At 35.4% G+C, this 63,386-nt stretch overlaps 3 protein-coding genes and 1 long non-coding RNA gene across 10 annotated transcripts; 1 reads left to right on the forward strand and 3 right to left on the reverse strand.

Annotated features, from left to right (window-relative positions):
* Positions 1–25,353: 25,353 nt before the first annotated feature.
* On the reverse strand, positions 25,354–27,611 carry LOC115996043 (RNA polymerase II-associated protein 3-like). Of its 2 annotated transcripts, none has more exons than XM_031235189.1 (3): positions 27,393–27,611; positions 27,221–27,303; positions 25,354–25,725 (listed from the first exon to the last, which is right to left on the reverse strand). In XM_031235189.1, the coding sequence occupies exons 1-3, from the start codon at positions 27,526–27,528 to the stop codon at positions 25,720–25,722; spliced, it is 225 nt and encodes a 74-aa protein (XP_031091049.1). In that variant the 5' UTR covers positions 27,529–27,611; the 3' UTR covers positions 25,354–25,719. The 2 variants fall into 2 exon arrangements, with proteins under 2 accessions (XP_031091049.1, XP_031091048.1); XM_031235188.1 differs by lacking the exon at positions 25,354–25,725 and adding an exon at positions 26,455–26,590.
* On the reverse strand, positions 27,412–30,347 carry LOC115996042 (nuclear pore complex protein NUP205-like). The gene is made up of 7 exons (XM_031235187.1): positions 30,072–30,347; positions 29,550–29,662; positions 29,389–29,470; positions 29,138–29,224; positions 28,507–28,587; positions 27,889–27,947; positions 27,412–27,514 (listed from the first exon to the last, which is right to left on the reverse strand). Exons 1-5 carry the CDS (start codon positions 30,075–30,077, stop codon positions 28,564–28,566), a joined length of 312 nt encoding a protein of 103 aa, XP_031091047.1. The 5' UTR covers positions 30,078–30,347; the 3' UTR covers positions 27,412–27,514; positions 27,889–27,947; positions 28,507–28,563.
* Positions 30,348–37,736: 7,389 nt separating this feature from the next.
* Positions 37,737–40,056, forward strand: LOC115996272. Of its 2 annotated transcripts, XR_004093585.1 has the most exons (6): positions 37,737–38,286; positions 38,402–38,597; positions 38,973–39,017; positions 39,150–39,296; positions 39,384–39,574; positions 39,658–40,056. It is a non-coding gene; the product is annotated as an uncharacterized LOC115996272 (long non-coding RNA). The 2 variants fall into 2 exon arrangements; XR_004093584.1 differs by lacking the exon at positions 38,973–39,017 and having other exon boundaries at positions 37,738–38,286.
* Positions 40,057–43,985: 3,929 nt separating this feature from the next.
* LOC115996840 (protein CHROMATIN REMODELING 35-like) lies at positions 43,986–48,784 on the reverse strand. 5 transcript variants are annotated; one of them, XM_031236267.1, is made up of 7 exons: positions 48,737–48,784; positions 48,404–48,481; positions 47,330–47,862; positions 46,865–47,056; positions 46,407–46,568; positions 44,376–46,141; positions 43,986–44,299 (listed from the first exon to the last, which is right to left on the reverse strand). In XM_031236267.1, the coding sequence occupies exons 2-7, from the start codon at positions 48,474–48,476 to the stop codon at positions 44,296–44,298; spliced, it is 2,730 nt and encodes a 909-aa protein (XP_031092127.1). In that variant the 5' UTR covers positions 48,477–48,481; positions 48,737–48,784; the 3' UTR covers positions 43,986–44,295. The 5 variants fall into 5 exon arrangements, with proteins under 5 accessions (XP_031092127.1, XP_031092128.1, XP_031092130.1 ...); XM_031236268.1 differs by lacking the exon at positions 48,737–48,784 and adding an exon at positions 48,590–48,725; XM_031236270.1 differs by lacking the exon at positions 48,737–48,784 and adding an exon at positions 48,640–48,713 and having other exon boundaries at positions 46,865–47,050.
* Positions 48,785–63,386: the final 14,602 nt, after the last annotated feature.

Genomic DNA, 63,386 nt, shown 5'->3' on the forward strand with positions numbered 1-63,386 from the left:
ACGGGGCCGGTGAACTCTCCCTAGACCAGGTGCCACTCCCCCTCATACCAGGTAATGTGGTCCAACAACCGAGAAGTGGTTATGACCATCGACCACTCCTCCCAAACATCCCGAGGGCTAGGGTCCCAAGGGTAGGGGTAGTGCACAATGAACTCCAGGGGATCGCTACCATCTAACGGCTCTATGGGGTAAAAGCCGTAAGCAGCCTGGACCTCGTCCATAACCGGGCAAGAGACAAAAGGGGCCGACGGAGCCATAGGAGTATCTGGGTTGGTGGGAGCCTCGGGAGCATAACTAGGTGCGTATGGGTCTTCTCCCTCCATCATCTGTATGTAATCGTCATAATCCATGCCCTGACAAACATACTCCGGTGAACTTTCGGAGTTCACCGGGCTTCAGGAACTGACGCTAGACTGCATCTGATAGGAACACAGTGAAGTGTAGTTAGCACGACGGCTAAGTAAGGATATCCATGGGTTATTCAAAACTAAATAAAGGTTTTTGTAAAAATTGTTACATAGAAACCCTATACCTTACTCATCTGCAAGATTCTACCTGCAACAGTTATAAATAGCAACTTGCATACATTATGAGCACAATTCAATAACGTCTCATAACATTTTCGCTCTTGACAAGGTCATTTGATATTCATTTACATACTCAATAATATATTGTTAAACAATTAAGCATACTCGTAAGTAGTAGAAAACATAAATCACACATCTTGCTTGTAATCACTTTAGTAGAAAACCTTTCCCTTTTCAAAGAGACAGATTACCCACAACCTTTGGGTACTTAAAAACTTGTTACATCTCTCTTTCCCGTAGCTACGGCGTAACTACATTCATATTTCTAAATTCCACTTACTCTTAGATAGAAAGTGTGAGGCCTTTGGAGTTCTTTCTCCACTTTTGACCACTTGGATCGTTGAACTCGGGTTCAGTGGTCATCGCCCGATCTAATACTGATCCCCTAGACTTATAGTAGCGTTGGAATGATTCCTAGCTAACCTCACTAGGTTCATAAGAACGACACCTACCCGAACATAGAGTGACTATACTTAAGTGTGCACACCCCCATAGGAGTACCTTTTCCTTCCGGGTGATATAGTACTCGGCGAATAGACTTCGCCCACAGTATGATTGATCATACAGATAATTACCATGCGGAATAGGCACTTTAAGCTCATCTTTATTCCGTGGTTAACAAGATCCTTGAGTTTTGAAAACTTAATCTACTTTTTGGCACTTGGGAAAAATATTGTTTGAACTTATTAATATTAGGACTTATATGTTTGTGTTATACTAGGACTCTAGTATAGCAGTCTTATGTTATCTTTGTAACTATTCTCTGACCTATTCACGTCAGATTAATCAATCCTCATTTGGTATCAGTTGCTCTTCAGGTTTTGACATGGCAGCTATCGGTTCTGTTGACGGATCTGTTCAGGCTTCCTCCGAACGGACTGTTACCGATGCGACTATGTTCAACCCCCCTCCGGTGCATACCTCTCTCTCGTCTGCCCATCACTTCGTTTCCTTGAAGCTGTCTTCCCGCAACTATCTGTTCTGGAGAACACAGATGGTGCCTTTTTTGCTTGGCCAAGAATTGTTGGGGTATGTTGATGGAACCGTTCCGTGCCCCGTCGTCCCTGCGCCGCCGCTTGTTACTGGTTCGGCTGGTGTCTCGGCGACTGGTCACGCTGCTGCGGCTACGTTGTCCGCTGGCGGTTCTGCTACTGCTGCGATGGAGGCTTCTCAGGCGAGGGCGGCTTGGTTGCGGCAGGATCAAGCAGTCCTCTCCTTGCTGATCTCTTCGCTCTCCGAGGATGTCATGCACCATGCCATTGGGAAGCAGACGTCGCGGCTGCTGTGGACTGCTCTTGAGCAGTCGCTTGGATCATCGACACGCACGCGGGCTCTCAGCTTGCTTACCCAGTTTCAGGCGCTCTGTCAGGGGGATGCCTCAATTACCGACTACCTTGGGCGAGCTCGGATCCTGGTTGAAGACCTTGCCTTGGCCGGTCGGCCGGTTTCGTTAGACGATCAAAACCTTTACGTCTTTCGGGGCCTCCGACCGGAATTCCGGCCTTTTGTTGCTAGCTTGACGCGTGGAGCTCCGGTAACGCTCATTGAGTTGTCGGATTACCTCACTGCGCAGGAGTTTATTTGCGCTGATGAGTATGGAGGTGCGGCAGTTCCAGTAGCCATGGCGGCTCGGCGTGGTGGTTGTGCTGGTGGTCAGCCGCAACAGCAGCAGTTCTCTTATCGCGACGGCAACGGTGGTGGTCGTGGTCGCCAGCGTGGGCGTGGCCGTGGTCGGAGTCGCGGAGCTGTTCGGTGTCAAATCTGCAACGCCGACGGTCACTCTGCCGTGACGTGTTACCGGCGATACACAGCGTCTCCGGCTCCTCAGGCGAATGTGGCCTATTCGGTTGATGGTGATTCGCTGGCTCCGCACCATTGGCTTCCGGATACGGGGGCTTCCGCTCATGCCACTCCGGAGTCTTCTATGATGTCTACTGCTGCGGATTATACTGGCTCGGATTCCTTGCGGGTCGGTGATGGTACAGGTATGGATATTGTTGGTATTGGTTCCGCTTTGGTAGCTACTCCTAGTCGTTTATTTCAATTGTCTGACGTATTACATGTTCCTGGTCTGTCTGCAAATTTACTTTCTGTTCAAAAATTTGCTAAAGACAATAATGTTTTCTTTGAATTTTATTCTGATTATTTTGTTGTGAATGATCGTTCCACTCAAGCGGTTCTATATAAAGGTCGTGCGTCGAGTGGTCTCTACTCCTGGCCTGTTTCCTTGCCTCGTTCGCCTTCTGCTTTGGTTGCTCGGGTTTCGTCCGCTGTCTGGCATAATAGGCTGGGTCATCCGCATGGTCGTGTCTTGCGTCACATTTTGCATTCTAGTTCTCTTAGTTCGAATCCTAATCGTGATTTATTGTTTGTTTGTCCAGCGTGTCAGTTAGGGAAATCTTCTCGATTCCCTCTGTCACGAGTTGAGTCGTCTACTACTCATGTTTTAGAACTCTTGTATACTGATATTTGGGGCCTGGCGCCTATTATTTCTTTTACTGGTAACAAGTATTTTGTTTTATTCGTGGATGACTTTACTCGTTACGTGTGGTTTTTCCCTATGCGTGCCAAAACAGATTTATATGCTATCTTTGAGCATTTTCATAGTCTCGTTGAGCGTACCTTTAATCGCAAAATTATTTCTATACAGTCGGATTTAGGGGGAGAATATAAAAAATTACACAATCGTTTGTCTGCTCTTGGTATTAATCATCGTCAATCGTGTGCCTATACTCACGAGCAAAACGGTAGGGTAGAGCGGCGTCATCGCCATATTGTTGAAACCGGTCTTGCACTCATGGCTCAAGCCTCGGTTCCAACTCGGTATTGGGACTATGCCTTCGAGACTGCGGTTTATCTGATTAACAAAATGCCTACTCGTGTCTTACAGAATGACACTCCGCATTTTCGTGTTCATCGTTCTCCTCCTTCCTATTCGTTCTTGAGGGTCTTTGGTTGTCTTTGCTTTCCGCTGTTGCGTCCTTACAATAAAAATAAGTTACAGTTTCGTTCTGCGTCTTGTGTGTTTCTTGGTTATCCTCCTTCGTTTCGTGGCTATCGCTGTTTGGACTTGAATACTAACAAAGTCTTTATCTGTCGCCATGTGCGATTCGATGAGACTATTTATCCGTTTGCTTCAGCTGTCTCTGTGCAGGGTGTTCCTTCTTCTGTAGGTGAGTCGTGGGGTGTTGGGCGTGTGACTGTGCCCTCTTCGCAGTCCTCGTCTGCTTTACCAGTACCGCGACTGCCTGATTTGGTGCCCTCGCCTACTGTTTCTGCTGAGTCATCCACGTCTCATACTGTGTCTGATCAGGCCCAGCCTGTTGTTCGCCCTGCTCGTGGTCGTCGTGTTAAGCGCCCTTTGATTCGGACTCATGTGATGGCTACACGTAGTCGCTCTCAAGGGTCTAAGATGGTTGCCTTAGTCTCCCAAGCTGCTGTTCCGGAGCCTACATGTTTTTCACAGGCGGTTCAATACCCTGAATGGCGTGAGGCCATGGATCTTGAGTTCAACGCCCTGCTGCAGAATCAGACCTGGGAGTTGGTTCCTTTTGAGCCTGGTATGAATGTTGTCGGTTGCAAGTGGGTCTTCCGTACTAAACGGAAGGCTGATGGATCTGTGGAGCGGCATAAGGCGCGGTTGGTGGCCAAAGGTTTTAATCAGGTGGCTAGACAGGATTTTTTCGAGACTTTCAGTCCGGTGGTCAAACCGACTACTGTGCGTCTCTTACTCTCTTTGGCTGTGTCGCGTGGATGGTCTGTTCGGCAGTTGGATGTCCATAACGCCTTTCTCAATGGTCATTTAGCCGAGACAGTTTTTATGCGGCAGCCTCCTGGTTATGAAGCAAAGGACTCTCCTGATCATGTCTGTCGGTTACAGCGGTCTTTGTATGGCCTCAAGCAAGCTCCTCGAGCCTGGTTTGATCGCCTGCATGCTTTCCTGGTTTCCGTTGGCTTTACTCCATCCAAGACCGATGTCTCGCTGTTTATCTATTCTCGTGGTGTCATTCAGTTGTACCTGCTTGTGTATGTTGATGACATCCTTGTTATGGGGTCTGATCTTGCTTCGGTTTCAAGTTTGGTTGCGNTTGTTTGTCCAGCGTGTCAGTTAGGGAAATCTTCTCGATTCCCTCTGTCACGAGTTGAGTCGTCTACTACTCATGTTTTAGAACTCTTGTATACTGATATTTGGGGCCTGGCGCCTATTATTTCTTTTACTGGTAACAAGTATTTTGTTTTATTCGTGGATGACTTTACTCGTTACGTGTGGTTTTTCCCTATGCGTGCCAAAACAGATTTATATGCTATCTTTGAGCATTTTCATAGTCTCGTTGAGCGTACCTTTAATCGCAAAATTATTTCTATACAGTCGGATTTAGGGGGAGAATATAAAAAATTACACAATCGTTTGTCTGCTCTTGGTATTAATCATCGTCAATCGTGTGCCTATACTCACGAGCAAAACGGTAGGGTAGAGCGGCGTCATCGCCATATTGTTGAAACCGGTCTTGCACTCATGGCTCAAGCCTCGGTTCCAACTCGGTATTGGGACTATGCCTTCGAGACTGCGGTTTATCTGATTAACAAAATGCCTACTCGTGTCTTACAGAATGACACTCCGCATTTTCGTGTTCATCGTTCTCCTCCTTCCTATTCGTTCTTGAGGGTCTTTGGTTGTCTTTGCTTTCCGCTGTTGCGTCCTTACAATAAAAATAAGTTACAGTTTCGTTCTGCGTCTTGTGTGTTTCTTGGTTATCCTCCTTCGTTTCGTGGCTATCGCTGTTTGGACTTGAATACTAACAAAGTCTTTATCTGTCGCCATGTGCGATTCGATGAGACTATTTATCCGTTTGCTTCAGCTGTCTCTGTGCAGGGTGTTCCTTCTTCTGTAGGTGAGTCGTGGGGTGTTGGGCGTGTGACTGTGCCCTCTTCGCAGTCCTCGTCTGCTTTACCAGTACCGCGACTGCCTGATTTGGTGCCCTCGCCTACTGTTTCTGCTGAGTCATCCACGTCTCATACTGTGTCTGATCAGGCCCAGCCTGTTGTTCGCCCTGCTCGTGGTCGTCGTGTTAAGCGCCCTTTGATTCGGACTCATGTGATGGCTACACGTAGTCGCTCTCAAGGGTCTAAGATGGTTGCCTTAGTCTCCCAAGCTGCTGTTCCGGAGCCTACATGTTTTTCACAGGCGGTTCAATACCCTGAATGGCGTGAGGCCATGGATCTTGAGTTCAACGCCCTGCTGCAGAATCAGACCTGGGAGTTGGTTCCTTTTGAGCCTGGTATGAATGTTGTCGGTTGCAAGTGGGTCTTCCGTACTAAACGGAAGGCTGATGGATCTGTGGAGCGGCATAAGGCGCGGTTGGTGGCCAAAGGTTTTAATCAGGTGGCTAGACAGGATTTTTTCGAGACTTTCAGTCCGGTGGTCAAACCGACTACTGTGCGTCTCTTACTCTCTTTGGCTGTGTCGCGTGGATGGTCTGTTCGGCAGTTGGATGTCCATAACGCCTTTCTCAATGGTCATTTAGCCGAGACAGTTTTTATGCGGCAGCCTCCTGGTTATGAAGCAAAGGACTCTCCTGATCATGTCTGTCGGTTACAGCGGTCTTTGTATGGCCTCAAGCAAGCTCCTCGAGCCTGGTTTGATCGCCTGCATGCTTTCCTGGTTTCCGTTGGCTTTACTCCATCCAAGACCGATGTCTCGCTGTTTATCTATTCTCGTGGTGTCATTCAGTTGTACCTGCTTGTGTATGTTGATGACATCCTTGTTATGGGGTCTGATCTTGCTTCGGTTTCAAGTTTGGTTGCGAAGATGGGGTCTGATCTTGCTTCGGTTTCAAGTTTGGTTGCGAAGATGGGGACTGAGTTTAAGATCAGAGACATGGGTTCTCCATCTTTCTTTCTTGGCATTGAGACTATATCGGTTTCGGGTGGTATTCTTTTATCTCAGCAGCGGTATATGACAGACATTCTGAAGCGTGTTGGAATGGTTGACTGTAAGGCGCTTGCGACTCCGGTCTCCTCAGCTCGTGTGATTGACAGAGCTTCTACTCCTTATGCTGATCCCACGCATTATCGAAGTTTGGCTGGCGCGCTGCAGTATTTGACCGTGACTCGTCCGGATTTATCTTTTGCAGTCAACAAGATGTGTCAGCACATGCATGCTCCCACTACTGAGCATTGGGTGATGCTCAAGCGTGTTCTCCGCTATGTTAAAGGTACATTGCAGTTTGGTTTGCAGCTGTCCAAGTCTTCTTCGTCCGATATTCATGCTTTCTCGGACTCTGACTGGGCTGGTGATCCGACTGATCGCAAGTCTACCAGTGGCTTTACAATGTTCTTGGGTCGCAATTTGGTTTCCTGGGTTTGTCGAAAGCAACGCACGGTGGCTCGTTCTTCGACTGAAGCTGAATACAAAGCCTTAGCTGATGTGTCTGCTGAGGTTACGTGGCTAGTTTCTCTTCTGACCGAGCTTGGGCTGCCGCCACCTTCACCACCCCGGCTGTGGTGTGACAATCTTGGTGCGACTTACTTATGTGCAAATCCGGTGTTTCATGCTCGGACGAAAGACGTAGAGATCGATTATCACTTTGTTCGTGATAAAGTCGCGAAGAAGGAGTTGCTGGTTAATTTCATATCAACGAAGGATCAACTGGCTGATATTTTTACTAAACCGTTATCTAGTTTACGTTTTGAGTTTCTTCGTAGCAAGCTCAATGTTACTCCACCTTGTGCTTGAGGGGGAGTATTAGGACTTATATGTTTGTGTTATACTAGGACTCTAGTATAGCAGTCTTATGTTATCTTTGTAACTATTCTCTGACCTATTCACGTCAGATTAATCAATCCTCATTATTAACTCTCGATCTAGTCCAAGGTTTAATATTTTCAAACCAATATGACTCAGTAGGATAAAATCTTCTAACTCCACTGTTTGGAAATTTTCCCATTTTCTAATGTGGTCTTTTTGCACTTAATTCATTGGATTATCTTTTTGAATAATTAAATCCATGTCTTTTAACAAACTGATTTGGCGAAAAATTGTGTCTTTGAGCATTCGGTCGTACAGTGCTATTTTTGGCAGTTGTTTGATACCCAATTCCTTGTCTCATTGTGCTATCTTGACTTTTAACAAATTTTATCACAGGAAATTTATTATTTAAAGTAGTAGTAGAATTGGTCAACTTGATAGAGGCTTGAGAACACGACGGATTATAACCAAGTCCGGTTTTGTCCATTATTTTAGACGAATGAGTAAATGTTGCAATAACATCCCTTAGGTTGTGTTCTCTCACTTCCCTTGATTTACACTCTTCTTGAAGACAAATAATTTTGGCATTCAATTCTTTCACCTCGGATAGAGCATTTTGCAATTTTTCATTTATTTCATCTTTTTTCAAGAATCAAAAATTTATTGCGCTCTTCGAGTTGAGAGTGAGTGTCCATTATGGTTTGACATTCCCTTGTTAAATGAGAGATAGACTCTTTCGAAAAAGTAGAACTCACAGAATTAAAAGATTTAGATGTTACCTCATCTTCTTCCTCCAAATTGTGCGCCATTAAGCATTTGTCCTCACAGGTTGACTCATTTGAGATACTCATGCAAAATAATGCATTGTCATCCTTGGAGTTGTCACTTTCATCATTTGAAGATTCTTCTGACATGCTTGTTTCCAAGGGATCACTAATCAAGGCTTTCCTTTTATCCTTTTTGAATCTTTTGTCCTTTGTCTTAGCCTTTTCCTGCACAATATCATTTTGATTTTTGCTCACCATGGGATAGGGACACTCAGCCATAAAGTGTCCAGGCTTTCTGCAATTGTAGCATAAATTCGAAGCTTCTTCCGGGTTGCTTCGTCTGGGTCTTCTCATTGAGCTTCTATTTTTCTTCCTCATAATTTTTTTTTTAAATTTTCTAACAAACAGAGCAAAATTTTCGTCAGATAATAATTCACTATTTTCAACTGACCTTGACGTGGATGGTTGTTCGACAACGAGTGCGGCATTTTTCTCTTCACGCTCTTCTTCCATCCTTGACTTCATTTCGAATTCGTAGGCCTTCAAGTCACTAAAAAGTTTGTCGGTTGACAACGCTTTTAGATCTCTATGATCTCTCATGGCCGTGACTTTCATATCCCAATTTGATGGTAATCCACGTAGGATTTTGAGTGATATCTCCTTTTGATCAATCTCTTTGCCTAGATCGGTAATTTCTCCCAAGATTTTAATAAGTCTTGCTTCCATGTCGGCAATAGATTCACCACTTAGCATTTTGAAATCCTCAAATTTCTTTAATGCTATGGTAAGCTTATCGTCCTTCTCTTGTTCATCTATTTCGCCGACTTGACAAGAACTTCCCAAACTTCTTTCGCCGTTTTGCATTTTTCGGACCTTCGGGAATGTTGCATCATCAATGGCTTTGAACAAAATATCCTTGGCAATGTTGTCCAAGTTATTTCGTGTACGATCCTCTGGACCCCATTCCTCTTTGGGTTTAGGAATGTACTGTGGTGTTGTACTCGTTTGTGCTACAGCAGTATTGATCTTTAAGATTTTGATCGGTCTGTCGGTAATGACTTCCCACATTTCATCGTGTAGTGCGGACAAATGAATCTGCATACAGATTTTCCAATCATCAAATTTATCTAATGAAAATAATAGGTTAGGAGCCAAGTCTCTCTTCATTTTGAAGGTTTGAGATCTGTCTAGCAGTCAAGATTTGACTCAAATAGACAACTGCTCTGATACCACTTGTTGGTCCCGATAGGGTCGGGAAAAGTCTAGAGGGGGGGTGAATAGACTTGTCTAACTTTCAAAAATATTATAACACTTTAACAAAGGGAATCCAAGTGAATAAATTCAACTTGAATTGCACAGCGGAAATAATAATACGGTAAAGTGCTATAAACAAAGTTACGTAAAAATAAAGAGTTTCACGACATGCAACACGTTAGAAACCTCTGGAATAAGTCAAATAACAAGTATGTAAAGTTTGGCTCGCATGCGGACGTAGGAACTATCAAACCCAGATCAGATAATATAAACAGTGAATAGTTGGGTTCGTAGCATAACAACAAATAAGCTTGGCATGCAGGATGAGGTTGAGTTGAAGATAAGTCTTGCATGCAAATATGATGTCACATGAATCAATGTGCAATAATAATTAATGTGACAAAGTGTGCATGTGATGATCAGAAGATAAATATGCATTCAGATAAGTAAGCATATAAAGTAAATGGACACAGGGATTTATAGTGGTTCGGAGATGATGTAATCCTCCTACTCCACTTTCTCCTTCCTCCAAGGAGAGATTCCACTATCTTCAATCACCCAGATACAATAGTGAATCAGTGCCCTTCTAGCACTCTGCTACTCCGAATGCCCTTTGCACACAGCTACACTCAAACCCGAACGTCTTGCACGTAGCTACGTTCACGAGCGTCTTGCACCCAACTACACTTAGTCTCCACGAGTGTTTTGCACAAAGTTGCACTCCTCCGAGTAATTCTCACAAAGCTATTCAACCAAGTGTTTTGCACAAAGCTATACTCCTACAGTTTCTTTCAAGAAATAAAAGTATTTCTTTTTAAGGCTTGATTTTCTCTCGTGTTTTGCTCAATACTTAGCACTTGCTTAAACTAATATCACTTGTTGTGTATTCAGTGCTAATATTTCCCTTGTAACTCCCCTTCTCAAGCTCTGTACAAGTACCTTCTTATCATCAAGTCTTCTTGGGTTTATATAGCTAAATTAGCTTTTAGCCCGTTATGATTCTTCAGAGCATTAAATGCCTTCAGATGGTCTTTGTCAACTTTGATGGCTCTGTCAGATGAATTTGAATATTTGCTTCTGATAATCCTCCAACGTTCTTCTTCAATCACTGACATAATTTTCCTTGTAACTTGTAGCCATCCATCCTTGACTTTGATAATGTGAACACTTGACTTTGTTCATAATCCATAAGCCAAGTTGCTCTGAGATATATCTGTTTGGTGACTCTTGCTTGAGCATAATTAATGCTTCCGAAAAATACACTTACTTTCTCATAATGATCTTCAGCTCCATGTAGCAAGAACATTTGAAATCACCTTTTGGAGTTATCCTCATGCCATATTTAGGAAAAATAATATTTCTCTTTTTAGAAGTGTTGTGGCAGTGTTGGACTCCTTTTGAAATAAATAGGTCATCCTATTTATTTGATCACGCCACACTTAGCCTCAAAATTAATTTTATTCCTCCCCCCTTGGATGATTCGTAATTCTTCTTCCTTTCATGAAATAATAGGTAGGTCATCCTCATCCCCAACTTTGATATTCCAAAAAGACAAGTCATCCTCTTTGAGCTTTGAAGTCACGGTCATCCTCTCCATCAATTAATGTGGTTGACCTTTTTGCATGGATCTTTATTTAGCTTTGAAACCAAGTCATCCTCATCCTCATATTTAATTTCCAAAGGCTAAGTCATCCTCATCCTCAATTTGACTTCCAAAGGCTAAGTCATCCTCTTCTTTAAATGTTGCTAGGCATCCTCATCACCAAATAAATTAAAGCAAGTCATCCTCCACTTGATTTTTCCACACGGTCAACTTACTCAAAGTTGGTCACACCATTTTGCTCCAAGAGATCATCCTCATCTCCAAAAATAATTCCTTTGCATGAGTTAGCCTCTAAAAATTTGTGAATTCAATTTGACTTTTAATTGCAACATCCTCATCTTGAATTAATTAATTCTTCAAAGAATTAATTCTTGCAATTCGAACCATGTTGTCACGTTCCGGATGTCCATTGGCTTGATCAATCTCCAAAATTCTTCTCAATTGTAAAGTGGAAGAGAACGACTTACAAGTATAAATTTAAAATTTATACTCTAGTAATTTCCACTTAATCGACTAGGCTTGTACTTGACGTAATCCTAAACTAGACTCAAAATAAAATTGGGAGGGGGGGGGTCTAATATTACATTTTTGGTTCATGAAAACAATTACAATATATTCTTAACAGAAACATAATTAATTTGATAAAATAATTCAAATAAAAAATACATTATAAATTACACATCTAATTATTATATACATAAAGGGAATGAAAAAAACTTTGAAGAAATGAATATATACAAAGCTTCATAAGGGGATGGGAAAAGGGTTGATAAAGGTGCAATTATGATCATAACTGTTACTCAACAGAGTCAAACCCTCGCCCTTTCCTTCATAAAGGCAAACACCCATCATCTCAGCCCATTAACCAATTGTTCCCTTATATCTTTTTTCATATACTTATATCTAAAAATGTACTATACATACACATACATATATATATATATATATACAAGGGCTATATAGGGGGTGGGGGTGGGGGTGGGGTGAGTGGGGGTAGTTGCCCTGCTGGATCCGTCTCTGCATACATACATACATACATACATACATTATACATACATACATACATATACACATACACGCAAATACACGTATATACTACCGTATTATATTATATAAAATAGCAAATAGTATATATATGAATAATGTAATTTTATACTACAACAATAATATGTACACATACCAAAATTCATTTATTTAACTACACCAATCAAGTATTCATAGGTACTTAAAACATACACATATAATTTATATAATTTGCAATAGATTATACATTGATTAATGTTTGCGTGGTTCGTTTGTGCAAAGCAATCAAAAGAGTGTGTGTGGTGTTGCTCTTGGGTGTTATCGTCTGTAATACCCCGTATTTTATTAACATTATTATTTTATCCTAAGGTATTGACATACATGAGTTATGATCTCCCGATACTTCAAAATGATTTTTATAGGTGTGAACGTAGCATCGCTATATTTCGCGGTGTACCGAACCTAGCCCAATTTTGAGGTTTAGTCTGGGATAAATTTTTGGTTTCAAAATTCTTCCTATTTAAATTATTTTCCACCGAAACTTTATCTGTTTGGACCACAACTGATAAGTTGGAAGATTTTTATTTTTGGAACCACAAGGTTGTGACAAGTGTCACAAGTTTTACCATGTAATTAAAATATTAATTTTAAGAGATGAGTTTGGATAAGCATCCCATATTTTATTTATTATTATTATTATTATTATTATTATTATTATTATTATTATTATTATTATTATATATATATCATATTACGTATGTATATATATATGGGATAAGATATATGAAGGAAATTTCATTTCTTCATTCCCATTTCAATTTCGTGAGAAAGAGAGAGAGAAAGAGAGAGAGAGAGAGAGGGAGAGAGAGAGAGAGAGAGTGATCTTCACCATTTTTCCTCCATTAAAGCTAGCTTCCATAGCCAAGTCCTTCATAGATCTCTCAAACTATTCGGTAAAACTTCAATTATATTCGGTAAATAGCTTTATTTTTCCTCCTAGAACATGAATCGAAGTTAAGATTTCTTAAATATTGTGTTATGTTGTTGGTGGAATCTTAGGGTTTTAAGGTGAAATTTGGGGAAAAGACTCAAGATTCATCCTACGGTATTAGTACACTCCCGGAAGGTAAGGAATCCCTTAAGTCGGTTTAGTCACTTGAAATTGGATAATTGATTGTTTGGTTGAAATATGATGAGATCTAAGTAAAATTGTTATGTACATGTGGTATGTATAATATATATGTAATTGTATTTTATATAATATATATGTACAAAATGTTGTGTTGGTGAGTTCTCATTAATGGTGTTGTTAAAGTTGTTATGAATATGGATGTTGACAAATAGATTATGAGATGGTGGTTCTTGGATGATTAATAGCTTATGAGTATATTAACGATGGATTTAAGGGGTACTTAAAGTTTAATGGTGATTTATGGGCCATAATGAATTTTGTTAATTAATGATGGTGGATTAAGGTGATGATTAAGAGTACTTAATGATTAATTATGGTGATTTGGTTCACGTTGAAGCCTAGTGATGAGGATAATGTTGGACTAGGACTAAAGATTTATGTTAAGTATAGATGGGTAAGTTGTTGAAGGTGAGAAATTGTGGACTAAATATGAGTTACGGGCATCATAAATAAGTAAGGATTACAATATTGATGGGTTAAGACTAATGAGGGTAATTATGCATATGGGTTATGGTTTATTGATTTAAGGTGGAAATCAATTATGAATTATGGTTAAGGGTGGTGATTAGTGATTAAAATGGTGATTAGGAACTATTATTTTTATTAATAAATAAGGAAAGTTATGAAGATTATGAGCTTATAAGGATTATGATTAAAGATTGGATTAATGATGGAATTAAATGAGGATGATGGAATGATGGATAACGTTATTGATGATGGTGATGTCATTATGTTGTTGAGCTAAGATGTTGAATTATAATTATGGTGGTGATATATAATGCTATAATTATGGTACATGAGTTATGAATTGGTGATTATGAATTAATGGTTTAGATTAATGGATAATTATGGATTATGGTTAATAATGGTGTTAATGCTTTCGATGACTTGATAATGATGTTATAATGTTGTTGACTTGTTGTCGATGATGGATTACAAGGTTAGTAGTTACTAATGACAATAATTAATGCTTAAGAGTGATTAAGGTTAATTGTTGGATTATGGGTGACTAAGTATCGATTATAGATGTGTGATTTCCTTAAGTTATAATGGTGTTGACCATGGTGGAAGTTGTTGATGTCGATAGTGACAAGGATAACTATCTATTATTAGTTAATGGTGGAACCATGATTATGGATTACCGATGATGATTGAATTGTAAGATGGACTGAAGTTCAGGATAAGGAATAAGTATTGGGAATGGATATATGTAGTGTTAGTAGAAAATATATAAGTATCCGATGAGTGACCAGCTTGTGTTCAGTATTTTCTCAACTGTGTTTTCTTCCAAATTTTGCTCGTACTTGAGCTATGCTTGAAAAGCCTTTGGGCTACTAGAAATGTTTATGAAAACTTACGTTGAAAAACATATGATATTTTGGTATGCAGGTTGTCAAAACCTTATTTTAAAAAGGAAAATACCATTTTTAGTGAGCGTGTACCTTACTGGAATGATGAGAAAATGATGTTAAAATGAATAAAACCTTAGTTTCAAGGAGTTACGAGGACCTTGTTGTCTTTTTACCTCGGGCTATAATTACCGAAGGTTGTCATTGAAATATGTACGGTTGTATTCGTACTTAGGCGAAGTCTATTCGCCGAGTCTCTACGTCACTCATGTATGGCTAGACTGTGGGGGTGTGCACACTTAAGCGTATTGACTCCGTCGTCTCCGGGTTGGTGTCATTTTAATGGACCTAGGCGGGGCCACACTAGGGGCCATTCTAATGAACCATCGTCCAAGGGACCGAGAAGAGAACTTGGGTAATGACCGCAAGCCCATGTTCCAGGTTCAATCGGTCAACGACAAGGAATATTCAACATTTCCTATAAGGCCTCATACTTTGAAATGAAACTAAGTCGAGTTTTCACAAGTAATGGTTGAATCAATGACTATGATGAGATATATGATACTAGTTCCAAGAAACTAGTCGAGTGATGTCTGAGAAATGGGATATTGTGAAGATGTCAAGTATGGTTGTGAAAATTCACGCGTGTATCGTGAAAATGATGAAATTCCTGGGAATGAGAAGATTTGCAAATTCGTCTGAAAGACGTGGAAATGATTTTGAGCGGCAGTTTAGCCTGTGCACTTAGAGTGGAGTTTGTCAAGAGGTGATAGAATTCACTCTAGGTGTGGTGGTAGCACCCAGTTTTCTGTTGATAAAATGTAAGCTTCCGCAATGTATTATTATTGATTTGTAATAAATGTAAGAGTTGAAAATTGGGGTGTTACATCGTCTCACAAGGAGGTCAAAGTGGGAGTATTGCTTAGCTCCTAGTTTAGGGAGATCATGGTGTAGAGGCCAAGTGTAATGTCATGAACACACAAAAACATAGTTGTTGTTTAACATTTGCAAATACAATCAAAGCAATTAAATGAATGAAATCAATTAATGAAAACTAGGGAATGAATTGCGTGCAATCATGATGCTTCCTCGTGTAACTAGGGCTTAAGAGAGTTGGCTTGTGTTGTTGGTTATTCTCAGGTGATGCTATTACCTTTCCCCCTTTGGTCTACTAGGAACTCTCTAGCTTAGGAATGCTTTTAGGCAACCTAGAGGCATAGAGACATTTTCACAAACGCATGGCTTAAATCACCTACCTATTTATACTAGATTAGGAAATCATAATTGATTGGAGCTTGCAATAAGGCTAGCAAATATCTTACCTAGCTTATCACCTTAAATAATTCAGGAGTTGCCAATTCTCAACGAATACATACAATTCACCAATTATGAACAAGAACAATCAATCCAATCCACACAATCCAATCTAGGAATTAGAGATCTATACTTAGCATCATGATATTTCACAATTCAATCCCTATTTAAGATCTACCCACTCATCACATCAATTTGAAGAACAAAAACCTAAAATCACAAATTGAAATTGAAATGAAGATCTAAAATTGCTACAATAGTAGAAGTAGAAGTAGTGATTACCTAATCAAGATCAAAGTAGAATTCAAATCAATGCTTGAAAGTATATTGACTTTACAAAGTTTGCAAAAGAATGTCAAGTATTTCTCTACACAAGCTAACTTGAGCTCTACCTTCTCTCTACTATTATAAGTGATAAAAATGTGTAAAAACCAGGAACTCGCTAAAAATTTCCTAACTTAGTCATTAAATAGCTTCCCCAAAATTGCCCTTGATTAATTAGCCTCGAAGTGGGTCGTCCACGCGTGGATCAGTGGCGTGGAACTCTCTGAAGTTTCTCCACGCGGTGTCCACGCGTGGAGCAGACAGATCCCGCCTTTGGTCTCTTCTCCTTCATTTTGCTTTTCTCGCCAAGTTTACATGCTTCTCATTTACGTCTCTAAAACCTACAAAGTCATTCCAATTGTGCCAAGAGTGAAATTTGCAATTGATTGACACATTAGAGTTTAGAAATGCCATAAATAATTCACAAAAGGACACAAATTCATTTCTAATCGATCCCAACTTAGACCCTTAGCCTAGTTATCTTTGGCACTTATCATACATATATACGAAACATATACACATCATTTATATATGTATATACATACGAAAATAAACTTACATAACGAAATTACGTACTCATCAAATATGTATATACATGTTGTACGAAAGAATAAACTATTTATTTATTATTTTTTTTAAATATACAAACCATAGACATCTAGTCATAATTTCATGTATTCACAATTAAAAACAAGAAATAACTATAATTTCATATGCATACAATCTACTAGGTGTAGAAATTCCTATCATGAAAATTCTACACAACTCAAGAACACAAGTTTTAGCCTTACACTAAAACATAAAAATTTAAGGGCAAGGCATAAGGTAACAAATCCATTTACCTGGTATGCTAGGATCCTTTGTTTTTTTCTCTCAAATTCCTTACTCTTGGGTAGTTTGCTCTACCACCTTACCAAGAATTTGCTCCAACACTTGAAGAATCAACAAGAGGAAGACTTTTTTTTTTTTTAATTTGAGAGGGGAATTTTCGGCCAAGCAACAATGGAGGGGGAATGGAGTGATCTCCCACTTAAGGTGATTAAGAAGGGAAATGATGGGGGAGGTTATGTCTTTAAATTTCTATTAGTGGCCTTAATGTTGAGAAATGAAGGAATGGTTTCACATGGTGATATAATGAACTCATAATAACAATAATAATACATATTCATATATTATATTAATAATAGTAATAATATGCTATACAATATATGCAACATCCAACCTATAATTATACACACACACACACACATATATATATGGAGGCATCAGGTGTGGCCTTGCTCTTGTGTGCAGTCGTGTGGCCTGTTCTACACCATTAGATTATTTCATCCAATGCATCACGTTGATCTAAAATAAAAAAGCGCGTTGAACATTATTAACGCGAAGGAGGGGTAGACTTGTCAATTTACTATGATTCAAAACCGCAATCAACTCACCACGACATGTTCGTTCACAATCCCAAGGCGCTCCATTAACCGCGAAGCTCTCCAGGAAAGACATTCCAAGCAACGAAGACGACGAGAGACGACAACGATCGTAGAGCAACTGAAGTCTACACACCAGACAACTCGGTCACTAGCAAGGGATAAAACTCTGTCGCCAAAAAATGAACAACTCGATTACCGGTACAAAAAACAACAGTGGAGAACCAACCTGTTCAACGACCACGCAAAGGTACAGTCTCACACTCTAAACACACCTATTATTTCAAAAATAGGGCAAAAATTAACAAATTATTATTACACTTCAGACTAAGGCACCACGTAATGTGTTGTTTGTGCGTTATCAACATTAATCTATTTCATATTTGAGATAATATTACTGTAATTTGCAATAATATGCGTATTTGTGTTGTTTGTGCGTTTTCAACATTAATCTGGTTCATATTTGACATAATATTAGTGTAATTTGCAATGGTATCTGTGTACTTGACGTATAGTGGTTAAGTGGTGTGTTTTAATATGATAACTAGTGCACTTTTATACGTTGAGTGATGGGGTTTATTATGAATGTAGGTGCGTTTTAAGATAGCAGTTGCATTTTGGGTATGTGTGGTTACTGGTGTGATTTGATTTGAGAACTGGTGCATTTTAGTACGTTGAGTGGTGCGCTTTACTATGTATGTAGGTGCATTTTATTTAACTAGGTGTAGTTTGGGTATGGTGGCCAATGGTGTGTTCTAATTTGTCCACCTGTGCATTTTTATACCTTGAGTGGTGTGTTTTATTATGAATGTAGGTGTATTTTAAGATAGCGGTTGCATTTTGGGTATGTGTGGTTACTGCCTTACTGGTGTGATTTGATCTGAGAACTGGTGCATTTTAGTACGTTGAGTGGTGCGTTTTACTACGCATGTAGGTGCATTATATATAATTAGGAGTAGTTTGCATATGGTCGTCAATGGTGTGTTTTATTATGATAACTGGTGCATTTTTATACATTGAGTTGTGTGTTTTATTATGAATGTAGGTGCGTTTTAAGAGTGCAGTTGCATTTTGTGTATGAGGGTTACAGGTGTGATGTGAGCTGATAACTAGTGCATTTTATTACGTTTAGTGGTGTGTTTTACTATGTATATTGGTGCATTTTATTACCACGTAATTACATCCTTAAAAAACTACAAGTTCTAACAATAATAACATTTAAATTGCAGCTCTACACAATTGTGAATCCCATTGGAGAAGAGGGTGAGAGGTATAAGAAATTCATCGACAGCTACCTTGTGGACAACTCCTTTGCAATGGAGACCCGATGGTAGAACATTCAACACGTAAGTGTTAGGGATTGCTTGGTACATTATACTATTTGGTGCATATTTTGACACATGTTTTTTCCTGTGATAGTTTCTTTTTCCCATAATAGCATTTGGGCACTACTACATAATTCATTTTGACCCACTGTGTGAGAGATTTGAAGCAACATACAACTCATCTTCGGTTTGTAAAACCAAACACAAATATGTAGCTGTGCCTAAGAGATTGTTAACACACCGACCTCTTGATTTTTTCATACACAAAAACTTTATTCAGTCACTAAAATTTTTATGCCTTTAATTGTATGCAGCAAACATTTCTTTCAAAGTTCTTGAATGGTTTGAAATCGACTTACAAAGCTAAGAAGATTGAAAAGTTGAAAGTGAAGAGAATGAGAATGGCTTGGGGGGATAACAACAACAAGATTGATTGCAGTGTATTCCTCATGCGCCATATGGAAACATCCAGAGGGCAATTACCAGACCTATGGAACTGTGGGTTGGAAAAAGAAAACAAGGAGCAATTGAACGCTTTAAGAGTGAAATACTTGACTGCGCTTGAATGAGCACAGAGCACAGAACATACAACAAGCAGTAGAGTTTGGGCGAGAAGGTTGACTTTGAAGGAAAATTTGTTATTGCGTAATATGTTGGTGACTACTTTGACATTATTTATTAGACAATAGTTTTTGGTTGACATTATGATATGGCTAGGACAATTGTTAGATAGTTTTTGACTGTTAATAGCTTTGACTATGTTGGTTAGCAACTATGTTTGTTACTAAGCTAGTTTTTGGTTGAATGCACAGATTATGCACAATTGCAAAATTAGACTTTCTAGAACACACTTACTACTCACGTACTAAAATGCACCAGTTATCAGCTCAAATCACACCACTAACCCCATACACAAAATGCAACTGCACTCAAGGTAAAAAAAAAAATGGACCAGTTATAATATTAAAACACACCATTGGGGACCATACCCAAACTACTCCTAGTTAAATAAAATGCACCAACATACATAGTAAAACACACCACTCAACTTACTAAAATGCACCAGTTAGTAGTTCAAATCACACCACTAACCACCATACCCAAAATGCAACTGCACTCTTAAACCGAACCTGCATTCGTAATAAAACACACCACTAAAGTTATAAAAATGCACCAATTATAATATTAAAACGCACCATTGGGGACCATACCCAAAGTATTCCTAGTGAAATAAAATGCACCAACATATGTAGTAAAGCACACCACTCAACGTACTAAAATGCACCTATTAGTAGTTCAAATCACACCACTAACAACCATTCCCAAAATGCAACTGCACTCTTAAACCGCACCTACATTTGTAATAAAACACACCACTTAAGGTATAAAAATGCACCAATTATAATATTAAAACCATGGTTGCAGTAGGCGCTAGGCGCTAGTCGGGCGGTAGACTAGCGCCTAGCGCCTAAGCGGTCTAAGCGGCGTCTAGAGAATACCGAGGCGGTTCTAGGCAGCGATCTATAAAAACAAAAAATTAATTCATGTGTGTGGATGTATGTCATATTATATATATATATATATATATATATATATATATATATATATATATATATATATATATATATATATATATATATATATATATATATATATATATATATATATATCTTGTATATTTTATTATATTCATGTTGCGCAACTTAGCTTGGGTTATTAGGATTTACGATAATTTAATGTAGCGGACTCCCCGGTCTTTGAGACGATATTTGGTTATAGACACGCTGGGCATTCGTTTGTCAAATAAGTTCTTGTGGATAATAAATTGTTAGTTTATTTTTAGTGTTATCTCGATGTCTTGTATTTCTTTTTTAAAATAAAAAAATTTGTTCTTGCTTTAACTATATGTAACCAGTCATTTTGGCTATCAATTTTAGAAAAAATAAATGTTAAATTTTTTTGAAAATACGGAATAAAAAATAACAATTAATGTCTTAGAGTGACATATATAAGAGTAAGGAACTATTTTTTTTTTTTATTTGTTGGGTTCCTTTATACTCCGTAGTATATTGATTTAATTTTTTTGTGCATTAGAAAACTTTATATTATTGAGTGTCACATTAATTTTCATTTCATTTTCTTTGTCAAATGTCAGGATATAAATTTAAAATAATAAAAACAATAAAAGTATAGTAACATGCAATAAATAGTATCTCTATGATTTCTTATCCTCTCTATTACATAATATTCAAAACCATCATTTAGCAATTGGGTTGGGAGTACTTTTTATGTTTTAACATATTTTGATGAGTTTGAAACAAACATTTAATTTATAATACAATGATAGTTTTATCATTTTCATATATCACAATTTTATAAAATTATTATTTCACGAATAACAATAAAAAAAATATGAAGAAGATTTTTTTTAATAATTCGAAGTGACTTAAGTAATAAATAAATAATTAAGAGTTTTTTTTTTTTTTTTAAATTGCAGCTCATACACAACAATTGTGAACCCATTGGAGAAGAGGGTGAGAGGTATAAGAAATTCATCGACAGCTACCTTGTGGACAACTCCTTTGCAATGGAGACCCGATGGTAGAACATTCAACACGTAAGTGTTAGGGATTGCTTGGTACATTATACTATTTGGTGCATATTTTGACACATGTTTTTTCCTGTGATAGTTTCTTTTTCCCATAATAGCATTTGGGCACTACTACATAATTCATTTTGACCCACTGTGTGAGAGATTTGAAGCAACATACAACTCATCTTCGGTTTGTAAAACCAAACACAATATGTAGCTGTGCCTAAGAGATTGTTAACACACCGACCTCTTGATTTTTTCATACACAAAAACTTTATTCAGTCACTAAAATTTTTATGCCTTTAATTGGTATGCAGCAAACATTTCTTTCAAAGTTCTTGAATGGTTTGAAATCGACTTACAAAGCTAAGAAGATTGAAAAGTTGAAAGTGAAGAGAATGAGAATGGCTTGGGGGGATAACAACACAAGATTGATTGCAGTGTATTCCTCATGCGCCATATGGAAACATCCAGAGGCAATTACCAGACCTATGGAACTGTGGGTTGGAAAAGAAAACAAGGAGCATTGAACGCTTTAAGAGTGAAATACTTGACTGCGCTTGAATGAGCACAGAGCACAGAACATACAACAAGCAGTAGAGTTTGGGCGAGAAGGTTGACTTTGAAGGAAAATTTGTTATTGCGTAATATGTTGGTGACTTTGACATTATTTATTAGACAATAGTTTTTGGTTGACATTATGATATGGCTAGGACAATTGTTAGATAGTTTTTGACTGTTAATAGCTTTGACTATGTTGGTTAGCAACTATGTTTGTTACTAAGCTAGTTTTTGGTTGAATGCACAGATTATGCACAATTGCAAAATTAGACTTTCTAGAACACACTTACTACTCACGTACTAAAATGCACCAGTTATCAGCTCAAATCACACCACTAACCCCATACACAAAATGCAACTGCACTCAAGGTAAAAAAAAAAATGGACCAGTTATAATATTAAAACACACCATTGGGGACCATACCCAAACTACTCCTAGTTAAATAAAATGCACCAACATACATAGTAAAACACACCACTCAACTTACTAAAATGCACCAGTTAGTAGTTCAAATCACACCACTAACCACCATACCCAAAATGCAACTGCACTCTTAAACCGAACCTGCATTCGTAATAAAACACACCACTAAAGTTATAAAAATGCACCAATTATAATATTAAAACGCACCATTGGGGACCATACCCAAAGTATTCCTAGTGAAATAAAAATGCACCAACATATGTAGTAAAGCACACACTCAACGTACTAAAATGCACCTATTAGTAGTTCAAATCACACCACTAACAACCATTCCAAAATGCAACTGCACTCTTAAACCGCACCTACATTTGTAATAAAACACACCACTTAAGGTATAAAAATGCACCAATTATAATATTAAAACCATGGTTGCAGTAGGCGCTAGGCGCTAGTCGGGCGGTAGACTAGCGCTAGCGCCTAAGCGGTCTAAGCGGCGTCTAGAGAATACCGAGGCGGTTCTAGGCAGCGATCTATAAAAACAAAAAATTAATTCATGTGTGTGGATGTATGTCATATTATATATATATTATATATATATATATATATATATATAATATATAATATAATTATATATATATATATATATATATATATATATAATATATATATATATATATATCTTGCTTATATAATAAATAAATTTAAATATATATATAATATAATAATAAAATTAACAAGACCGACTCGCTCGAGTTAACTCGGCTAATTCTGTCGAGTTGGGCGAGTTAACTCGGCCAAATTCGGCCCAGTCGATCAAGTTAGGCGCTAGGCGGACGCCTAGGAAGCAATTCGCCTCAGTCTAGGATCGCCTAGCGCCTAAGCGGGGATTTTTGCAACAGTGATTAAAACACACCAAACTACTCCTAGTTAAATAAAATGCACCAACATACATAGTAAAATACACCACTCAACGTATTAAAATGCACCCGTTAGTAGTTCAAATCACACCACTAACAACCATACCCAAAATGCAATTTCACTCTTAAAACGCACCTACATTCGTAATAAAACACACCACTCATGGTATAAAAAGACACCAGTTATAATATTAAAACACATCATTGGGGACCATACCCAAACTACTCCTAGTTAAATAAAATGCACCAACATACGTAGTAAAACGCACCACTCAACATACTAAAATGCACCAGTTAGTAGTTCAAACCACACTCATAACCACCATACCCAAAATGCAACTGCTCTATTAAAACGCACCTACATTCATAACAAAACAAACCACTTACTCACCATACATGAAGTACACACCATATACAGTACTAAAATGAACAATTTAAATTATTTAAAGAAATATCCTACTGTTATGGCCATATTCATCACAAGTGTGGCATCTCCTTGATTGCTTTGCACACTTGTTTGCAGTTCTGTACCTTGCACTCTTCAATTGCTTACCACTACCCTTATTCTTAGCTTAGACAGTGTCATGCACTTCCACTGTAGAAGCCTTAGACACAGACCGACAAAACAAATTAATCACACTTTGTTTGCTACCAACAGCCACGCCAATAACATTCTCACTCCCATTTTGAAGAAATAATTTCCTTTGCTCATTAATAACGCTTCGTAGTTGTGACAAACAATCAATATAACCATCAGCCAACCCCACACAAGCATAAATATCAAACCACATAAGATTAGTAAGCAGCCTAACATTCTCCACTTTTGTAGATTGATCAATAACTGTACCATCAATATCAAATATTGGGTGCAAACATGCACCCTTTGTCCACCGATGCACCAAATACCTAGAAGGAATAGTCCATGATCTTTAAAAACAAAAAGATATACTTACACAACAACCCATCCTCTCAAACATCTTGCAAGAACACCTTGCACAATAATCATCCAAAACTAACTCCACAGCCCATGCCCGATGGTTACCATCTTTTATCACATAAGACACACAACCATCACAATCACTCAAAGACACCACTTGACAAGAAAAACAAGCCGCACAAATCTCCTCTTGAACATCATAAACCCATGGCATGCCGCTCCAACGCCAATGGTGTCTTCAACACTGGAAAACAAGCTTCACAATCAGCATTTAGTTTTGCTTGGGCATGCCGCTGTGCACCAATAGCACTGTCATAATGCACCAAAAATCCAACCAAGTTAGAATGTCCATTAGAGAAAGTACCAAAAAAATTGTTTTGAGACTCCGATATAGACGTCCTAACCAAACCCGCCATAAACTCGTCATCAAAGTATGGAGATGCCCAAAATGTACGGGACTTAAACAAGGAACGAAACCAACCATTCCAAAATGTACGGGACTTAAACAAGGAACGAAACCAACCATTATCACGCAACCCATATTCCAGTAACGAACGAAACCAACCATTATCACGCAACCCATATTCCAGTAACGAAACCAACCATTATCACGCAATCCATATTCCTTTATAATCTGATTACATCGCACCTCAAAGACCTCGGGATCAATTGAATTATCCTAAACAATGCAATTTAACTTCCTCCTAAACACCTCGTCTTTAGACAAAACTGGTCCAACCTTCTCTCCCACCTTGCACATTATAGAGACTCCGATATAGACGTCCTAACCAAACCCGCCATAAACTCGTCATCAAAGTATGGAGATGTCCAAAATGTACGGGACTTAAACAAGGAACGAAACCAACCATTCCAAAATGTACGGGACTTAAACAAGGAACGAAACCAACCATTATCACGCAACCCATATTCCAGTAACGAACGAAACCAACCATTATCACGCAACCCATATTCCAGTAACGAAACCAACCATTATCACGCAATCCATATTCCTTTATAATCTGATTACATCGCACTTCAAAGACCTCGGGATCAATTGAATTATCCTAAACAATGCAATTCAACTTCCTCTTAAACACCTCGTCTTTAGACAAAACCGGTCCAACCTTCTCTCCCACCTTGCACATTATATGCCACATACAAAATCTATCTTTTAACGCACCAAACAGTTGAGCAACGACAACCTTCACAGCTGGATCTTGATATGTAACAACGCAAATAGGATCATGACCCATTATTTTCTTAAAGCTCTCCAAAAGCCACACGTATGACTCTATGTCTTTCTTTGTAAGCAGCCCAGCACCAAAGGTGATGCATCTCTTATGATTATCAATGCTAGTAAATGGGACAAAAACCAGATTATACCTACATAAGGAAAAACACAAAAAAAATAGTTAGCACAATAACACGTCTCAGAACGCACCATAGAGCATAGAATAATACACCACTAATCTATATAAAATGCACAAACAAAAAACAGATTACTAACCTGTTAGTACAGTATGTAGCATCAAAACTACTATAAAAATACATTTTAACGTCGGTTATTTTGGACATACGACGTCGATTTTTTTCCCGACGTAGTTCTAGCAGACGTTATAAATAAATTATAAGACATCGGTTTTAAAAAACCGACATCGTATATTATTTTTCATTTTTTAAATAAGTACATACGATGTTGGTTTTTTCAAAAAATCGATGTCGTATGTTGTTTTTTTTTTAAAAATAGAGATACGGACGGCGTCAGTTTTTTCAAAAAACCGACGTTGTATTTTATTTGTTTTTTAAAAATAGAGGTGCGGCATCAATTTTTCCGAAAACCCGATGCCTTATCTCGTTTTAATAAAAAAAAACTGTAAAAAAGTAGCGAATCGGCACATCAAAGTCATTATCAAATGCTTAGTTTACAGCAGGCATGAAAGGCGATGGCTCAAATGGCTCATAAATGACATTCTGAAGAGGAATACACAAAACATAGCTAGGCAGTTCCTGTACTAGAAATTTCCTACAAAACATAGCCAGGCAGTTCCTGTACTAGGAATACATGAATAGGAATTAAAAATTTCCTAGAAATTGAACTTGAGAATAGCAGTTCCCAAGATGCTCCGACAAGGCAACAACCATGAAATTTGTATCCACAAGATTAACTTCATTTTTTTTTTGTATATTCCCTCCTTTAACTAGATGTCAACCTTCGCTTTTTAAGAATCTCCAGATAAAGCATGTGTTCCTAAAAGGAAAGTTTTAATTCCTATTCATGTATTAACAGGATCCACTAATAAAAAGAGTTAATTCCATTTTTTATCCTAGATTTATATGTGCTAGTCCACTTTTAGTCCCTTTTTATTAAAATATCCACATTTGGTCCTAGTATTATTGTGGCATGACCATTTTTTGTCCTCCTTCAACAAAATCGTTAAAATGGCATTGAGGGCATTTTGATATCTTTCTTTGCAAAGTAAGTTGATCCGCTATATTTTTATTTTTACTTTTTTGAAAAAATCCCTATTTGAAGAGCGAAATGTCATTGCATTTATGAGAATTTTAACGATTTTGTTGATAAAGGACCAAAAATGGTCATGCCACAATAATATTAGGACCAAAATGGGATGTTTTGAAAAAAAAAAAAGGACTAAAAGTGGAATGACGCCTATAAATCTAGGATCAAAAATGGAATTAACTCCTAATAAAAACTTGTATTATATTATAATAAATGTACATACAATATAAATCGAACAACTTATGACCAAGAACTACCATTTTCCCCCTTGAGGCTGTCCAGATACCCAGATGTAAACAAATAAAGTTTACAACAACACCACAGACAAGAACTAGTATCTAGATATTGTAATGACTATACCTTCTCATACAAAGCTTTTACTTCAGCATACTGCTTCTTAACCTCATTATTCTGTGGTTCCAACCTCAAGGCAAACTCAGCATCTGCACTAAGCTATAACTACATCAGGAAAATATGCAATCAAAAACATGGGAGATCTTCATTCTCTTGAATTTAATATTTGCAGCTATACCTTCAGTGGATTCTCTTAATTTTCCAAGTTCTTTTCTAGCAGTTGAACAACAAGAGTATGCCTTAATGTAGCGATCATCTAAATTCAAAGCCTCTGTACAGTCATCCTCAGCCTCCTGGAATCTAAAATAAAGCATAATGAAAGTAGACAATAATTTTATGACAATGCAAGCAATTGGTAGCTTGAAGTGAAAACTATAGAACTCTTCAACTTAGTGAAATCTGGACAAGAATTACTGCAATTCTAATGTGTTTGTACTGTAAGGTTCTGCGGTTTATTTGCATAGGGTGTGCAGTAAAGACAATTCTAATCCTCGTGCCTTCCGTACTCTACAAAAACATCTTAGTTTGAGTTCCAGACCATTGTTTTATTTAGCTTCTTAGCCACAGACTGAGAAAGGAGTAGTTAATTGCATGAGAGAAACAAGCGCAGGCACTCTTCAACTGTTACCACACTGAAATAAAATGACAAACGAAACACATTTATTAAGGTTTACCTTCAGCTCCTCCACATCCACCTTGAGAAATATCACTTGTGGCATCTTCTTTGCAATAACTGCCAAAATTGGAGCAATAAACGACAAGGCCCGAACCAAGAAGTAGTAAAATCTACCACTGCCTATACATGAAAATTGCAAAAATCTACTATTCTAAGCCTAATGAAGATGACAACAAACCACATTTTTATCTCTAGCAACAAAAATTATGCAGTATCCCCCACTCAGATTGACTGTAGAAATTACGTTTGATAGTTAACAGAACAAGAAATGAAACAACCTTTTGACAAAGCAAAACACAATGAAGCAGAGGCACAAAACCAGTTCTACTATGAATTAAACCAATGTACTAGGTACCATGCTCAAGAACCACCATGAATCTTTATACCCATCACAAATGCAAGTAAAATACATATCAGATTTTAGTCATTAGTGGCACAGTACATACACGTTTTCTTGTATTGAAAATGAATATATGTATATTTTTTTGTAAATTTTCCAGTTTAATATTCGATTAAAATATCAATCCAATTTGGAACAAATAGATAAGTTAGCAGAATGGGGTTGACTTCAGGTACTAAATTTAAACAATATTCTAACAAATAAATCAAAACTCACAATGTAGGTGGAAGGGCTGGTGGCGACCATGACCGGCAGCGGCGGAGGCGGCGGTGGCTAGCAGCGGCTTAGGCATGCTCTCTGCACAAGTAAAAGTAAGTGAGCCCCAAAGACATTAGTTTAGAAAGCATTGAAAGAAGAAACTGAAGATAGCATAGGGCCATAGGGGTCTATCCTTTTTTAGTGAATTGCAACAGAACACTCATAAACTTCCAATTGATTATACTAAATACTTAAAGTCATGCACTCATGCCACCTAACCAGTACATGTGATGACTAAACACACTTGCTCATTCGCATTGCAAATAAATCAGAACAGATGGACCAAGTGATTATATCTTGAAGTAGCAATCTTAATGAAAAGAACAACAAATTTCAAGAAAAAGAGTTGATCACTTGAAGTGCAATTGATATAGTTCATGTAAAATATAACACACTAAACATGTCAGACTACAGGATTACACAACACTATAAAGTGCACTTATGTAGAAGGAACAACACCAATTGTATCCACATGTTGTTACAATAATATATCAGACATTTTATTAAAATAAATACAATTAAGTATGACTTGTATTCAAAAGTACGGTAGAAAATAAAACTAAAATTCATTGAATTATGCAGCATTTACCTTTATGAAGAACTGATATCTTTTAGTGCTTAACAAATCCATAATAGGACCACAAGTTAACGGATCTATGCACAACTCATAGAGAAGCTGCATAAAAGAAATTGTTGATGTGCTCACAAAGTTAGAGAAATAGTTAAATAGATAACAATCCACAACCAGTATGGGCGAGACTAAAGTTTAGTTGTTCTAACACTTAGCCTTTGCAGAAATTTGGATTAAAAACCTGAATCAATTATCAAAAGATATCTAACCTGAAAACCAAATTCATGAAGCAAAGCATTGGCATCTGGTTTGAAAAGCTTTTCCAGTTGATCAAGAACGACCTTCAAGCAACTACAGAACAAATAAAATGCTCAACTCATTATCATAGCATAAGATACATGAGAAATAGAAGTGAGGGCAAGATTGGAACCTGTAATGAAATTTTGGCTGAAGCATGGTCCTCTCAATAGGGCTATCAAGATCAAACTTGAGCAGCAAGTGTGTGATATTAGGGGCAGGCCTGTTGATATTATCAATAAGAAGCTGCAATTGGAGGGATTAGATCATTCAGGGCTTTTAACTATCAATAGTGAAAAAAACTTGCCAAAAATCAACTAGCTCAAATTGAGAGGGCAAACAGAAACACATGCTTCTCCTGAAATTAGATTATTGCAACTCATAACCAACTTCACTTGATATCCAATCAAGTATTATGGAAAAAGAAAACGCACAAGTGATTTCCATTCAAATTTCCTCATCATTTGTAGTAATACTGTTTCATTTCACGTCAGTTTTTATAAAATTCCAGCAATGAACTGCATCTACGGTTGAAAAGTAAAGAACCAGGGTACTATATCCTTTTAATGTTAAATTTTATGAGCAGATTACCAAATAGCCAAATTGTGACAACCCTACTGTACTAAACATCAAAATTCAAGCCAGTACTACTTACTAACATGGTGAAGACGGAGGGGGCTCTCGGCCGGCGACTAAGGCGGGTTGAGGGTGAATACGGAGACTGGGAAGCTGGTGGCTGGTGGGCGGTGGCGTCGTTGCGAGGCAGAGGCGCAGGTGCAAAGATCGGTCGCGGGGCATAAACCCTAAATATTTGTTACAGTGGAGGAGGTGCGGCTGTCCGGCGGCGCGGGTGTGCGGTTGTGCTGCTGTCCGACGGCGCGAAAGAAGGAGAATGGAGGCGTTGGTGCTTATTGGTTGCGGCGGAGAGAAGAGAAGGAGCATGATAAAATCTATTACGAGCTAATAATTTTTCTTTTTTTTTATATTCAATGATACGATGTCGGTTAGTCATAAAATCGACGTCTTATCATGTCAGATTTTTCTTTAAAATCTTATTAAAGCAAAACGTTTAATCATTTCAAAAAATAAAATAAAATTAAACTATATATGACGTCAGTTTTATGCCTAACTAACATCGTATATGATTTAAAATATCTTTTAAAAAATTAAATTACATACGATGTCGGTTAATTAAATAACTGACGTCGTATGTTATTATCATTTTTTATTTTTATTTTTTGCATAAGACATATGGCATCGATGCCGTATGTTATTTTCATTTTTTTAATTTTTTTCCGGATAAGACATACGGCATCGGTTATTTAATTAACCGACGCCGTATCTTATTTTCATTTTTTATGTTTTTTTCGTGTAAGACATACGGCATCGGTTATTTAATTAACCGACGTCGTATGTTATTATTTCACTTTTAACGTCGTTTTTTTCAAAAAACCGACGTTATATGTTGTTTCCGTAGTAGTGCAAACGAAACAACATCACCAAACAAAGAAAAGTCCTTCCTTGATACTGCATCTGCCAAGAAAACCCTTGAAAGCTGGTCACCCTCATCAACATCGTATTTTAACCCAAATGCTCCGCACAATTCACGCCTTTTAAACAGCGTATCTTTGAACAATTGAGCATCACCATTCAAAATGTATGCCATTAAATCACGTTTGAAATTTTGAAAGTCCACACTTGTAGGCCCAACATTAGCATACTCACCAACAATCTCCTTAAACAGCCATACGACCGAGTAGGGCCAATATTTGCCCGAACACAACTTGCAACGAAAAGTTGGTGGCCAAAATCAAGATTGCGATTGACTTTTAAAAATTGCTTAGCAATAGTTGAACACATCAAATGGGTATGCCGTTCCTCAAAAAAATGTACAGAATAACAACCATTCGGGATGAACTTAAAAACTACCTTAGCCTTACACCCAATCCTATTTGTCACCCTACGCCTCTTCACAACACTAGAATAGCTATGCTTGAACCCCTCCCGACTACATACAACATGCTTCAACCCCTCCCAACTACATACCCTTCCGAGTTGTGCTCTGCCTACAGTCAAAACCAACAGAACCAGCATATTGTTTATAAAAACCAAAAACACTATCCAAAGAATCAAACTGTTGCCCAACGTGAGGCTTCAAACTGTTGGCACAAATTGGACGCCAATACTTAGTCATACCAGGTGATATTTCCATATCACATGCACCTGCCTTCTACACCAATGTTTGTAGAATAACCTTCATCACAACCTCCACTAGCAGAGTCCATATTCACACCTACGCACCAATTAAAAACATGAAAAAAATACTAACCATCATTGTCAAATAAAATGCACCAACATACGTACGAAAACACACCATGAAACGTAATAAAATGCATCAGTTTTCAGATCAAATCACACCAGTAACCACAATAACAAAAATGCAACTGCTCTCTTAAAACGCACCTAGATTCGTAACAAAACACACCATTCAACGTATTAAAGTGCACAACTGGACAAATTAGAACACACCATTACCCACCGTACTCAAACTACACCTAGTCAAATAAAAATGCACCAATATACCTACTAAAACACACCATGCAACGTACTAAAATGCACCAGTTCTCAGATTACATCACACAACTGACTATTCAAAATATCAACTAAATATACACCACATTTCACTACAAAATACACCATACCCCCTACAAAACACACCACAACGTCACCACACACAAACATCCAAAGACCACCGTCATCACACACCAACGTTGCCGGAAAACAACCATTACAACAAAAATCACCACCATTATTCCAAAAAACAATCAAAATATAATGAAAAATTCAAACTATCTAAATCAAAATTATTTAGAATTAACATTGGAAAACGAAATATACCAGTCTCCATAGTTCTACGCCCTACGTTGCGGCTAGCTCCAATTCTCCTGGAGCGATCTTCTCCCAGCTGCGATTTCCTCCCAATTGCAATCACTACTCTTGTTGCGATCTTCTCGCCTGTGAGTTAGTGAATAAGGGGGTGTTTGGTTGGATGGATAATCTTTTCCATGGAAAAGATTTTTCATGAAGTGAAGGAAAATGTGTTTTTCCATTGTTTGGTTGGATGGAAAATATTTTCCATTGGAACTTGAGTTCCCAAAAGTGAAGGAAAACACATTCTTTGCTAGGAGTTGGTATTTTGTTTTCCAAGGAGTTTGGGAAGAAAGTATTGAGCAATTGGACAACTTTACCCTCATCAAAATAATATAATTTAGTATTACTATTAATTGTTAAGGGAATATTGGTCTTTATATTCATAATTCCTTACCATTCCAAATCCAACCAAACAATGGAATTCATATGCCCAGTAATTTCTTTTTCACCAACCAAACAATGGAATCTATTTTCCTGGTAATTTGTTTTCTATGGAATTTGAATTCCATTTCCTTCAAATATTTTCTAGCGAACCAAACGGGATGTAAAAACCTTTTCCATTGTTGCACAATAAAGATCAAAATTGGGTTTTATTTTCTTAATAAGCCCAATACTTTTCGCCTTAAAGAAACTTAGGGACGAATGTTGGGGAAAACCGAAAATGCAAGTAGGTCTGTCGACCGAACTGGTTATTGGTTTGACCAATCATTATTGCATGGATCATAGTCCACACAGTTGTGTGGACCAAAATTAAAAAGTATATTATTTTTGTACTGAAGGTACATTATTATTGTATTTTAGGTACATTATTTTAGGGTACATTATTTTTGTACTGGAGGTACATTATTTGATAATGTACCTACAATACAAAAATAATGTACTTTTTATTTTTGGTCCACACTGGACCATGGTCCATGCAATAATTTGCCTGGTTTGACAATTTGGGTCAGACGCTCTCAAGAAAGGCTCGCCACACGCTATCATGACCTGAGAAGAGATACTAATTCCATACCGAGAATCGCGAACAAGAGTTGTAAATAATTCAATACCTAGTTGGGGCATAAGTAAAACGTCTAGTGGTAACCAGTTTTAGGAAGGTAACCCTAAGGGCATGTTTGGTTGGCAGGAAGTGCACTTCCCATGGAAGTAAGTTCCTCAAAATCAGAGAAATGGCTTATTTCCATTGTTTGGTTGATTGGAACTTATATTCCAATGGGAAGTAGGTTCCTCATTTCACAGGAAAAGAAAATCGGAGGTATACCCTCGGATTTGGTTTTCCATTGCTGTTGGGAACAAAAATTATCCTGGTAAGACCATCTTGCCCTTCTATTTTCTTCATCCTTCACCCGTTTCTTCTTCTTCCCTGCCAAACTGCAAGTTGGGAACACCAGCCTCGCTAGTTGCTGTCGGCCCCCTCTACCTCACCGCCTTTTCCTTCGCCGGTCGTCGCCTCTGCCCTCGCTGGTCGCTGCCTCACTCTGCGCCTCCGCTTCGCCGGGAGTCCGCACCTCCGCCTCCCGCTTCTGCCGTTGTCCTCTGGTCGGCTCTGATCTGCTGACTGCTTCAATGACTGAACAAACCTAAACCTAAACCTACTGCAATTTGTATTATCAGTTTTGGGCCCCCAAAATTGAAATAAGAATAATGGGTTTGCCGATTGTGGAATTGTGGTTCATGGGTTAGGTTAATAATAATAATAATAATAATAATAAGGGCATATAAATCTTTATACACATTATTCCTTATCATTCTAAATCCAACCAAACAACAGAATTTATTTTCCCAGCAACTTCTTTTCCACCAACCAAACAACAGAATTTATCTTCCTTGTAACTACTTTTCCACGGAATTTCACTTCCACTTCCCTTCAAATATTTTCCGCGAACCAAACGAGCCCTAAGCAAAAAGTATAAATAGAATTTTGAAGAGAGAGAGGGGATTTTGTACTTTTGTTGGGGGGCTCAATTCACTAGGAGAAAGATGTTCTCTGAATTTTCCAAATTTCACTGTTCAATAGAAATAAACAAGCATCCGCATCTTGAAATAGGCTCATGGTTATGTGTTAGGATCATAGGTTGAATTTATGCTAACAGTCCTATACATTTATTCGTTGTTTTATTGGCATTTTAAAATGAGATAAAATGAATATTTGCCTCTTATGAATATATAGTAGGCTCAATTTTGAGATTAATTATAAGTGGTAAAATTAGTATTATCTTTTTTCTTGTATAAGTATGGAATAGAGAGTTTTTTTTTTCTTTTAATAAAATACTGGACCTATTATATTGTAGTATCTGTTCATCTATACTTTGAGTCAATTCGCCTCGGAGGTTCAATCTCATGACCTCCCATATGAAAGAGTCACTACATGTCATTTGAGCACAAGGTGCTTGGCGGAATAGAGAGTTAATTCCTCAAAATTGATAAATTTAGTTCCTGAATGGTAGGGTGGGAATAGGTCAGACCCCTTCATAGGGGCCTACGGCCTGACCTACTTAGGGCCTAGTATGGCCTAACCTATTTAGTAAAAAGGCCAGGCTTATGCCTAATTAAAAGCCTATTTAGTTAAATAGGCCTAGGCCTATATTTAAAAGCCCGGCCTACAAGCCCGCAGGCCTAGCCTATTTATATATATATATATATATATATATATATATATATATATATATATATATATATATATAACTTGTGGTGTTAGATATTGTATTATGAAATATGAACTTAGATATTTTTTGCAAATTTGTACATGTATACTTTAAAAGGCTTTAAAATGTAGGTCTTAAATAGGTTTAAAGCCTATTTAGGATCTATATTTTGAAGCCTTTTTAAAGGCCTTATGTTAAATAGGCTTTTAAAAAGGCTTCAGGCTAGGCCAAGTCAACTGTAGGCTCAGGCTTGAGCATAAAAAAAAGCCTACATACAGGCTCAGGCCCAAGCTCAGGCTTTAGATTTTCATCGCAGGCCCAGGCCTAATTTTCTAAAGCCCGACTCGGCCTAGCCTATTTCCACCCCTACTGGGCAAATTATGCTGTGGACCCAGGTCCACCTTGCAAGGTGGACCTGGATCCAAAACTACATCGTTTTTGTCTCTTTTTTTTCTTTTTTTTTTTTAAATTAGTAAACATATTGCTGAATATAGAGTTGTCCAAAAATGTGTGAATGTAGAGGTTTCAAAGTGTGAATGTAGAGTATAGGAATTGTGAATGTACAGTTATGATTGTGTGAATGTAGAGTTGCCCAGAAATGTGTGAATGTGAAGGTTTCAAATTGTGAATATAGAGTATAGAAATCGTGAATGTAGAGTTATGCATGTGTGAATCTGTAATAGAGTTAAGAAGTTCTAGCAACTTGTAGCCCTGTAATGTGTGAATGTGAAGTTTTCAAGTTGTGAATATGGAGTATAGGACCTGCGAATATAGAGTTTTGAATGTGTGAATGCATAACAGTGGTAATATAGTTACTAAACATATAATCTTAGAATGTGTGAATGTGGAGTTTACAAAGTGTGAATGTAGAGTATCATATAATCATGTAATGTGTGAATGTAGAGTTTACAAAGTGTGAATGTAGAGTATCATATAATCATGTAATGTGTGAATGTAGAGTTTACAAAGTGTGAATGTAGAGTATAGTGTATGTAAATGTGGAGTTTACAAAGTGTGAATGTAGAGTATAATGTATGTGAATATAGAGTATAATGTATGTGAATGTAGACACAAATCCACCTTGCAAGGTGGACCTGGGTCCACGGCATAACAATTGCCCCTACTGAATGGTAGAAACTCTAATTAAATTTGATCACATTTACATTGCATGTGCATGGTTTTTTACTCAATATGGGAACAAATTATATTACTCTTTTAAATCATTAAAGTCTTCCTTAACAAATTAATGAACAAAAATATTCAAGTGTCGCTTATATAAGTAATTGAGAGCGAGACTACAATAATTCTTTTGTATAAACTAGTATTTTCGTCCGTGCGTTGCACAGAATGGATTTGCTATAATATTTTAAGAATATTTGGATCAATATACAATTATATAAATTATAACATCAAATATTATATAGCGTAATTGATGAAATTTGTTGGACCGATTATGTTTTCTGATGTTTTCCTTACTTGAATTAGAGCAAATAATTGTCCAATTACCCCTGCGATGCACAGATAAATTTTTTATTATATATTTAGATAATAAAATAAAGATAAAATTATAAAAAATTTTAATATTGAACATGTACATTTATTTGATTATAAGATTAGTGCATACGCAAAAGTATTACTCAATTAATTGAATAATATATGACTTGTTTGTCTACAATTATCTTAAAAAGATCAATATGTAATATGACTTATGTAATTATATTATTACTAAAATAAATATGGGAAAAATTAGAAATAATTTAATTATAATTATTTAAAAATAAATTCAACAACTAATGTTTAGTTTAATTATCATAATAATTATTAGGCAATTATTAATAGTCAATTACACTAATATATGTGTAAGTGTAATTATACTTTTATAATTTAAGTATATTCATGTTCAGTGTATCGCATTTAGTTTTTTCTTCATCCTCGATATTTGAATGAATTAATTGTAATTATTATAAATAATCTATCAACCCATGTTTAATTAATTTTTTTCCAGTTTAAATAATTTAGAGTTTTCAAAATGAAAGTGTAATTAACTTTTTTAAAAGTTTTTTAAAAATAATTTTTAGTCAATTAGTAAAACCCTTTTCCTTTTCAATTTGCCTAATTTTCATTTCTTTTTTCGTTAGAATCTTTTTATATTTTCAATCAATTAGTAAAATCAGTTTTCTTTTTCATTTTATCTTTACTATTGTTTGGGCGGAAAATTTCACAAAGGATTATTTTATATTTATTAATAGTAGTATAGACATAGAAGTATAGATAAGTATTTGAATTATTATTATTGGTGTAAATAATAATTAATAAATTATTTTTCTTATAAAATTAGGCCGAATTTGTTTTCATTATTCTCACAATTATAATGGTTTAATTTTTCTCATAATTTGGTAAATTAAATTTTGTTACCAATTAAACTTTATTAATTTTTTTTACCAATTAATTAATAATATTAGTTTGTGCAGTATAGAACAAAATTTTAAGAAGAATTTACCAATTAGCTGATTGCTATCCACTCCTCCGGGAGCCTTTAACGATCCAAAGTCTTTGAATTTGAACATGTCACTACAAAAATTCAGTCATTTAGCAACAAAATATTAGCGACGGTTTATTATAACCGCCACTAAATAAGTGTTTAGTGGCGGTTATATAAAGTCACTAAAAATGAGTGGCTAACTTCCTCTTATTATATATTATATTATTATCCATTCTCCTCCGTTAAATCATAAAAAATTACTCTTAACCCGTCTCCTCCTTCCCTCCCTACCTTCGAACCCTAATTTAAACCTCATTATTCTCTCTCTCTCACTCTTTCTCTTCGCCCAAATGTCTGAGGTAGCGATTGTAGCAGAGTTCACCGGCAATTTCTTTGCACTCACACATTGATCTCTCTCTCTCTCTCTCTTTCTCTCTCTGTTTATCTCTCTGTTTCTGTCTCCCTATTATGTAATCACTATTTGGTGTTTTGTGTTTTTGAGTATTGCGTTGGGCGAGAAGGAGGAATTTGATGCGAGAGAAGAGATAAGGTAGTATATCAAAGATGGCGGAGGTTTCCGGTGAGAGGAGTGTGATGGCGACGGAAGTGAGCTCCAGCGAGAATGGGAGCAATGTGCGGCCTGCCACGGCGGAGGCTACGACGCTGCAACTGACGGTGTCGGCGTCCTTCAAGGAAGGGAAGACGGCCATGAGGAGAGCGTTGGTGAGCTCGAATCTCGAAGTTCATAAATCTGTTGCACGGCTCAGATCCAGTGAAAGTGAAGCTCAATCGACTCGAGAACGAAGTCAGAGGTCAGTAATGTCAGCTGGATCCAGTGTGATTCGGTTTGAATACGGCGAGTTTAGGTGTTCTCTGGTTTGTGTTTGATTAATGTGGTGACATTTTATTTTTTGTTGACCTGTGCAGACAAGGATTGGGAATCCAGTGTGATTCGGTTTGAATACGGCGAGTTTAGGTGTTCTCTGGTTTGTGTTTGATTGATGTGGTGGCATTTTATTTTTTGTTGACTTGTGCAGACAAGGACCAGGAATCGTCTGAGACTCAAGCGGAGATCAAGGCGTTGAGGTTTTCTGAGCGCTTGCGAGAAAAGGCTGTTGAAGAGGTTAGGCTTCTCTATTTATTACTACATTTTATTGTGCAAAAATGCAATCATTTCAAGTCATAGCCCTATTTGATTCCGTGTTTTATTCATTGTTATTTCACCATTATCAGAAAATTTTAAAATACAATTAACTATTGATTGATATTATGGGAGCTCAATGTCATATTTCCCTGTTACATGGCTATGATAAACTCATGTCAGCCAAAGATTACAATTTCAAGTGTCATACTATAGGATACTTTTGGTTTTGAATTCGTGAGAGATAAAAAAGGGAAAACTTTGAGTAAATGATACAATGATTCTCCACATTTTGATGTAAATGCCACTTCAGAATTTTAAGAAAATGTTCTATACTTTCATTACTTTGTTGCCCAGGTGGAGTTTGCTTACATATTGGACAGTTTTGGATTTAATGTTAAGGTGTTGTGATTTACCATCTTCTAGTATATACATTGGTGATCTGTTTTGTTTCCTATTATGTTGAATTTGTTAACTTCCTATTATGTTTACAAGCTTATTTTTGTTTTGACAACTCCAATTACATTCTCTAAGGTGGCATTGATTCCATACATCACGGCGGACAATCCAAACCTAGTAACCATTGCAGAAGTTTTTAAAATACTTGATTCTTGTGGTTCAGATGTAATTGAGCTAGGAGTTCCTTATTTTGATCCACTTGCTGATGGGCCAGTTATACAGGTTTACCAATTTGTTGCTCTACTTGGTACATTTCATTTTCATTGCTTTACGATAATCTCATTTTCCCTTTTTGTAACTCTTTTTCAGGCTGCCGCTACTCGTTCGCAATAGTGAGGAACCAATTTTGATAAAATAATCACAATGTTGAAGCAAGAAGAATTGCTCTCACTCTCACTATGTTTGGAAAACGGGTTAAACTAATGCAGAATGATCTAGTAATCAATGAAATCTCAGAAGATGATGGTAATGATTTCAGTGATCAGATTCGGTATGCTGAGGTATTTCATTTGTCTTACGAAAGCTTGTTTTCTATAATCATTTGAAAAAACTGAGTTTATGATATTGTTTGTTGGTTATCCAGGCTGAAGGTTGTGAAACATAATGTTATATGAGCTATTCAGAGGAAAGCAAAAATGAAGAAATTAGCTCTGGCGGTACATGGTAGCATTTCAATCAATACATACCACTAGTGCCATGCTTTCCAAGCTCCTGAGTTGTTTGAGTCTTTGAAGATTCAAAATACCACAAGGAAAAGTCATGACTATCAATTCTCAATGAGAGTGAAAATGATATTCTATCATCTAGTGATGATGTAAATAGGCAATTTCCTTTTGCATGAAACAGTCATATTGAATAAACTATTATGTTGCTTTATATTTTTCATGTAAACATACTTTTCAATTATGTATGCAGTTCAATTAATATGTAGACGGTTGTACATGAATATTTTTTTATATTATTTGACAAATATTTGTTACAATTGATTTTCTTTTCAGTTGAATGTATATATAAAGTTTGTTTGTGGTTGCAATGAAACTTGAATGTAGAGATTTACGGGATCATAAAAATAAAAAGTAAAATACAATGAAAATTTTTAATGGCAATTCAAAAATGTCACTGCAATTAAATAAGAAATAATTTAAAAATTAAAGCATAATTTAGAGGCGGTTTTATAACCGCCGCTAATATTTAAAGTAAAAATAAATATCATATTTCGTGGCGGTTAGGTAAGTGTCGCTAAACGCTAAACAAAAATAATTAATTATTAGAGGCGGTTGCAAAACCGCCGCTAAATGCATTAAAAACCGTCGCTAAATCCATTAATTCCCACACTTATCTAAAACCGCCTCTAAATCCTTCGCGACACACTATTTAGACACGGTTGAAGAACCGCCTCTAAATAGTTTAGTGGCGGTTTTGAACCGCCTCTAAATAACAAATTAACCGCCACTAAATAACCTTTTTGGTGTAGTGTGTGTTTGTAAATGGATGCAAGTTCCCTAAAAAAGATCATGAAATTTAAAAAACCAAGCAAAAAGCTGAAAAAACTCAAAAAAAAAAAAAAGGCGGCATTCTAACAACATAAAAAATGCATAACAATGAATACAAAATAAAGCAATATGACCAAACATGACCATGGTTTTATTCCTATTAAATAAAACAATATACAATTGAGCAATATTAAATAAAACAATATCTTGATCGCAGCAACAGAATTTGCAGATTTGAAAGTGGAGAGGTATTGTGCCATATTTGACACAACATTGTTCACAATGACACCGATAGGTTTAGTAACAATGACACCGAGAGGTCTACTAATTAATGAGACCGAATCCCTATTAATAAATAAGACAAGGAGGTCTATTAGAGGATTAGTACATGAAACTGGGAAGTAGGTTGTGCTCGGTGAGTGCATTACGATTGGGTAATACATTATGGTCAGGAAATGCATTATGGTCGGGAAGTGCATTATGACCAGAAAGTGCACTATTGAGGTTAAGCTTCGTAGATCAAGTGGGTCGCCCTATAACCCTATCAATCTCCATTTGAGATGCTTTTAGTCACAATTATAACTTAAGGTTGATAAGTTAACCGTTCAACCAACTAGGTTGCTTGAGGCGCGCCTGACCTTCTGGTTTTCTTTTTATTTTCACTTTCTCCCTTTTCTCACTGTCTTCATCTCGCATTTCTATTTCTCACTAAGCCATAAGAAGACAACACAAGCTTCTTCCTCTTTATTTCTTTCTTCCCCTCACCTTCTTTCTCTCTCGTTCATTTCGTTTCTTCCTCTCCCTTTCTTTTATTTATCTATGTTAACCCTAACAAGACAATCCTAATAAATGTCAATTTCATCTTCTTCTAGCCATCAGAGTTACTATGAATTTGGTGAATGTATTCCAGTAAAACATTGCTATTGTGGCCACGAAGTCAAGCTACGCACATCATGGACAAATGATAACCCAGTTCAGAGGTTTTGGCAGTGTCAAAATAATGGGGTAAGAAATTATTTCATCAATATTTCTTTCTTTTAAAAAAATTAAGTGAAATTTGTAATGTGATTTGTAATTTAATTGCAAAACAATGGAGGTCGTGGATATATGGAGTTGTTTGATCCTCCAATTTGTAAGAGGGCAAAGAAAATTATTCCGAGATTACTAAAAAGACTAAATCGGCAATAAGAAGAAATTAGTAGACTTGAGATGAAGCTTAAAAACGGGGAGGCAAGAGTTGGCAATGAAGCTCAGTGGAAGCTTAAGAGCAGGGAGAAAAAGTATCTAGTTGTAGCAATAGTTGTGTTTGGTATTGTGTTGCTTAAAATGTCAAAAAAATATGGTGAAGTAAGTTTGATGCAATTAATGTAATGGCAATGTTTGTAGTTTTAGCTATTGTTGTTTCAAGTTCACAGTTAATGAATTTTTTTATCCATTTGGTGAACTCTTACAATCTTGGTTGTTATATCCACCAATAACTTGAGTTTAATTGAAAGAAAACATTTACACAATTGGAATCTCCAACCATCTTATTATAAGATTAGATTAGAATAGAATAGCAATTAGCAAGACATCATCCATGTTAAATATATTTACCATCCCTCTTAAATTTCATCAAACATGAGTTTATTATATTGTCCCAACAAGTATATAGACTATCAACCATGAAAATGAGAACCTGAAGAAGATTCATCCCAGCTCCAGCATTAGACACAGAATGCAAAATCATTATTCAATAGCCAGTATTGTCTATGCATCATGATATACCAATTAGTACTCTAAATGACATTTTCAGTTTCGCTTTCATAGATGAGGAAAAAAATTACACTGCACTGTTAAAATACTGTCAAAAGGTATCAATTGCCTATATTAACCAAAAAAAAAAAAAAAAAACAGTCAACATCTCAAAAAAAAAAAAAGGCAATGAAAATTTAACATAATAGTTCACATCTTGATCTGGTTTTGAAGCTACTAATTTCTTCTTTGTGGGGTTGGCTCTATTTCAATAGGTGTGAATTCTCTAAATAGGCCAAAGTCAACACCATCTTGTGTCAAAAATCCACTTCCACAAAAGCACTATCATCTCCTTCCATATGTTCACTTTGAAGCATTTGCAATGTACACTAAATTATAATTAGAAAATAATATGATTAAAAGCAGTTAGTTAAATACTCACCACTGTGTTCTGAAGATGGCCTACAACTTCATCAATGACAGCTTGTGCTTCTTCAGTTAGTACATGTGAATTACTTCATACATTTTCCTTGATTTCTGTAACAAAACAAATGAAATAAAATGTCAATTTAAGTACTGTGTTATGCAAATTTTGAACATTGAGTATTGAATAAACAAATGAAATACCTATTTTTGTAAATTGGGTAGGTTTAATGGACATGTTCTTGCATTATGCCTTGATTTTCTACATTTTGTATAATGTAGCTTGATATGTGTCCTAGCAACTTTTTCTCCATCTTTTGAAAGCTCACAAACACTTCTTTTCCTTAGCTTCTTGGGTCTCCCAGGTCTAGTAGTATACTGAGGTGGTAGAGAGGGATCCATGTCACTTAAAGGCCATTCTTCCAGACTTGTCATTGGCTTTATTGAACTTGCATAGATCTTCATATAGGTGTCTGTTCTGTAGCATGAATGCACATAATAAAAAATTGGTCCATTGCCATGTTTCAACCAAATGGCAGACACTGCATGTTTACAAGGGATTCCAATCAAATCCCATACTCTGCAGCTACAACTTCTCTTCTCCAAGTCAACTTCTTGTTAATCCCCATGTCAACTTTCAACTATTTTTTAGCTATTAATTACCTTTTTAGCTACATTTGCCAAACATAACCGTCTTTTCCTTTTGCCTTATATGTTGCAGACTTTTGAAAATTAAAAGACCATGGGTGATCAATTTAAAAGTTTAGAACTAAACGTGACAAAACTACTATACTCGAAAGACCCTAAATGGTATTAACTCAAAAATTAAGAACATTACAAATATGTTAGCTTATTGTGTCATGTTGTAGTAATATAAAATCTCGACTTCTCTTAAACTTAACAAGTAATTCGTATATCACTCCAACACATTAATATCCAATCACCCAAAGCAAGACATGAAAACTGAAACACAAATGGTCAAGATTAGGAAATTACTTCAATTAAATTTTGAAACGCAATAGCCTATGATTCAATAAAAAGCTATTCACAATTACAAATGTACATGATATATTTCCCATAATTGAGAAAATTTAATGCCCACCAAAAACATTTCCCAAGTACGTTTTGGACTGAATTGGGTAATACACATAAACTTCAGAAACTCCAGAGGCCAATCAACTACTCCGTATAACATAATGAACAAGAGATCAGCTTGGCACTTTTGACCCATCAAAACTTGTCATTTATCTGGAAAAAATCATATTTAAATGCATAGCATAGCTAATCAATTTGGGTAAATCTCAAAGTACAGCAGCATAAAAGAATAGTAGAATTGAAGAAAGGGTAGTTTGGGGTCACAAGAAAAACACTAACATCCAAAAACATGAACCTAGGGATCCAGTGTTCTACATACATTACAAATGAAATGATAAGATAATCAAACTACAAGTCTACAACAAACCTAGGATCAGTAAAGTAACTGCATACAAACACATCGTGCAAACCCTGCTTTCCACTCCAAGTCTCCTAGGAGGACAAAGCCACAGTCAACATTACTGTTTTCTTACATTTTATCTGGAAAGAGAAACAAAGAGAGTCAATAGAATGTGGAAAAACAGTAGTGACTCAACCAGAATGCATTATCACTTACCTTTTGTAGAGACCAACGATGTCATCAGAAAACCGTGCTGTTTCCAGAAATTCATCACCACATTGCTTTGGATCCATCTTCTCCATTTCATAATCGTCAAGACCATAGTATTGGTTCCACTCGAACCACATCTTTGCTATAGATTCCTTTCTGAAACAGGTTGTATGGTCTTCCTCTTCTGGTGTACTAGATGCCACCAATCTATAGGTGTATACTTTCTTCTCCTGACCAGGCCGGAATGCACGTCCTATTGCCTGGCGAGTTACCGAAGGGTTCAAGTGTACATCCAATATGATAATACGGGATGCCCCCACAAGTGATATTCCCTCACCACAGGCTTTGATGGAACCGAAGAAAACACGTGCATCTGCTGATGTGTTGAACCGCTCCATTGAAGATTCCCTCACTTCATTATCTGAATCTCCCGTAATCATGAAAATTTCCTTTCCAAGACAATAACCCTTAAACTTTATGGTCAATCTCTCCAGGAACTTCAAAGGCAATAGGTACTGACTAAATACAAGGAGTTTTTCCTTGTGTGATTCGCACAATGCCAGAAGATTTAAAAAGAACTTAGCTTTCACTCCCTCTCGTAACTCCAAATTATCCACAATCATATCAATTTTCTCTTCATCAATCCTTTCTTTAACAGAGGTTTTTGAGAGACTCTTCAACTGTGGGTGCACATATAATGCACTTCCTTCAGCACTTATTTTGAATTTTCTTCGCAAGTTCTTTAACCCAGCAACTTCAATTTTCTGTTTCGGATGAAGCTTTAGGATGACTGTGAAATCCACGAGTCCTGGAAGTTCTTCCAGAAAGTCTCCCTTGTAATAATGAAGAACTTTTCTTGTCATCTCCCTCAGATCTTGTATAACTGTAGCCTTCCTCGTTACATTCTCATCTTTCAGGAGTGTGTGCTCCACTAACTCGAAGAATTCATTATCTGAGCCTTTCTTTATTAGGTTCCTTTTGCTTGAAATTTCTGCTCTGCTCAATATCCGTCTCTTGATTGCTTTAGAATCTTCCAACTTCAGAAACTTTGGACGAACAAGGTTCAAAATATTAAACACCTCTTTAACATGATTTTGGTAAAGAGTGCCAGACAGCACAACCTTACGAGGTGTCTGCACCTTTTCCAATGAAGTCAAAACATCAGTATCCTGGTTCCTTGGCGTATGACCCTCATCCAAAATGAGAATTGACGGGACTTTCAACAAAATCTCCTGGCAAGCAACAGCAGCTCTACTTGCTTCATTGTCACACACTATTACTGAGAACTGTTTGTAGCCTAGAAACAGAACACTCCTTTCTCCAGCCCATTGCTTTAGAACTTCTAATTGTTGGGCTCGATTATCTGCTTTTACAGAGTAAAAATCATAAAGAGGAATATCTTCCACTTGCCACCTAAGAAATTCTTTCTTCCATGTGCCCAGGATTCCTCTTGGTAGCACAACCAAAGGCCTAGCAAATGGATACTTAGCCATGAAACTTTGCAGGAAGCTTATGATCATAAAGGTCTTCCCTGATCCAGGAGCATGGGCCATTATACACCCCCCTGGGTTATCCGTCACCAAGTTGTTTAGCAAAAAATTGAATCCCTCAACTTGGTGGGGTTTCATCTGCTTTTTGTGCCTTGGATGAGCAGAAATTTCAGCTAATTCAAATTCATGCGACGGTTTGTTGGGCTCAAAAAGATTTTCACTTGGCCCTGAATCCTTGGTTGTTCGACCTTCGTATCGATATGTTCTTGCATTCTTAGCACTCTAAATGAAGACAAAAAGCACTTCAGTTAAAGAAATCTAAGTTTTAAAAGGAAACAAATATATAAAATTTAATCCTCCGTTACTTATACCAAAGGATTAAATTGAGTAAAATTTACATAGTCGATGGACCATTTTGGATGAATTGATAGTCGAGTACCAATTTGAGAATTATGGCATATCGATGAAACATTTTGGGTATTATCGTGGCAAAATATATGGAAAAAGGCCCAAAAGGAAAGGATAGATGGATTAGATAAGACCACACCTTTGAATACTGGTAGTCGATGATGCTTTCGATGCTTTTCTTTATAACTCCACAAATACGACATACATAGCCAATATCCTCTTTTAAGATGAAAGAATGCTCACACTCTTCATCTTCATCTTCAGCTTTGTCCTTGTTAGAAGAAGCATCCACAGTAACATCCTATTTGACATTAGGAAACTTCAATCTAACAGCACAGGAATAAACCAGTGTATAAGTTTATTCTAGCATGCAACACAAACACACAAAAAGGAATGTAAAGTAAGACACAAAAATACAAGATAGAGAAATGAAAAGGTCATCATGAGAAATTCATGTGATATACAATTATATTGAAGTACTGTGCCTAAAAATCTTAAATCAAGAACTACTCAAAAGATAATAAATGCAGATTATAGGGGAAAAAGAAAAAAAGAAGAGTTTTTGGTGTAGTTGAGTAAAGAATAAAACAACTGTACCTTAGAGCATTCTATAGCAAATGACATCTCATTCCATATATCATCCAAGCCATCAAAATTAGCATCATTTCCATCTTCTGTTTCTGAATCATCCTCCACACCAACATACACACCTTTGTCTTTAATTTTTTCAGTTTGAAAAGCAAGATTTGCACTTCCTTTAGGTGTTTTGGTTCCAGGTGAATCCTGCAACTATGTCAGGTAATTATAGCAAACACGTAAGAAGAGAACATACACACACACATGTATTCACATAATATAGAGAAAGCAATTGAATTGGATAATCCAAAATAATTAAAATTGATGCAAGAGCCTTTGCACACACATATCCTAATGGGCCACTATTCTTCATAAGCTTATATTCTTCCCAAAAATCAAATACAAAAGATTAAAGGGCTTACAGCTTTGTTCTGTTATCCGCCACAAGAAGACTTGCATAGATTAATATACATTGAATATACTTACCAAATGATCTTTCAAATAAGAGCCTCCGACAGTATTAATGGAGAGGACTCCCTGCAATGTACAATTAGGCTTTTTGTTGTCTTCATCATCTGAATCAAGGATAAGAAGAGGGCCAGCTGATGGGACAAGCTGTGCAGGAGGAACAAAGCGAGCAACTGGAACATTTCTTGCAACATGCTCATCCTCCAAATCAATTACAGCAGTTGCAGACTGGTCTCCCTTATACTCTGTGGTGTGGTTCTTTTCCAACTCTAGGAATTTATAGGGAAGTGTAGGATCCCTTGCATAGCATGAATCTATGCAGCGTCTGCTTTGAGCCATAAGCTCCTCAATTTCTTTTGTCACGCTCCCATACTTTCCACATTCCAAACTTCCCCATAAATTGGACATAGAATAGGGATCAGAATAGTCCAAAATTCCTGAAGAGCGTTTTAGGAGTCTCTCTTCAAGTTCTTCGCGCCAACATAAAGAAGGTATTTGGTTAATTGGAGCTTCATTGGTTTTCAACCTTTTCCTTCGATTGGGAAAAGAATCTGTTTCAAAAAATGAAATAATAAATGTATGATGAGATTTGGGAATAAAATCAAAATTTAAACTCTATTTGAGAAAGCATTTACTCTTCAACTGTATTCCACCATCCAAGTTTTTACCATACAAATGTAGCAGGCTAAAGCAACCAATATCAGATTCAATGTCAAACCCTCATTGATAGTCCATGTGTTAATACATAGTGATGTGTACAGGGAGTAAGGGAACAAAATCAGAAAAGGAAACATCTAAATAAGTAGAAGAAAGAGAGGATCACACTACATGACATACATTCAGTAGCTCAACTGTTTCAGAAAGTTTAAAGAACTGCAGATATATAAATACCAGAAGAGGCAAGCAATTTTTTTTTTTAAATAAAAAGCAATCGCCATTAACATTTGAACAAAGATTACTTCCTAATGATTTTCATTTGTTTTACGGATTCAAGATTTCTACTGAACTCAAAAAATCCCAATTAACATTGCAGTCAAGTTTCTTCAAGACGAAAACAAATACCCAAAAACAATAAACAAAACGAAGACATACCCACGGCCGGAAACCTTGCTGCAATTGGGGTAGGATAAATGCTCCCGAAGCCTTCCGAACCTGAAGCTCCCATGATCACTAAAAATTCAACAGAAAGTTAGTGAGATTAATGAAATTGGGGCTATGAAAATCTACACGAAACACGCACTTCTTTGTAATAGCATAACTTTGAAACAAAAAACTAACATCATGCAAAGATATTTACACAATTGTTACAGAGTAATTAAAACCCTAGCTTCCAAAAAGGAAATCAGTGCATGGTTTGTGGGCATGTAAGTAGAGGAAGAGACTGAGAAAAGAGGAATATGGACGCCGGTTGACTGCATAAATTACCTGGATGGCTCAATGGGCTGTGCCACACTGCCACTCTTAAGTCAAATGATATTCTGAAATCTGAAATATGCAGAATAATATATATAGAATTTTATACCGAGTGGTATTTTTAAGAGTAAAATAGAAATATTCAGAGTGTTTGGTTCATGAAATATGAGATTACTTTAATAGAATTACATCTTGAAAGGTAATGGAGATGTTGAGAAGGTAAGATTACCTACATTGGTTTGGATTATGAGAATATATTATTACATTGTTTGGTTAAGAGTTACTCGGTTATTCCGTATATTTTTGATTATATGAATTAATTTACTACAATGTCCCAATAATATATATATATATATATATATATATATATATATATATATATATATATATATATAGGTAAAGTTCGGTGAGGACAATATCCCATATGAGAAGTGTAGACTATTGTCAACCATTCAATTATTAAGATCTATGATTGTGATTGCACAATTGGGATGAGTAAAATCCGCAAGTGAAGTGCAATAACGGAAGAAATAAGCTGTGTAAGGAAGGTAAAAAAGTAAAAATAAGTCGATAATGCAAGCCTTTTCGATGAAAACCTCGTGAAACGAGACTCCATTCTCTTTAGTTTCCTTTCATAGTTCACAACATTACCTTTTGCATTGACTTGATAAAAATCTCCATTCACCACACAAGAATTCCAAGTGCACCCGTTGTATCCCCAATCGAAGCCATGGCCGATGCACCCCCAAGACGCAGCAAACGGAGAGCGTTGAGTAAAATAGGTATGTGTATTACCCCTCTTTTTTTTGTTTGTTGCTAGAAGATTAGGCGGCATGGGTAAAGTGGAAAATTGTGAATGAATCACTGGGTGTGGCAGGGGAAAGCGAAGTAGGTCATCGGAGTTCAGGGTGGAAAAACCTCCTTTTCAGAACAGGGCTCGACCTAGGGTTTACGGTGTTGCACAAGCGGTGGATTGTGGACAAAGGGGAAAATGTGGGGTTGGAAAAAGAGGCTAGTATAGACACCAAAAGCGTAGAAAAGATCGTTAACGTGTGGGTTTAGAAAGTGTTTAATAGTGGGGCAATGCGGTACCAAGAAAACAAATGTGAGCTGTAAAAGTAAATATTGTGAAGGTGTTGTTGTCTTGAAAGTAATTAGATAAAAAATGCACAAAGGGGGACCACATAACTAAATAAGGCATGATGCGTTATTATTAATATTAATATTATTTTTTGACTACTTTCTCAACTTACTGAAGCTCAATACTAGTACTATCAAAGCAGGCCAATCCGCCCCATTAGGTCTGCCCCACCGCGGGCCTAATTCTTGGCAGGCTTTTGTAGGCCGGCCCATTAGGCCCGCGGGCTAGGGTTCATGTAACCCTAACCCGCCCGGCGCGGGTTGGTGATCCCCGCGGACTTTTCTTCTTCTTCTTCTTCTTCTTTTTTTTTTTTTTTTTTTTTTTTGATATATATACATTCACAAAGTGTCTGTGAATATATATTCGCATTGTACTGCGAATATAATGCGAATATATATTCACAGTTCACAATACACTGTGAATATATATCACAGTGTATTGTGAATATATATATATAATTTAAAATATGGTACTACAATTCCTATTGGTAATACAATTGTACATTGAAATATAGTAATAAAATTCCTAATAAAATATATTCTTACCTACGTTCCTATTCGTAATACAACTCTAGATTAAAATTACTAATCGTAATAATACAGTAAACCCACTTCCCAAACCAATGTGGGACAAAAGGTACTTGAAAGCTTTTTTCTCTCAATTTTTCTAAATCAAATTGGCCAACTTTGAGAACCAATTTCTCATTCACCCATTATCCTTTTTTATCGTACAATATATCAAACTTTTCATCTAACTACTAATAACCACTAAAATGCCATTTTATGTTATTTTTTTCCAACAATTATTTGTGCAGAGAATATCAACGCTCTACGGTCAACCAATAATCACTCAACTGATTATCCCATTACTCCAAGGTGAATTTTTCTCTAATATAGTTATACTTACTGAATATCAAAATATAAGTGTACCTTAAGATCTTGCAATAACTAACCGACAAGTAATTAAATTAATGATATATAATGCAATGCAAATTATCTACATATTGCATTTATACACTTATTTTAGAACACTGAATTTTTGTGATATTTGTTGCATGCAAGGAAGAGTCATACTATAGTTTATTTGTCAATTCTTATATGTTATAAATCATAATATCATAAGAAACGGATACTTTGATGAAATATGAAGTATGAGTAGTCTGCTAATCAACGGTTATGGACGTCACATTTCAACAGTTTAGATGGGCATCATTCCAAAAAGCCATACACTCCATTTGGTAATCTGGAGTGAAGTTTGGATTAACAGTTTAGATATATGATTCATATATTCTGATATATTTTTGTTTATTGCTTGATGCCATTATGATGATTTGAATTTTGAGAGCATAGAAACAAGCTCGAACCATGCTTATATGCTTGAATGGTCTCACCTCAAGGTTTCTACCCACTATCACACAATGCTTTATGTTGTATGCTGAATATATAATATTTGATATATAATTTATATAATTATATATTGATCCAAATATTCTTAATATATTATAACAAATCCATTCCGTGCATCGCACGGGTGAAAATACGAGTCTATACTATTATTAAAAACAATAGGATTAATATTTGATGCACCGCCGATGTATAGATGTTATACAACGGTGGTGAATGAGAAGATGACACATCATTAAAAAAAAACGATCAATATTGATCAAGCTCTTTTTTACAAAATATTTAAGACTTATTTTATTAGGAAACTCTTTATTTTTAGTTAACAAAATATATCTACTTTCCTAAACATATTTATTACTTAATTATTTTCTATCTAATCTCCTAAATATTTTTATTAGATACATTATTAATTAAATTGACAAATGGTGATTATATATATATATATATATATATATATATATATATATATATATATACACACACACACATTGCCAACACTTTTAAAGTTCACAATATAGGATTAGAGATTTATATAAGGATGTATCTTATTACGATAGAATTGTAGTATGATAGGAATTGTAATGTAGAATTGTACAACGAATAGGAAAATAGGAAATAATCGCATCCTAATTATTGTAGGACTGTTATGGGCGGGAAGCTTAAAGTGAGGATTTTATTTTTATATATAGTATAGATAGTATAGATTAGGCAATTATTAATAGTCAATTACACTAATATATGTGTAAGTGTAATTATACTTTTATGATTTAAGTATAATCGCATTTAGTTTTTTCTTCATCCTCGATATTTGAATGAATTAATTGTAATTATTATAAATAATCTAACAATCCATGTTTAATTAATTTTTTTCAAGTTTAAATAATTTAAAGTTTTCAAAAGGAAAGTGTAATTAACTTTTTTAAAAGTTCTTTAAAAATAATTTTCAGTCAATTAGTAATGCCATTTTCCTTTTCAATTTGCCTAATTTTCATTTCTTTTTTCGTTAGAATCTTTTTATATTTTCAATCAATTAGTAAAATCAGTTTTCTTTTTCATTTTATCTTTACTATTATTTGGGCGGGAAATTTCAAAAAGGATTATTTCATATTTATTAATAGTAGTATAGATATAGAAGTATAGATAAGTATTTGAATTATTATTATTGGTGTAAATAATAATTAATAAATTATTTTTTCTTATAAAATTATGCCAAATATGTTTTCATTATTCTCAAAATTATAATGGTTTAATTTTTCTCATAATTTGGTAAATTAAATTTTGTTACCAATTAAACTTTATTAATTTTTTTACCAATTAATTATTAATATTAGTTTGTGCAGTATAAAACAAAATTTTAAGAAGAATTTACCAATTACTTGATTGCTATCCACTCCTCCGGGAGCCTTTAACGATCCAAAATCTTTGAATTTGAACATGTGTTTGTAAATTGGATGCAAGTTCCCTAAAGAATATCATGAAATTTAAAAAACCAAGCAAAAAGCTGAAAAAACTCAAAAAAAAAAAAAAGTCAGCATTCTAACAACATAAAAAATGCATAACAATAAATACAAAATAAAGCAATATGACCAAACATGACCATGATTTTATTCTTATTAAATAAAACAATATACAATTGAGCAATATTAAATAAAATAATATCTTGATCGCAGCAACAGAATTTGCAGATTTGAGAGTTGAGAGGTCTGGAATAATTACACTGCATTCTATGTTTCTCTTTTAAAGTTCACAATATAGGATTAGGGATTTATATAAGGTTGTATCTTATTACGATAGAATTGTAGTATGATAGGAATTGTAATGTAGAATTGTGATACAATAGGAATTGTAATGTAGAATTGTACAACGAATAGAAAAATAGGAAATAATCGTATCCTAAATATTGTAGGACTGTTTTGGGCGGGAAGTTTAAAATGAGGATTTTGTTTTTATATATAGTATAGATATAGATACGAAGACAAAAATGTTATTTTCTCTTACTAGTATTTACACCCGTGCGATGCACGGAATGGGTTTGTTATAATATATTAAGAATATTTGAATGGATATACAATTTTTTAAATTATAACATCAAATATTATATAGTGCAAGTGAAGATATCAGTTGGGTCATTTATGTTTGTTGATGTTACTATTGCTTGAATTCGAGTAAATAATTGCTCAAATTAATAGCTAATGTGTAGATGTAGGCATGCGGTGTTGTAACTTTAGAGATTTTATATATCATTGTTAGGAATTTTTAGAAATTGGCCCAATGTGCTCGTTCTTTGGCAACTTAGTTATAGTAATAAATTGCTATCCTAATTCATTTGTATAGATGATATATTTTTTGTCTAGATATATAGCAACTTTATCATTTTGAAAAAAAAAACATAATATCATTGATTATATTTACACATTATTGAAAACCTCTTTGTAGACGACATTGGAAGTCGCAACACAATCTTGTCCATCTTCGTCTACCGCTAACACCTTCAGGCCATTAGGATGACTGACTCGGGAGAAAGCCACATACAATTGATCGTGACTAAAGACCGGTTTTTTTAACAATAACCCATCGTGAGTTAGTGTTTGGCATTGACTTTTGTTTATAGTCATGGCATATGCAAGAATCAATTGGAATTGTTTACGCTGGAACTTGAAGGGCAATCTCGTATCAGAAGGACTAAGAGACATTCGGGGATAAGAACTTTGGTCCCTTCATGTGCCCCATTAACTATTCTTGCTTCGACAATGTGATCTGCCAATCTTGTGAGCCGTGTTCCGTTACAAAGACCAAGAGAGTGGTCTATGTTTCGCAATAACATAACAGGTGCACCGACCTTTAATGTCAATGAATGATTAGGAAGACCCGACAATTTCAAACTATTTAAGAATTCAGGAGTGTGCACTTCTGATAGATTTTCACCGCCTGATTTTGCCTTACACAACGAGTCACAACTTAAATATGTTCGTCCTTCTGCAGTATTCATGTCGCACATGTACTGATTAATTTGATCAACGACATCTAAAGTCGGCGAGAGGATCGCTCGGCCTTCTAGCTGCGACTCATCAAGCATGCCATATCTCGAGCTTGGGAATGTGCTCTCAACTATAGTTGCTATGGGATCGTGTCCACACTTCAACAAAAACCTTGCCGGAATATCGATATCAGATGAACCATTGTTTACAACCCCTGCAATCCCATCTCCGATGTCTGCAATCCATTTTGAAAACCAATCAACTGTATGTCTATCTTTCTCTGAAGCTAAGGTCCGTAGTCTCAAGTTCTTGGTCAGCCTTAATACCTTGCAATTTGTCCACAGGTATTGAAGAATTAATAGTTGATCCGACAACTTCTGGTCTTGTTGCTTTCGGAATAACAGGTAGGATCTGTCTAAAATCACTGCCCAAAACTACTGTCTTTCCACCAAAAGTCTTTTCAGCACTACCCGGTATGGCGAACCTCAATATGTCCCTCATGGTTTTGTCCAAAGCCTCAAAACAATATTTGTGCGTCATCGGTGCTTCATCCCATATTATCAATTTGCTCCTTATTATAAGCTCAGCAAGGTCACTACCTTGCGATATATTGCACGTGGAATCTTCGTTCAAAGAAAGTGGTATAGCAAATCTGGAATGCGCCGTTCTGCCTCCCGGCAACACCAAAGATGCTATTCCACTAGAAGCAACATTTAGAACAACATCACCGCGGCTCCTTATCTTTGATGATAACGTTCTCCACACGAACGTCTTGCCTATTCCTCCGTAACCATACACAAAGAATAATCCACCTCCATTTGAATCAATATCATTCATCACAGAGTCGTAAACATTCTTTTGTTCATCGGTCAATTGTGTTACCAATGTCTCATGCTCTGTCTTCATAGATTCCTTGTCATACGCCAACTCTTCGGCTATCAACATGTTTTCACTCAAACCCATGCTACTTTTGTCTGGAATTGACATTTCTGGAAAGTCTTTCAAACTTTTTCCCCAAGAAGATAGCAAATTCTCCAACTCCATAAGAGCAAACTATTTTTTATCTAAATCCGATAACATCAACTCTTAAAAGGCAAAAAAATAAAAGAAACAAAAACAAATAACAAATTAGTTTATTTATAAATAATGAAAAGCAAATAACAAAGTTGAATAAATAGATTGGAGCTCGATATACCTGGATTTTGCAAGACACGTCGACGTTGAACCTGTGCATCCGCAGCAAGAAATTCCCAAACGGCATTCCAAACTACTTCTGGCTTACTGAGTGAACTTGAAGTGAGAAGCGTAACAAATAACCTTCGCAAAGCATACGCGGATGCCCAGTAACTCGAACCAATAATGCCATCAATGTACTCCTTGTCATCATCTAATAATCCATATTCATAACACGTATCCCTAAATGAATTATGAATGACTCCTGCAACAGTGCGAATATCTTCATGGCTAAAAGGTCTGCGTACCAAATTTAAAAGACATCTAAGATAGTATAACTCTCCACACCCTGGCGGAACATAGAACAATCATCCTATGGAGGATCTTAAACCGACTTCATGACAGAAATGAGAAATTGTACTACCAAGTAAGTTTGGTTACATATGGTAGTTGTAAATAGTAAGCAGTTATCAAATTAATGTCTCCCTACAATTGCTTCATTTTCTTTTTTTTTTTTTTTTATGATTTCTTGTTTTAATATTATTGTACTTTTAATATTATTTTATTGTTTTAATTGTTTTAATGTACAATATTTTGGGCGGGAAATAGGATTTCGTTTTGGAGGATTTTGTTTTTATAAGTATTATAACAATGTACTAATCCTAATGTATAACAATGTTTTGATGTTATAGGATTTCGTGTTTTAATATTATTGTACTTTTACTATTATTTTATTGTTTTAATTGTTTTAATGTACAATATTTTGGGCGGGAAATAGGATTTCGTTTTGGAGGATTTTGTTTTTATATATATAATATATAGATTATAACAATGTACTAATCCTAATTCTAATGCATATATAACAATGTTTTGATGTTATAGGATTTCGTGTTTTAATATTATTGTACTTTTAATATTATTTTATTGTTTTAATTGTTTTAATGTACAATATTTTGGGCGGGAAATAGGATTTCGTTTTGGAGGATTTTGTTTATATATATATATATATATATATATAGATTATAACAATGTACTAATCCTAATGCATAACAATGTTTTGATGTTATAGGATTTCGTGTTTTAATATTATTGTACTTTTAATATTATTTTATTGTTTTAATTGTTTTAATGTACAATATTTTGGGCGGGAAATAGGATTTCATTTTGGAGGATTTTGTTTATATAAGTATTATAACAATGTACTAATCCTAATGCATAACAATGTTTTGATGTTATAGGATTTCGTGTTTTAATATTATTGTACTTTTAATATTATTTTATTATTTTAATTGTTTTAATGTACAATATTTTGGGCGGGAAATAGGATTTCGTTTTGGAGGATTTTGTTTATATATATATATATATATATATATAGATTATAACAATGTACTAATCCTAATGTATAACAATGTTTTGATGTTATAGGATTTCGTGTTTTAATATTATTGTACTTTTAATATTATTTTATTGTTTTAATTGTTTTAATGTACAATATTTTGGGCGGGAAATATGATTTTGTTTTGGAGAATTTTGTTTATATAAGTATTATAACAATGTACTAATCCTAATGCATAACAATGTTTTGATGTTATAGGATTTCGTGTTTTAATATTATTGTACTTTTAATATTATTTTATTGTTTTAATTGTTTTAATGTACAATATTTTGGGCGGGAAATAGGATTTCATTTTAAAGGATTTTGTTTATATATATATATATATATATATATATATATATATATATATATAGATTAGCATGGTTTTGACTTTTGGTCCTTAGTTGACAATTGGCACTTAAGTAGAGTTTTGGCATTTCAATAACTAGTATAACGAGATTTGGTCTTAATGAGATTTTAAATTAGATTGTAAGTTTGTTAATTAGCTATATTTCATTGTTATCTAGTTTAAGCACCAAAATCACTACTTCAATCTTAACTTGGAGATCGATCTAAAGTGAAAATACTAATAATTAATTGATATAGTCTATTATATCTCATAATTAATGGATTAAAAATGTAATTTTTTTCTCTTAAAAAGTGTCATTTTTTCTTTAGTATATTGTATATTAAAAATCAGAGTTATTGATTTTACGAAGAATCTATCATCACAACATATCACATTAAACGATATTTTTAACATCAAAAGTATATCATTTTTTTGTAGGTGATGAGCATGTTGAGTATTGTACAAATCTTTGAAAGTGAAGTGTCCATAAAGGAGCTCTAGTAATATAATGGACCACATGAAATTGGATTCCCTTTAGACAGAATGGATAATGGTGGTTGTCCATAAAATGACAATAAAGGCCGGACTCTGATCTGCTTGAGGGACAAAAAGATGTAACCAAAAAACATACTCTTTTTCCACATTGCCTACCTTAGCTTCATCACTCCGTCCTGTTTTCCCCATCCCAAATTGCTCTCATAGTATTGACAATGGCAAAGAATCATCAGCTTTTGGTGTACTGAAAGAGAAATGCTACTAATGTTAGACAAAATTACAAACAGCATTTTCTGCTGCTTTTACATTGTGAAGTCAATGTTGGGTCACTTCTCTATATAATTTCTTCTTCTTTTCCTTTCCTGCGCATCCATACTAATTCCAAGAACACACACATATATATACTAGTTTTTCACCAGCATTGTGCGAATGGATAATGTCCAATATTATTTTTAAATAAGTATTTTAAAATATATTAATGCAAGATTATATAGGAGATATTCATGCAAAGGTAATTGAATATTGAATTTGCTTATTTAAATCGGTAAATCAAATTATATGAACGCAAGATAATATTTGAGAGATTTATTATAATTGTCACTTAAATAAATGTTTGTAACTTTGTAATAATGTTAGTCTAAAAACTTAGTCTAAACACGATAGTCTAAATAAATATTATTTTTAGTTTGAATTTCTCTAAGTCTTCTTAATTCTCATTTGGGTAGCATTGCCATGTTTTCATCTTTAGTACTTGTCCTCTTCTTTTTTATTGGTAGTGTGTTATGTGCAATTGAGTTACTGGTAGTAGCATAGAGGGCAGCGTTATGCAATGAGACTATGGTATAGGAAACTGTGAATTTGCCTTGTTGTGTATATTATTGAGATTTTAGTTGTACTATGACGGGGCGTTTGGTTGTAGGGAATTATAATTCCATTCCCACATAATTTTGAAGGCAAGCAAATTCTTTTGTTTGGTTGTAGGGAAGTGTAATTCCGCTGAATTTAAATTCCCTCATTTACATGGAATTAGAATCTCATGCCCCCTAGTATATATTTCAATTCCATGAATTTTAGTAAGAAAAAAATAACTTTGAGACAAAATTATTCATCTTTTTAGCTTATAATTAAGAGATGACATTTATAATTAGCTTATATCTTAGAGTTATAAATTACAATTTTCTTTATTTTTGGTCATTTATATTTTACATTAAAAAAAAAGTAATAGAGTATTTAACTTTATATATGTTACAATATATTACGTTGGTACTATTAAGAAGAAAGTACAAATTTTAAAACATAATGAACAATTTTTAAAGTAAGTGTTATTGAACTAGTAACATTATAATTTGTTTTTTACTTATTTCATAATTATATTTCTCGAAAATAAAGTTTGATTGCTTGTAGGAGAAGAATTAACATTGTGCGGATCGAGGCATGTTATGAAAAGAATTAAAGAGAAAAGCAAAATGCAAGCTATATCCCTTTCCTATCTGCATCAAAGACTCAAAGTTGACTTCTTGAAATGCTTAATTTATTGTTTCTTGAAATATTTAATTTTTGATCAAATTACTAGCAGCCGGTTTCCTAAAAATGTTTAATTATATTTTTTTGAGTTCTAATGACTCTGTTACAATGTAATATCTGTTTATAACTACTTTCTCAACCTACTATTGAAGGACAAAGAGTCAACAGACTCAAACCCACTCCCTTACACATGGGAGTGTACATTTCATATGAGGGTGTACAACGAGTGCCGCTTAATTACAAAAATGTTTAATTATATAATTTTACTTATTTTTTAAAAAATGAACCAAACTTATCTAAATAATTATTTAAAATGCAATTAAACACAAAAAAAAAATTAAAAATAACTTATTTTCTAAAAAAAAAATATCAGAAGTCATTTTGATGGTTTCAAAACACACAAGCACAGGTTTCAAAAAAAACACACACACACACAAACACACCACTAAAGAGTAAAGATGAATGAGATGTGATTATCTCTCTGCAATTATATTCAGGCCACATCAACTAAATTTTTATATTATTGTTAAAAGAAAAATACTGAGCTCTGTAACCAAGAATAGAAATCTCAAAATTATAATCAAATTTAAGTTGAACTAACCACACCAGAGATCGAAATGGATTTGACCTGGCTTGATATGACAAAATGATATTAGCAGTTGCACAAAAGAAGTTAAGGTGAGAGTGAGAGCGCAGAACAAGTCCAGACTCTCTCCATCAATTTTAATAGTGAAAAAAGAAAAGAAAACAAAAAAGTGAGAGTGGTGATGAGATGAGATGGAGTTTTACAGGCAGAAGAAGCCAAAGTTGCCATTGTCAAAGTTGAGTGCATAGCTCAAAGGGTCATAGCAGAAGCTCATTCTCTTCTTCTTCTTCTTGAAACTGATAGTCATCAAAGACGCCATTTGTTGGTTGTGGAAGAAATAGTAGGATTGCCTCATCATCCTCTTCCTCACTCTCCTAAACAACTCCCAAAGCTTTCTCTTCCCAAAGCTCAAAGTGTTTGGATCCCAGCAGTAGTCCGCATCATCTTCTTGATGATCAGTTCTTGCCATCATTTTCACTGTCACAGATACAACAATGATTGAAACCCAGAAGACCAGAATCGAAGCACAACGGTACGTGAGTGAGAAATGATTTCTCTAGGAGATGAGAATGGTTTTTATTAAATGAATGTCTTGGTTTGGACTTGGGGAGATAGAGGAGAAGTTGGGGGCAACAGAGTGTTAGGTCATGAGGGCAACAGAGTAGAACAGAGAGAGAGAGTGAGAGAGGGGTTATGTCACTAAAATAATATCGAGTACTAAAGAATTTTAGTCTCCCGGAGGCTACGATGAGATCGAGTCTTAATGAAGGTATTGTTGACTCTTTTTGTTACCGTAGATTAAAAAAGTATGTATGAACATATACTACAATGTAATAGAGTTTGTAGATCTCAAAAAAATGAATTTTACTCTCTCACCCATTTTACATTGTCTTATTTATTATTCATTAGTCAAATCAACTATTCATTAGTCAAATCAACTATTCACTAAAATAATTATGCTTTATGTAATTTAATTATATTTAATATTAGTCTTGTTTTAATCATCTTTGATGAAATTTTTCAAATGATATAATTTATTTTTAATAATATACCATTTATGTTTAAATATTTTTAAAAAAAATATGTAAATATATATATATATATATAAAGATACAAAAGAAATTATATATATATATAAAAGATCAAGAACAAAACAGGGGCAAAATGAAAAATAAATTGCTGCACCAAAAATGGCGTAGGATTAATAGTGCAACACCATATATTGCGTTGCACTATTCATGAAACGCCAAAGTTTTGCCGCAATACCACGTTGATTGGAGCTCTCCTGCGCCATTTCTTTTGCCAATTTGGTATTTTGACAGGTTGGTTGGAGATGGTCTAATAATAGGTAAAAGGGATTCAATTGCATTTTTTTACTAGTTTATTGGTATAATTGGAGTTTTTTTAAATTCAATGGTGTAATATAATGTAATTTGATAGTTTATTTGACTTTTTCTCATTCTTTCTTTAAAGTATACTTTGTGTTTTACAAAGTTATACTTTTTTACATATATATATACTTCTGACAAAATATAATACACTCCTCTATTTCATTTTTTGTATTTGATTCGGTTACGAGACGTAACTAAAATTATTTACAATTTAATTTGTTTATAATATTTAATTTGGTGTTGATTCATAAAATTTATCTATTTAAAAACTACATGAAAATATTATTAAAACTTAAGAAATAAACATGAAAGAGATCAACCAAAAAAAATAAGTTGAATTGATCAATGAATAGTAAATATGAAAGATAAGACGAATAAAATTTTGCAAAGTACATAACTTAATAACTCACAACATTATTTAAAAAAAAAATAACTCACAACATTAGGCCATCCCCATTAGTGATATTGGGTGAGTTTTTGGAATAGTAAAAACTAAATGTTGGATTTTTAACAAATGTGGGGGGTTGATTTTTATTGGTTTTTTCTCCTGCAAAGATGAAGATTTTGGCAGGTTGTGTGGTCCCCATTATGAGAAAGAAGTTGTGCCTCACATGTGTGAGGCGAATTTCTCGCGCCCAAGCGGGCGAGTAAATACTCTCTTTTTTTTTTTTTTCAGTTTTATATTTTGTTTTATTTTTTTCCTTTCTTTTTTTTTTTTTCCTCCACCCCAATTTTCTCTTTTCTTATCACACCTACAAAAACTCTTCAAAAACCACACCAAAATCTCCACTATTGAAGGAGGCCTTATAAAATTTCTCTTATTTATTTTTTTCCTTTATTTATTTATTTATTGTTGACATAACATATTCTAACTAGTTTAAAAAAATAAGTATAGTTTTTATTCAATTTTGTGTTGTCCTAAAGTTAAATCAGGATATGTGCCAAGCATTTATTCCCTAAGATTAAAATAATCAAAAAACATTTAACAACATCATGAAAGTTTACTTTGATGAGATTATAGCTAGGACCGTAAGCGAATAGAGCTTTCGACAAACTACTCGTGTTCGAGCTCGGTAAGCGTTCGTTTATGTTCGTTTATTAAGGTAAACGGAGATTAACAAACAAAATTTAGAGATCGTTTAATAAACGAACAGAGTCTGAACAGTGGTAAGCTCGTTTGCTAAGTGTTCGCGAACAAGCTCGTTTGTGTTCGTTTAGTAGTGTTCGTGAACAAGCTCGTTTGTGTTCGTTTAGTAGTGTTCTCAAACAAGCTCATTTAGTGTTCGTTTAATAATGTTTGCGAACATGTTTTTATATATATATATAAAATTGTTCGTGAAGATGTGAATGCATATTATTTATTGTTCGCGAACAAATGTGTTCATGAACATGTGCAGGTGTTTGGTTATTAAGTGTTCACGAACGTGTTCATGAACGTAAATGAACATGTTTGTGAACGTGTTTGTTAACGTTTGCGAACACGTTCGTGAACACTTAATAACCAAACACCTGCACATGTTCATGAACACATTTGTTCGCGAACAATAAATAATATGCATTCACATCTTCACGAACAATTTTATATATATATATAAAAACATGTTCGCAAACATTATTAAACGAACACTAAATGAGCTTGTTTGAGAACACTACTAAACGAACACAAACGAGCTTGTTCACGAACACTACTAAACGAACACAAACGAGCTTGTTCGCGAACACTTAGCAAACGAGCTTACCACTGTTCAGACTCTGTTCGTTTATTAAACGATCTCTAAATTTTGTTTGTTAATCTCCGTTTACCTTAATAAACGAACATAAACGAACGCTTACCGAGCTCGAACACGAGTAGTTTGTCGAAAGCTCTATTCGCTTACGGTCCTAGCTATAATCTCATCAAAGTAAACTTTCATGATGTTGTTAAATGTTTTTTGATTATTTTAATCTTAGGGAATAAATGCTTGGCACATATCCTGATTTAACTTTAGGACAACACAAAATTGAATAAAAACTATACTTATTTTTTTAAACTAGTTAGAATATGTTATGTCAACAATAAATAAATAAATAAAGGAAAAAAATAAATAAGAGAAATTTTATAAGGCCTCCTTCAATAGTGGAGATTTTGGTGTGGTTTTTGAAGAGTTTTTGTAGGTGTGATAAGAAAAGAGAAAATTGGGGTGGAGGAAAAAAAAAAAAAGAAAGGAAAAAAATAAAACAAAATATAAAACTGAAAAAAAAAAAAAA

Source organism: Ipomoea triloba, chromosome 11 (assembly GCF_003576645.1).
Source record: "Ipomoea triloba cultivar NCNSP0323 chromosome 11, ASM357664v1".
Taxonomy (NCBI): Eukaryota; Viridiplantae; Streptophyta; class Magnoliopsida; order Solanales; family Convolvulaceae; genus Ipomoea; species Ipomoea triloba.

Coding starts and splice junctions, on each gene's coding strand:
- LOC115996042 (XM_031235187.1), bottom strand. Junction 29,225..29,388: donor TTCATGAATTTGGTTTTCAG/GTTAGATATCTT, acceptor TCTTTTATGCAG/CTTCTCTATGAGTTGTGCAT. Junction 28,588..29,137: donor GATATCAGTTCTTCATAAAG/GTAAATGCTGCA, acceptor TTACTTGTGCAG/AGAGCATGCCTAAGCCGCTG.
- LOC115996840 (XM_031236266.1), bottom strand. Junction 47,863..48,403: donor AGCAAGGTTTCCGGCCGTGG/GTATGTCTTCGT, acceptor TTTTTGAAACAG/ATTCTTTTCCCAATCGAAGG. Junction 46,142..46,406: donor TCGACTACCAGTATTCAAAG/GTGTGGTCTTAT, acceptor GTCTTCATTTAG/AGTGCTAAGAATGCAAGAAC.
- LOC115996043 (XM_031235188.1), bottom strand. CDS start 27,528: ATGCTTTATTTTAGATTCCAGGAGGCTGAGGATGACTGTACAGAGGCT. Junction 27,304..27,392: donor ATTAAGAGAATCCACTGAAG/GTATAGCTGCAA, acceptor AGCTTAGTGCAG/ATGCTGAGTTTGCCTTGAGG. Junction 26,591..27,220: donor TAAAAGCTTTGTATGAGAAG/GTATAGTCATTA, acceptor CTTTCCTTTTAG/GAACACATGCTTTATCTGGA.